At 42.8% G+C, this 72089-nt stretch overlaps 1 protein-coding gene and 2 long non-coding RNA genes across 3 annotated transcripts; 2 read left to right on the forward strand and 1 right to left on the reverse strand.

Annotated features, from left to right (window-relative positions):
• The first annotated feature begins 24826 nt into the window (after positions 1 to 24826).
• LOC121405171 lies at positions 24827 to 46753 on the forward strand. The gene is made up of 3 exons (XM_041595778.1): positions 24827 to 25149; positions 46405 to 46556; positions 46617 to 46753. Exons 1-3 carry the CDS (start codon positions 24827 to 24829, stop codon positions 46736 to 46738), a joined length of 597 nt encoding a protein of 198 aa, XP_041451712.1. The 3' UTR covers positions 46739 to 46753.
• On the forward strand, positions 25470 to 25855 carry LOC121405116. The gene is made up of 3 exons (XR_005968379.1): positions 25470 to 25511; positions 25633 to 25676; positions 25786 to 25855. It is a non-coding gene; the product is annotated as an uncharacterized LOC121405116 (long non-coding RNA).
• Positions 38704 to 39026, reverse strand: LOC121405117. The gene is made up of 4 exons (XR_005968380.1): positions 38992 to 39026; positions 38893 to 38925; positions 38798 to 38830; positions 38704 to 38737 (listed from the first exon to the last, which is right to left on the reverse strand). It is a non-coding gene; the product is annotated as an uncharacterized LOC121405117 (long non-coding RNA).
• Positions 46754 to 72089: the final 25336 nt, after the last annotated feature.

Here is a 72089-nt window from a genome sequence, read left to right on the forward strand (position 1 = left end):
CCTCAAATGATTCTTGTCGTTCCGAATTCCATTCCCAAGCTGCCTTTTTCTTTAACAGTGCTGTTAGCGGTTGAACCAACGCGTTGGTTGCAACGTCGCGAAGCCTGGTACGAATCGCCGATACCAGGACGCTACTCCCAAATACTGACGCAGCTCTTTCACGTTGGCGGGTGGCTTTAGCTCAGCTATCGCTGCGACCTTCTCTGGATCAGTGCATATCCCTTTGCTTGTCACCTTTTGGTCGAGGTACCTCAGTTCCTTCCGGAAAAATTGGTATTTTTCCGCGTTTAGCCGCAGATTGGCGGCCTGTAGTTGGTTATTCGGTGCTCCCATTCCGTTCGTCCGATGACTTATGTCGTCCTGATATGCGAATGCGTGTGGCATCATCTCTAGTCCTATTACCCGGTCCAAAGCCCGCTGAAACGTGGCCGACGCCGAGTGTAGACCAAATGGCTTCACCTTCTATTGGTATAGTCCCTTGCCGGGTACTGTAAATGCCGTGATTGGCCTACTGGCCTACTCCTCCAGTGGAATTTGCCAATATCCGTCCTTCAGGTCCAGAATACTAATGAATCGTGCCTCCCGTAGGTGGTCCAGAATGTAGTCGATCCTAGGCATTGGGTAGGCATCTTTTACCGACTTTGCGTTTACCTACCGAAAATCGACACACAACCTCCACAGGCCGGTCTTTTTCCTCACCATCACTATAGGAGAGCTATACGGGCTCTTGGACGGCTCAATACATCCCAATGCCAGCAACTCGGCCACCTTCTGGTTGAGTTCCGCCTGCATTTTGGGGTTCTTGGGGTAGTATCTCTGTTTAATCGGCTGCCCGTCACTCATAGTGATCGTGTGCACCGCCACATTAGACACTCCCTTGAGCTTGGCGAACTCTTCTAACTCTCGGGCCAGGAACGCCTCTGTCGATTCTTCTCCCGTGTCTTCATCCTGTTGTGCTCGCGCCCGGATTTCGACCGCCGTTTCTGCCGGGATCGCCTCCGCTTCCACCCCGGATTCTGGAGTCTCCGTTACGGCCACCGACAGCCTCTCCTCCGTGCTACCTCCTTTCCGATCTTTAACAGGAATCACCACCCTGTGTCCCGCACAGGTCACCACTGCTCCGACCGCGCTAAGGAAGTTCCACCCCAGAACCAAATCGTCGATCACGCCCGGCAAGACGAGCAACGCCATTTTAACCTCCTAGTTCCCGAACGCCACCTTTTCCTCGGGCAGTTTTTTCACAGCTTTCAGAAAAACGAATTTTGAGTAGTGGTCTAGCACTATAAATATGCCAATATGACCTCTTTTGGAACGCGGAAAGTCTACATAAACCCAGAAAGTCTACATAAAGCCTTTGAAAGAATCTCTGCGACTCTCGTGCCACTCCCATTGGAGGACGCTGGACCGAATTCGGTGCTTTTGTAGACTTGCAAATATCGCATGCGAGCACATAGGCTTTCACATCCGCGCTCGAGAGTCTTGTGAACTCCACCATGTGAGGCTAACGGATGGTCATGGACATTGGCTAGTACTTCCCGAATCAACTCCTGAGGGATCCATAACTTCCAGATAAAATTATCGTGGAGAATATCCCCCGTGACGTAACCACACTTCCTGTAAACCATCCCGTCCACAACTTTCAGATCAGGCAATTTTTCCTTATTGGCTTCTATTCGGCTTATACGTTCCATATACTCGGTTGCTTTAAAAGCTGGCGAATCGAGATCAACCAGCTGGCCATAGGAAGAATCCACGGCAGCCACTTCCTCTTCGTTCACCCTTGACAACGCATCGGGAACAACATTCAGGCGACCACTACGGTGCTCAATTTTAAACTTGAAACCTTGTAATTTTAGGGCCCATCGGGCTAATCGCGAATGCAGATCGGTCTGCGTCATGAGCCACATTAATGATGCATGGTCAGTAATAACCGTAAATTCATGCCCTTCGATATAAGCTCTGAATCGATTGATACAGACAATCACCGCAAGGCACTCTTGTTCGGTTACCGAATAGTTCCTTTGCGCCTTATTAAGTTTCTTTGATACAAAAGCTATCGGATACTCGTCGCCATCTGGAGTCGTCTGAACTAACACACCCCCAACTCCTGACTTGCTGGCATCGCACTGCACAAAGAAAGGTTCGTTGAAATCCGGACTCCGAAGAACTGGTGCCGAACACAACCTGGTCTTAAGTTCCTCGAAAGCGGAACGTCCTTCTGGAGTCATGACGAACTTACATTTGGGCTTCAGCAAGTCCGTGAGAGGAGAGGCTATCGACGCAAAATTAGCGATGAATTTACGATACCATCCGACCATACCCAGGAAAGATTTCAAAGAGTTTGGCTCTGGAAATTCTTCCATAGCTGAAATTTTCCCTGGATCCGTCCGAATGACACCTTCTCCAACGATATGGCCAAGATGTTTCACCGAACGAATACAGAATTTGCTCTTTTCTACGTTGAGCGTTAAGCCGGCCAATCGAACATGCTGCGACACGGTTTTTAAAACCCTTAAATGTCACTCGAAACTATCAGATATAATACAATCAAAAAATCGTCAAGATAAACAAAAACTTCGTTACGGAGATTGGCTGGGATCACTTTGTCCATCAACCTGGTCATAGTTAGCGAGGCGTTGGTGAGCCCGAACGACATGACCTTGAACTGATACAATGGTTTTCCCGGGATGGTAAAAGCTGTTTTGTCTCGAGACTCTGGGACCAAAGGTATCTGCCAGTAGGCATCCTTGAGATCCAGGCTCGATATAAACATTGCTCTGGGCAGACGACTTAATATCCCATCTATTTGCGGCAATGGATACGCATCTTTTCGCGTGACAGCGTTAACTTTGCGGCTGTCTAAGCAAAGTCTAACCTTTCCCGGTTTCTGGACTAGCACAACTGGAGAGGACCAGGCGCTGTCGGATTCCTCAATGACTCCTAGTTGGAGCATCCTGTCCACCTCTGCATATAGTAATTTTTCTACTGCCGGCGACACGGGAAAATGCCGTTGCTTAACAGCCTTAGCATCTCCTACATCAATCGAATGCGACAAAACCGAGGTCTTCCCTAACCCAGATACTGCAAAAGATGGAAATCCATGGACAACCTTCTGCAAATCTTCTTTCTGGCTTTGCGTCAGCTAATGCGATTCTTGAGTAATCTCCGCCACTTGCATCTCCGGAGGTAATAAATTGAATGCCGCCCAAAAGTCTATTCCCAGATATAGGTCCTGACTAAGCGAAGGAATGATGTTTAAATCTAAATATTTCACGTCAAAAATTCTTCAAAAAAAAGTTCATCAAACCATTTCTAAGCCCCAAATCTTTAAGAAAAAGTTCGTTTTGTTCCTTGAGGAAAAATCGTGTTGACTAGTGTTATAAGTAATCATATTTTATTATTAGAAAGTTAATGGCGCCAAACAATGAGGCCTAAAATATTTGTTCAAACTGCATCCCGATGCGGTCAACAATATATGTAGCAAAAACACACACATCACACACACTGTCGAGTTTTCTGGTTAGTAAGATGCGTAGTGGGCTCCAATAATGAGTACATGCACGCTTGTTCATTTCATTCTCCAGCCACGGTTGCTGCAGCACCTGGACCAGAATACCGATGTTCACAGCCAGCTGAAGTCAACTAATCAGTCGCTTGGGAATTATTGTCGAATGACTGCTAGCAGCGATCGACAAGCCACGGCAGAGAGGTAGCTTTTAGTAGGCGATCAGATACCCTACAGTAATGCAGTCCGTAGCCCAACTAGTTAGACGCTTTGGAAACGCAGGGATGAACAAGTAACAAGTTTTAGCAAAGACGCATCCATATTTTTGAAATAGTTAAGCGGCAGAGCTAGCCATCAACTGCTTGGATATACAGCACAATCTCTTTATAAAGAGTTCGTCTGGCCACAGGTGATGGCAAAAGCAGAACACCTGTTCGCAGAAGGGAGAGTGCGAAGGAGAGACGAGAGAACAAACCTGATTAGTTTTGAATAGCTCGCACTTGATCTTGCCGGCGTTGTTTGTGTATTGCAGATTGGCGCGGCTGCGCAGCATCCAACGCTAGAAAGCGTTGGGTTGTAGTTGCGAGCGATGATTAGCAATGCACATGCAGCGGTACTTTGTTTTTATTGTTTTTTGTTCATTCTCTCTTTCGGTTTGTCGTAAGATCTCTCTTGGGGAACATAGGCGATGCTTGAAGGCAAATAAATGTTTTACAATTTCATTTTAGTTTCGTTTTTCTTTACAAAGTATTTGAGCTACAATTTTAGATATTATTTATTTTTATTGTTTATCGGTCATTATTATTATTTTGTTTATTGTTCGTATTGGTATTGATTATTTAGGTTTCGGGAACTTTGCGGGCAAGAAGAAAAGAAAGAAGTGAAAAGAAAAGAAGAAAAATTAAACCTCGAAGAGGAATTGAGCCGGTCAGCTGGTTAAGCTATCGGAGTTCAACGACCTGGCGGATTTGCTGATAGCGAGTGAGAAAGAAAGCACGAATTAGTGAGTTTAGGTTTAGGTGGGCTTAGGTTTATCTCGCCACTGAATAGTACTGAGACGGCCTCACAATGCAAGAAGGGCAGGCAGATCCAGCTGTCTGCATTCTGTGTGGAAAAGGGTTTGAAGCTCAGCAGCTGTTCAAGACCAAATGTGGGCACGAATTTCACAAATCTTGCATTGTGCCATACTCGAAGGTAAATGCAAAATGTCCCACATGTGGTAAAGTCATTTTTGATTTGCAAGGAAGTGCATCCAGCTCGGGTGGGCAGACCCCCAAACAGCAGGCAGGAGGAATGGAGAAAACTTCAGGCACCCTAGTGGCGGGATCATCCAACGTCAATCCCGGAACCGTAACTGTAGAAAGCATAGGTACCATGGTGGCCCAGGCCGTCCGAGTCATGCAAAATGACATATTGACGCAGTTGTCGGGGCGGGATGGCTCAATTAATTCAAACAAACATCGCTGCTCACCTTGAACCCGCAGGTCGAAATCAACATGTCCGTAATACAGCTCCAGATCAGATTTTGCAGGAGCAGGAATTGGGCGATGGTAGATCATCGGCTGGATTGTTCGGGGAAGGCAGACACACTCCTAGAAGCTTAGCGTCGGATCTTCTCCAACGACCTGACAAGGTCGGTCACATTATGAATGGATGGAAATTGCGTTTTAGCGGCGGCGCTGAGGAAATAAGCGTGGACAATTTCATCTATCGGTTAGAAGCGTTGACCCACTCGACGCTAGAAAGCAATTTCGCGATAGTATGTAGCAATGCCAGTATCCTCTTTGATGGAAAGGCTCGGGAGTTCTTTTGGAGGTTCCACAAATCAGTGGCACTAGTACTTTGGGACTTGCTTTGCCATGCATTGAGAAAGCAGTTCCGCGACACTCGTACGGATGTGGACATTCGAGAGGCCATTAGAGACCGGAAGCAGAAAGAAAAGGAAGGATTCGACAGCTTCTATGACGCCATAGTCCAGCTAATGGACAGTCTAGAGACTCCCTTGTCAGAGACATCGGTCGTAGATATATTACGACGAAATTTGCGACCCGAAGTTAGGCATGAGTTGCTCAACTTAAGCATTAAGTCCGTGGGAGAGCTCAGAGAAATATGTAGACGTAGGGAGAGTTTTCTGGATGACGTAAAAAGAAATTATGGCTGCCAGAAGAGTGTGCCTTTTCGTAGGCAGGTAGCCGATCTTTTGGAGGAACACATGTCCGATGACGCCTCGGAGTCAGGTAGAAGGGAGGTAGAAGGGGAAATTGGAGCCCTGGCTTTGGTATGCTGGAACTGCCATAAGGAAGGGCATCGCTACCAAGATTGCGAAGCCAAATGTAAAATCTTTTGCTATGGGTGTGGACTTCCAAACGTTTATAAGCCAGCTTGTGAGAAATGTCACCAAAAAAACTCCAGGGCGAACACACAGCCTCGTCAGCCTCAGTGTGTGCGTCGCCAGAAACCTGCGAGTTCCGACTCCAGCCAATAGAGATAGAACCCCAGATAGTTGCTGATAATCAGAATACATTCCATGCAGACGGCAGTCTAAGATCCAAGTTTTGGGATCATTTTTTGTGTCCTAGCTTGAGCGTAAACATCGAAAAGAAACTGGGCCGTCAGAAATCAACTTCAAGAAACTCTGGACGAATGAGATCTTTTTGGAAGGCAGCCAAATCGATAAATGCCATTAGATACAAAAACCTCGATAAACGTCCGTATGCAGAAGTCAAGATTTTCGATCAAGATGTCCTTGGACTGTTAGATACGGGTGCAGCGATGAGTGTCGTGGGCGGAAATTTGGCCAAACAGATAATCACCAGCAGGAGAACGTTCAAGCGCGGCATATCTATTGCGCATACTGCAGATGGCAGTCGGCAGGAAGTTCTGGGGCGACTGAAAACTCCCGTCACCTACGCGAACGTGGTGAAAGATTTAGATTTAAACATCATTCCTTCGCTTAGTCAGGACCTAGATCTGGGAATAGACTTTTGGGCGGCATTCAATTTATTACCGCCGGAGATGCAAGTGGCGGAGATTACTCAAGAATCGCATTAGCTGACGCAAAGCCAGAAAGAAGATTTGCAGAAGGTTGTCCATGGATTTCCATCCTTTGCAGTATCTGGGTTAGGGAAGACCTCGGTTTTGTCGCATTCGATTGATGTAGGAGATGCTAAGGCTGTTAAGCAACGGCATTTTCCCGTGTCGCCGGCAGTAGAAAAATTACTATATGCAGAGGTGGACAGGATGCTCCAACTAGGAGTCATTGAGGAATCCGACAGCGCCTGGTCCTCTCCAGTTGTGCTAGTCCAGAAACCGGGAAAGGTTAGACTTTGCTTAGACAGCCGCAAAGTTAACGCTGTCACGCGAAAAGATGCGTATCCATTGCCGCAAATAGATGGGATATTAAGTCGTCTGCCCAGAGCAATGTTTATATCGAGCCTGGATCTCAAGGATGCCTACTGGCAGATACCTTTGGTCCCAGAGTCTCGAGACAAAACAGCTTTTACCATCCCGGGAAAACCATTGTATCAGTTCAAGGTCATGTCGTTCGGGCTCACCAACGCCTCGCTAACTATGACCAGGTTGATGGACAAAGTGATCCCAGCCAATCTCCGTAACGAAGTTTTTGTTTATCTTGACGATTTTTTGATTGTATCTGATAGTTTCGAGTCACATTTAAGGGTTTTAAAAACCGTGTCGCAGCATGTTCGATTGGCCGGCTTAACGCTCAACGTAGAAAAGAGCAAATTCTGTATTCGTTCGGTGAAACATCTTGGCCATATCGTTGGAGAAGGTGTCATTCGGACGGATCCAGGGAAAATTTCAGCTATGGAAGAATTTCCAGAGCCAAACTCTTTGAAATCTTTCCTGGGTATGGTCGGATGGTATCGTAAATTCATCGCTAATTTTGCGTCGATAGCCTCTCCTCTCACGGACTTGCTGAAGCCCAAATGTAAGTTCGTCATGACTCCAGAAGGACGTTCCGCTTTCGAGGAACTTAAGACCAGGTTGTGTTCGGCACCAGTTCTTCGGAGTCCGGATTTCAACGAACCTTTCTTTGTGCAGTGCGATGCCAGCAAGTCAGGAGTTGGGGGTGTGTTAGTTCAGACGACTCCAGATGGCGACGAGTATCCGATAGCTTTTGTATCAAAGAAACTTAATAAGGCGCAAAGGAACTATTCGGTAACCGAACAAGAGTGCCTTGCGGTGATTGTCTGTATCAATCGATTCAGAGCTTATATCGAAGGGCATGAATTTACGGTTATTACTGACCATGCATCATTAATGTGGCTCATGACGCAGACCGATCTGCATTCGCGATTAGCCCGATGGGCCCTAAAATTACAAGGTTTCAAGTTTAAAATTGAGCACCGTAGTGGTCGCCTGAATGTTGTTCCCGATGCGTTGTCAAGGGTGAACGAAGAGGAAGTGGCTGCCGTGGATTCTTCCTATGGCCAGCTGGTTGATCTCGATTCGCCAGCTTTTAAAGCAACCGAGTATATGGAACGTATAAGCCGAATAGAAGCCAATAAGGAAAAATTGCCTGATCTGAAAGTTGTGGACGGGATGGTTTACAGGAAGTGTGGTTACGTCACGGGGGATATTCTCCACGATAATTTTATCTGGAAGTTATGGATCCCTCAGGAGTTGATTCGGGAAGTACTAGCCAATGTCCATGACCATCCGTTAGCCTCACATGGTGGAGTTCACAAGACTCTCGAGCGCGGATGTGAAAGCCTATGTGCTCGCATGCGATATTTGCAAGTCTACAAAAGCACCGAATTCGGTCCAGCGTCCTCCAATGGGAGTGGCACGAGAGTCGCAGAGATTCTTTCAAAGGCTTTATGTAGACTTTCTGGGCCCGTATCCGCGTTCCAAAAGAGGTCATATTGGCATATTTATAGTGCTAGACCACTACTCAAAATTCGTTTTTCTGAAAGCTGTGAAAAAACTGCCCGAGGCAAAGGTGGCGTTCGGGAACTAGGAGGTTAAAATGGCGTTGCTCGTCTTGCCGGGCGTGATCGACGATTTGGTTCTGGGGTGGAACTTCCTTAGCGCGGTCGGAGCAGTGGTGACCTGTGCGGGACACAGGGTGGTGATTCCTGTTAAAGATCGGAAAGGAGGTAGCACGGAGGAGAGGCTGTCGGTGGCCGTAACGGAGACTCCAGAATCCGGGGTGGAAGCGGAGGCGATCCCGGCAGAAACGGCGGTCGAAATCCGGGCGCGAGCACAACAGGATGCAGACACGGGAGAAGAATCGACAGAGGCGTTCCTGGCCCGAGAGTTAGAAGAGTTCGCCAAGCTCAAGGGAGTGTCTAATGTGGCGGTGCACACGATCACTATGAGTGACGGGCAGCCGATTAAACAGAGATACTACCCCAAGAACCCCAAAATGCAGGCGGAACTCAACCAGAAGGTGGCCGAGTTGCTGGCATTGGGATGTATTGAGCCGTCCAAGAGCCCGTATAGCTCTCCTATAGTGATGGTGAGGAAAAAGACCGGCCTGTGGAGGTTGTGTGTCGATTTTCGGTAGGTAAACGCAAAGTCGGTAAAAGATGCCTACCCAATGCCTAGGATCGACTACATTCTGGACCACCTACGGGAGGCACGATTCATTAGTATTCTGGACCTGAAGGACGGATATTGGCAAATTCCACTGGAGGAGTAGGCCAGTAGGCCAATCACGGCATTTACAGTACCCGGCAAGGGACTATACCAATAGAAGGTGAAGCCATTTGGTCTACACTCGGCGTCGGCCACGTTTCAGCGGGCTTTGGACCGGGTAATAGGACTAGAGATGATGCCACACGCATTCGCATATCAGGACGACATAAGTCATCGGACGAACGGAATGGGAGCACCGGAAGAATTTACAAGAGGTTTTCCGAAGACTACAGGCCGCCAATCTGCGGCTAAACGCGGAAAAATACCAATTTTTCCGGAAGGAACTGAGGTACCTCGACCAAAAGGTGACAAGCAAAGGGATATGCACTGATCCAGAGAAGGTCGCAGCGATAGCTGAGCTAAAGCCACCCGCCAACGTGAAAGAGCTGCGTCAGTATTTGGGAGTAGCGTCCTGGTATCGGCGATTCGTACCAGGCTTCGCGACGTTGCAACCAACGCGTTGGTTCAACCGCTAACAGCACTGTTAAAGAAAAAGGCAGCTTGGGAATGGAATTCGGAACGACAAGAATCATTTGAGGCCGTAAGAAACTTGTTGGTGGCGGACCCTGTGTTAACATGCCCCGACTTCTCAAAACGATTCGTGCTCCAGACGGATGCTAGCGATTACGGTCTGGGGGCGACTTTGACCCAAGACACGGAAAAGGGGGAGAGGGTGAAATTGACACGACAACATCTGGCTTCGGCGCTCTGATGAACCATTTCCATGGACTCTTTGAGACATTCGAGGATTGTGGCATGCTCCAATTCAGCGAGAGCGCCTCTGTAAAGGTCTTTGGTAATCACTTAATGCTTAATGCTTAATTCTTAATGATCTTCTACGCCAGCAGATCTCTAAACGGGGCGGAAAAGAACTACTCAGAAGAAGGAGTGCCTCGCCATAGTCTGGACCATAAGGAGGCTTAGGCCATATTTGGAAGGATACCACTTCAAGGTGATCACTGACCACATGGCCTTGAAGTGTATCGAGAGCCCGACGGGAAGGGTCGCTAGGAGGGCATTGGAGTTGCAGCAGTATGACTTCGAGATAGCATGCAGGAAAGGACAACTCAATGTGGTCGCGAACGCGCTCTCCCGGCAACCCATAGCGGAAAGATGCTTGCGTGTGGAAAGAGGAGGGGACGGCACCCCGGAAACCGACAGACAAGTTCCCGGACTACGTAGAGGAGGCAGGTGGAGTATACCGGCACATCCCTCATGGGGCCGGCGACGAGGAGGTGGCGGCATGGAAACTTTGTGTGCCCAAGGACTTGCGTGAACGGGTCTTAAAGGAGAATCATGATTCCCCGGAGGCGGGCCTTGTGGGCGGCAGAAGGACGGCGACCCGAATGGCCGCGCGATACTACTGGCCAGGGATGCACCGGGACTTTCGCGCATACGTAAGGAAATGTGAAACGTGCTTACGGTTCAAGCCAAGCCAGCTGCAGGCAGCAGGGAAAATGTTGACACAGGTGCCGGAAGAGCCTAGGGCTACAGTCTGCGCGGACTTCGTGGGACCACTGCCGTGGTCAAAACATAGGAATTCCATGCTGCTAGTGTTGGTGGATCGGCTCTCCAAGTGGACGGAGCTTATCCCGCTAGGAAAGGATACGGAAGAATCGCTAATAAAGGCGGTCAGGGAACGCATACTGTTCCGGTTCGGCGTACCGAAGGTAATAGTGACCGACAACGGAGTCCAGTTCACCAGCCGGGAGTTCAAGAAATTCCTCGAGCAGATGGGGATCAGGCATCAATTTACGGCTCCATACACGCCACAGGAGACTCCAACGGAAAGAACCAATAGGACGGTAAAAACTATGATCGCGCAATTCACCGAAGGGGATCATAGGGGTTGGGATGAAAAGTGGCCCGAATTGATGTTGGCCGTGAATTCGGGAGTCGCGGACTCCACTCCTCGCCGGCATATGTGTCACAGGGGAGAGAACCACGACTTTCGAAGGCGTTATATGATGAGGAGACACTGGGCACAGGGCAGGAAACACACACGCTTAAGGAGTTGTTCCAATTAGTAAGACGAAATCTAGAAAAGGGCAGCCCAGGACCAGGCAAGGCATTACAACCTGCGGAAGAGAGAGTGGAAGCCCAAAATCGGGGAGGTGGTATGGACCAAGGAACACCACCTGTCAAACGCAGCGGAAGGATTCGCGGCCAAGTTGGTCCCAAAGTATGAGGGTCCCTACCAAGTGGTAGACTTCATTTCATCGGTAATATGCAAGCTTAGATAAAATGGGGACAAACAAACCCGGACGGCTCACGTAAGAGACCTAAAACCACAATCGAAGGATAAATAAAAGGATGCAGAAGAAACGAGAAGGAACGTGCTAGTCGCTTCTGGGGACGCGACTCTACTTATAGCCGTACTCAGCTAGTATATACAATTTTGAGCATATGATTTTTTAGAACTTTAGAATAATCTACATCTGCTATCTACATCTACAATGTATATTGTAACTAACCATGGTTCTAGTCATGTCTCGTCACAAACGACGGAGGGTCAGCGTATCCACGCTGGCCGGAGACAATAATCAAACTGATAATCAAACCACAGAGTTAACGAACCATGGCTCTAGCCACGGTTCTCCACAAATAGCGGTGTGTCAGCACCTCCGGGAAATAAAATTACGCAACGCACACAATTAATTAAGAACTCTCGATCAACAACTCTACACATTCTTGTCCACACAACAATTTAAAACACCCCACCTCTTGGGACATTTCGCAATCGACGGCCTACATAAGAAATATCATTTGCGGTATTTTACAATAAGTCAAGCCAGCATAAAATTATCGACCTACCGGCCCAAATTCAGATATCACCTTCTGCGATGCAGAGGTAGCAAAAACCCAATTCCCAACTGCAGCCCACACCATCCGCGAAACACTCTCATCAAAACACACTGACCACCAAGCTTTGACCTAGTTACCACGCCCCACAATTATTGTCACCAATAATCATAAGTTAGCAATAAGCAATTATTTCCGGGTCTCAGGTGCGATCGCCAGCTGCATAAAAGGGCCAAGATCGGCCGAAAGAGTAGGCAGTCCATCAGCCCGAACACAATACACTGCACTAGGCTGTCCCTTAGTCACACACCCGCAGTCCACCAGCGCACCATACAACTACAAGCCAGAGTAGAAACGTAAAAGATTTAAGTGAATGAATAGATACTGAATAAACCAAGAACAACCAAAAACCAAACTCTCGCATCATCATTTCTTGCTTGCCTACTGCATTTTCAAGCCAGCCCGACACCTGAAGTTACCTACAATCTACAAATTTTGTTGTAGCGGACCCTGGACAGACTGATGCATACCTCAGCCTGAAATAGGACCTCACAATAACCTACATCTAACATGTAGATTGTACATGTTCCATTTAGATTCTACATCTCCTCCGCTGGGGGATGCTCGCGCACTGCACTATAATTTAACTCTCTAACTAACTTACATTAAAATCATACTTTTACCGCGGGTGCATGCCTGATAATTGTGTAAAAACACAACTTATTTAATTAATTTTGTGCGTCGGTTAGTCGTGTGTTTGTGTTGTTGCTTTTCGTAAGTACTCCCTCTCATTACATTTAGCCGCTCTTTGTCGTAGTTATTGCCGTCTCTCACTCTCTCTATCACCTAACTCTCAATAACTGTTCTTTCGCTCTCGCTCTTGTAACTTTTTGTGCAGTAACGCTCTCACTTATAAGCTGTTGCTGCAACCACTCTCCTCTCTCATCTTTTACCGATTTCGCTTTAAGCATTGCTCTAAGCATTTGCTCTGCACAGTGGTGGAAAACGACATGCGTTCGTTCATGAGGCAGATGCGGAGTGGCTTCAAAGAGCTGATCGTATGCTTTAAACAGCAATATGATCGGCTCTTGGCCATGAACACTGTAGTGGCGCTGGTAGTTGCAGCTGAACAAAAATAATTAAGCGCAGTGAATGATATTATCGCATGCGATAAAATTGGATAAATTATGCTGGCAGAATCACGCTGCATAATTTCAGGCAAAGCAAAGCTTAGCTTTCAAACCAGCTTAGTGGGCGAAGCTTTCGTTAAATGACAGTTGTCAAAAGAAGCTTTTTAGAACATAGTTTAGCTCTTCCTATCGCATTTAAACGGCTCGATCCCCAGAAAAATTCTTCTTTTCGTATATGGGCTAATCCGAAAATTTTTAAACCAAAGGCAGAAATTTAAAGTTGTCCAAAATCCAAATGTTTGTTAATGGAATAATAGGATACATATTCAAGCTTCAAAAGATATGAGCAATATGGTTTTACGGTGGTTTGTTGGTTCTTGGCTGAGGCTAACCTCTTGCTTTCAAGTATTCTTGTAAAAAGAAGGATATTTTCCATGGTCAAAAAAGTGGGCAAAACAGTCTTTACAGTATTTAGCGCTTAGCCAATCTTAAAACTTGTTTCATTTTCTATTATTTAAGATACAAATCATATTTGTAAATTATCTAATATATATGAAAAAATTTGAACTAAAAATGGGCACACTGTGTGTAACGTCCGTAACGGAAAAAAGGGTTTTTTTATTTTAACAGAATGAATTTGAACAATTTTGTTTTCCAAACAAGCTTTATAAACAGAGTCTTTTATGCACTTTAATCTAATGAAAAAAGAAAATACCTTTATTACACATTATTTTGAAAAATACTAATGGCAAAGTATGTAACGTCCGTAACGGCATGAACATTAAAAAATTGTATTTTAATATTATGAGGTGAAAGTAGGTGTTTATAATGGATTTCACCTGCTGAATATGAATCTGGGCTTCAAATTCGTCTAGGTTGCCGAGAATCCGAAAAACTTAACCTCAAAGTAACAAAAAGTGTGTTTAAATAACATGCGATCCCCCAATCTGCAATGCTCGGTGTACCCATGCTTGCACATGTAAATAACCGTTTGAAAGCTGCATCTGTTTTTCGTGAACATATTGCAAGCGAACAAGGCTGTACCCCAAGGGGGTCAGACAAGCACAGCTTAAATTAAGATGAAATGAAAATTCTTCTCAAATCTAAAATGATTCCTAAAAATTAATAATAAGTAATTAATTACAATGTTGTAACCCCCACAACCCCCCTGCAAATATTCGGTGGTACACCCATGCATGCAATGTTTACTTACTGCATTTTCCGTTAGAAAGCTTTTAGAAGTTCTTGCTTTGATCTCATAGTTTTGCCAAACTCATTTCAATTATAAACGTGCGTGGTGACAAGTATACAATATTCGTATTTAAAATGAGTTCAAATGCAGACAGAGCAAAAAAATTTCGCGCAGATTTAAAAAATAATAATGAAAAACTTTTGGAGTATAAAATTAAAGAGGCAGAAAAGAAAGCGAGCATATCGTAAAAAAATAAAAGAGCAGTTAAATAATAGTGTGTCACTGGCAAAAAAAACATAAAACCGAGAATAGACAACACGTGGCCAAATTTAGAGAGGCACATAAGCAAAAGGCAACAGCAAAAGCAAACAATGACGAGCCTTATAATTCCGCCCAGACTTTGGCCAAAGCTGTGAAAAGGGTGGATATTGCGCTACCAAAAAGTATCAATATCAGAAACGCGCAGTCCTAAAGGTGCTGATAAAAAAATACCTTGGCAAAGACAAAAAACAAAGTGCACCACAAACAAAAAGTGATGATGATGTCAATCTAATTCAAGAGTATTACAAACGCGATGAGATTTCGGTGCAATCTGCTTGTAGAAAAGCAACAATATTAGCTTCCAGTTTCCAAGCGATATATGCTACTCACTGTGATTCAGGCGTATGACCTGTTTCAACATGAGTTTCCGGATAGACATATTTCTCGAACCAAGTTCTACGAAAACCGTCCAATATCAGTTGAGCTGACTGAAAAAATACCTCATTTCATGTGCGTGTTTCAATATCACGCAAACATAGCTTTCTTATTAGAAAGTTTTGTTAAGATAGTTCCAACGTTTCCATCAAACTTTGATAATTTTTTAAAGGAAACTTACTGTAACGTTGACAGTGAAATCTGTATGACCAGCGAGTGTGAAAAATGTGTGATTAACATTGTAGATATTGTACCATTGCTGTATGTTAATCGCATGGACAAAACTGCCGCTTGGAAGCATTGGAGAATGGTAAACAACAGGATGGTACTATGCAACACCGAAGGATCGGTAAAAGAATTAATGTATGAGCTTACGGCAAAGCTTCCTGCCTTTAAGCTGCATTCATACAATAAACGTTCGCAGCAAAGCTATTTTAATGCCTCAAAGATGCAAATACAACCTAATGATTTAATATTGCAAGTTGATATTGCAGAAAGTTACAGAATTTTGTCGCAAAATGAGATTCAATCTGCTCATTTCAGTTACTCACAAGTATCTTTGTTTACATGCGCTGCTTGGTTCAACAATTGCGCCAAGTCCTATTGCATTTTAAGTGATGAGCTGTCGCACAATAAAAATTCTTTTTACTGCTTTATTAAATTATTAATTAAAAAAATCAGAAAGCTTCATTCTTTCAATAGAATGCAAATATTTTCTGATGGCTGCAGAAGTCAATTTAAAAATAAGTACATTTTGAGAAACATTCCACAATTCGTAAAAGAATTTGATGTGAGTTGTTTCGAATGGAATTTTTTCGCTACTTCTCATGGAAAAGGAGCGGTGGATGGTGTTGGCGCAGTTGTTAAGCGAAAAGTTTGGCAACTAGTAAAAGCCCAAAATCTTATTTTAAAAAATGCTTTAGATTTTCACAAATTAGCGAAAAAAAATATTAGTGGCGTTTCCCTAATTTACGTTGGCAAAAGTTATGTCAAAACTACATCTGAAAAAATATCAAAAACATGGATAAATTAAAAAAAAAACTCCATCTATTAATTCATATCATTATTTTTCTGCTTATTGCAATGACAATACTTTAAAAGTAGCTCGAACAGCTGGATCTAAACAGTATAAAATACCATGTTAAAATAATACTCTGTAATACATATAAGAGTAATGAAATATTGTATAATTATTTTGTAGGTAATAATTAAATAAAAACAAGGTTAAAAAGCTGTTTAAATACATGAATATTTTTTATTTACAAAATTTGACTTGATGGAAAAAGTGTAACGTCCGTAACGTAACGTCCGTAACAGACAAAAATTACGATTTCTTTTCAACGGGACTACTTATGCTTATTTTCTTTGCTGGATTAATATGGTCTTATATTCCACTTAATTTGTTGTATGTGAACTTTTTTGGTTTATTATGAAAAATTCGCTAAAAAATGTGCAAATGCATGCAGCCTCAAAGTCGACTTCCATTTTTTGCAACGTCCGTAACGAAACTTTAAGCAAGCATAATTTTTTTTCAAAAACAGTAAACCTTTTATTATAAACTAAGTTTAAAAGAACGGGCAAAGAACTGTATTTCGTAAAAATTTCATTAAAATATTACAATGTGAACGCCAGCTGTGTCAATTTGAACAAGTAAGTTTGCGTACGAATGTAACGTCCGTAACGCAGGATTAGTCCATATCCAAAATTCGGATCGGTTCGTGACCCGTTCTATAGTGAGCCAATTTTCGACAAACCACGTGTGTGAAAAAAAAAATTTAAAACGAACGCCGTGCAGTGATTTCAGTGAATTTAAATTTCACCTGGCCTAGAGCCATTCCAACATTTTTGGACTGGCGTGCCCGATCTGCACGATCAATATACGGGGACAGAAGAAAGTGATAATTATCCACGGAAATCCGGAAAGATCGGTAGGTCCAATGTGGCCGAGAACGAAGGTTACTAAGAGAGGACGTTAGTTTTTTGGATGGGTGGAGTAGCGTTTGCCAGACTCAGCCAGGAGCAGGAGCACTTGGTCTGAATGCTCGGCAAGAGCTGAGGGGGGGCATTTTTTTTCTTGGGTCCCTGGATGTGGTAGGGCCGGCCCCAGCAAAACTTGCCTCACTTTGGGAAAAACCATAAAATCTTTTGCATCCCCATAACCTTGATGTAACCTTGCCATAACCTGGTGCTGCCACAGCCTACATGCCTACAGTGTAGACCTGCTAAGAGGGCCTTGGACTCTTGGCTGCAACGGACGCTAAGACCCCGTTTTTTTTATCTAATTAAACTTAAATTTTGTCAATTCTATTAATTTGATTTAACGACCTGTAATTCCCCCTTATTTAATTATGTTACATTAGTCAAAGAAGAAAGAAAAGAAACAGCAGTTTGTTAAAAAAAAAAAAAAAAGGAAAGAGTTTAAACTATAACATGCAGTCGGCCAAAACCAACAGGGAACCATAATTATTATCTTCCACAGCTTCTTCAAAACCCCAGCGAAAGGCCTTTGAGCGTGGTGGAAGGTAGATACAATACATGCATACCAAACTGTGAGTGATGAAAGATCAATTTTTTTTTGTTCCCTTTTGGGGTGGGTTCTTACCGCGCTAGACGAACCGACCTGCGCATAAAAGTTTATGCACAAGCCCAGAGCTTTTGTTGCTTTTGCTGCTAACATAACTTGTGCATGCCATGCATTCCATGCAATTTCTTACATGGAGAAACTAAAGAAAAACATAGCCAACAAAAAAATTCTTTTTTGTCCTTCTTTTTTGGTTTAAGACCTTCTTTTATATGCATTTCATTATTATATTAACATCCCATTCATTTATCTTCTATATTCAATATTCTTATCTTAATTTAATGTTATATTTCATCTATTATGTATATACATACATACATTTACCTTTTCTTGATATATTTTTATAATTTTCTTTCCTACCTTATATTAATTTCGCCTATATTTGGAATGGCATTGAAAGATCAACATAAGTTGTTTCAACAATTAGTTTAAAATCGATAGTTTTGGATGTTGCAATGTTGAATAAATTTAGCTATAAGCTTTAATATGAACTCCTGCTGAGTGTGCCTAACTTGAGGGGGTAATGCGTCGTGAGGGAACGGCAAGGATTGGGGTGCATAGACTTTTTAGGGATCGCCGTATAACTTTATTGGATTATAGCGATCATGGAAGGGAAAAAGGACTTGTTCATCGCACGCGAATTTTAATAACTTTACGTATCTAGACGAGCGGATAGCAGCGGATCCTTCCCTAAACCCACCCCCTCCTCCCCCGACTGATAATAATACCGGAACAAGCGTGTACCCGCAGAAGCTCATCACCTTCCACCAGCTCAATAGCGACTTAAACGTTGCATACTACAACACTCAGTTCAGCAGTTTACAGCTGCTGGCGTCTTTGGCGAAAGAAGTTTCTCCTCGGGACTTGCAAGTGTTGACTATGTTCGACCACTCCCTTAGTGAAGCAGTTGATTACGTTTGCTACTCCAAGGGGCAACGATCGCTGGGATGAGATTCGGGAGCCGAATGCGTCACTTTGGAGATAGATGCAGGTAGACATGTCTGTAGCGTTCGAGTTGCAGTCCTAACGAACTCCTTAACGGCCCCTTAGTTCGCTCCCACCAGCTAATAGATTTCCAGGACCCGGATACTGCCATCACAGGTACTAGGCCGTGGTTCAAAGATGTGGGATGCCACGCCAAAGGAACAGTGCTCCCGCCCCAAACCTCACATCCAATGATGTGACCGCTTTTATACAAAAAGAAAGGCCCCCCATTACTCTTCAGCATTCAGACCAGTGCTCCATCTCCATCTCCATCCTCATCTTCCCCTACTTCCACCCATCCAAAATAACTAACTTCCTCTTTAGTTCCCTACCAGAATGCTAGAGGGTTGCGTAGTAAGCTCAGCACTCTTTTCTTGAGAGTCTCGCATTTAGGCCAGGTTAAATTTACAATTCACTGCAAGATCACTGCAATCGGCCCACGTTAAAAATTTTTGGAATGGCGTGGCATTTGGAAAATTAGGCTCACTAAATCACTGAACGGGTCACGAACCGATCCGAATTTTGGATATGGACTAATCCTGCGTTACGGACGTTACATTCGTACGCAAACTTACTTGTTCAAATTGACACAGCTGGCGTTCACATTGTAATATTTTAATGAAATTTTTACGAAATACAGTTCTTTGCCCGTTCTTTTAAACTTAGTTTATAATAAAAGGTTTACTGTTTTTGAAAAAAAATTATGCTTGCTTAAAGTTTCGTTACGGACGTTGCAAAAAATGGAAGTTGACTTTGAGGCTGCATGCATTTGCACATTTTTTAGCGAATTTTTCATAATAAACCAAAAAAGTTCACATACAACAAATTAAGTGGAATATAAGACCATATTAATCCAGCAAAGAAAATAAGCATAAGTAGTCCCGTTGAAAAGAAATCGTAATTTTTGTCTGTTACGGACGTTACGTTACGGACGTTACTCTTTTTCCATCAAGTCAAATTTTGTAAATAAAAAATATTCATGTATTTAAACAGCTTTTTAACCTTGTTTTTATTTAATTATTACCTACAAAATAATTATACAATATTTCATTACTCTTATATGTATTACAGAGTATTATTTTAACATGGTATTTTATACTGTTTAGATCCAGCTGTTCGAGCTACTTTTAAAGTATTGTCATTGCAATAAGCAGAAAAATAATGATATGAATTAATAGATGGAGTTTTTTTTTTAATTTATCCATGTTTTTGATATTTTTTCAGATGTAGTTTTGACATAACTTTTGCCAACGTAAATTAGGGAAACGCCACTAATATTTTTTTTCGCTAATTTGTGAAAATCTAAAGCATTTTTTAAAATAAGATTTTGGGCTTTTACTAGTTGCCAAACTTTTCGCTTAACAACTGCGCCAACACCATCCACCGCTCCTTTTCCATGAGAAGTAGCGAAAAAATTCCATTCGAAACAACTCACATCAAATTCTTTTACGAATTGTGGAATGTTTCTCAAAATGTACTTATTTTTAAATTGACTTCTGCAGCCATCAGAAAATATTTGCATTCTATTGAAAGAATGAAGCTTTCTGATTTTTTTAATTAATAATTTAATAAAGCAGTAAAAAGAATTTTTATTGTGCGACAGCTCATCACTTAAAATGCAATAGGACTTGGCGCAATTGTTGAACCAAGCAGCGCATGTAAACAAAGATACTTGTGAGTAACTGAAATGAGCAGATTGAATCTCATTTTGCGACAAAATTCTGTAACTTTCTGCAATATCAACTTGCAATATTAAATCATTAGGTTGTATTTGCATCTTTGAGGCATTAAAATAGCTTTGCTGCGAACGTTTATTGTATGAATGCAGCTTAAAGGCAGGAAGCTTTGCCGTAAGCTCATACATTAATTCTTTTACCGATCCTTCGGTGTTGCATAGTACCATCCTGTTGTTTACCATTCTCCAATGCTTCCAAGCGGCAGTTTTGTCCATGCGATTAACATACAGCAATGGTACAATATCTACAATGTTAATCACACATTTTTCACACTCGCTGGTCATACAGATTTCACTGTCAACGTTACAGTAAGTTTCCTTTAAAAAATTATCAAAGTTTGATGGAAACGTTGGAACTATTTTAACAAAACTTTCTAATAAGAAAGCTATGTTTGCGTGATATTGAAACACGCACATGAAATGAGGTATTTTTTCAGTCAGCTCAACTGATATTGGACGGTTTTCGTAGAACTTGGTTCGAGAAATATGTCTATCCGGAAACTCATGTTGAAACAGGTCATACGCCTGAATCACAGTGAGTAGCATATATCGCTTGGAAACTGGAAGCTGATTAGCTCCAGCTAATATTGTTGCTTTTCTACAAGCAGATTGCACCGAAATCTCATCGCGTTTGTAATACTCTTGAATTAGATTGACATCATCATCACTTTTTGTTTGTGGTGCACTTTGTTTTTTGTCTTTGCCAAGGTATTTTTTTATCAGCACCTTTAGGACTGCGCGTTTCTGATATTGATACTTTTTGGTAGCGCAATATCCACCCTTTTCACAGCTTTGGCCAAAGTCTGGGCGGAATTATAAGGCTCGTCATTGTTTGCTTTTGCTGTTGCCTTTTGCTTATGTGCCTCTCTAAATTTGGCCACGTGTTGTCTATTCTCGGTTTTATGTTTTTTTTGCCAGTGACACACTATTATTTAACTGCTCTTTTATTTTTTTACGATATGCTCGCTTTCTTTCTGCCTCTTTAATTTTATACTCCAAAAGTTTTTCATTATTATTTTTTAAATCTGCGCGAAATTTTTTTGCTCTGTCTGCATTTGAACTCATTTTAAATACGAATATTGTATACTTGTCACCACGCACGTTTATAATTGAAATGAGTTTGGCAAAACTATGAGATCAAAGCAAGAACTTCTAAAAGCTTTCTAACGGAAAATGCAGTAAGTAAACATTGCATGCATGGGTGTACCACCGAATATTTGCAGGGGGGTTGTGGGGGTTACAACATTGTAATTAATTACTTATTATTAATTTTTAGGAATCATTTTAGATTTGAGAAGAATTTTCATTTCATCTTAATTTAAGCTGTGCTTGTCTGACCCCCTTGGGGTACAGCCTTGTTCGCTTGCAATATGTTCACGAAAACTCAAAGCTGATAATTCTAAAAACAGATGCAGCTTTCAAACGGTTATTTACATGTGCAAGCATGGGTACACCGAGCATTGCAGATTGGGGGATCGCATGTTATTTAAACACACTTTTTGTTACTTTGAGGTTAAGTTTTTCGGATTCTCGGCAACCTAGACGAATTTGAAGCCCAGATTCATATTCAGCAGGTGAAATCCATTATAAACACCTACTTTCACCTCATAATATTAAAATACAATTTTTTAATGTTCATGCCGTTACGGACGTTACATACTTTGCCATTAGTATTTTTCAAAATAATGTGTAATAAAGGTATTTTATTTTTTCATTAGATTAAAGTGCATAAAAGACTCTGTTTATAAAGCTTGTTTGGAAAACAAAATTGTTCAAATTCATTCTGTTAAAATAAAAAAAACCCTTTTTTCCGTTACGGACGTTACACACAGTGTGCCCATTTTTAGTTCAAATTTTTTCATACATATTAGATAATTTACAAATATGATTTGTATCTTAAATAATAGAAAATGAAACAAGTTTTAAGATTGGCCAAGCGCTAAATACTGTAAAGACTGTTTTGCCCACTTTTTTGACCATGGAAAATATCCTTCTTTTTACAAGAATACTTGAAAGCAAGAGGTTAGCCTCAGCCAAGAACCAACAAACCACCGTAAAACCATATTGCTCATATCTTTTGAAGCTTGAATATGTATCCTATTATTCCATTAACAAACATTTGGATTTTGGACAACTTTAAATTTCTGCCTTTGGTTTAAAAATTTTCGGATTAGCCCATATACGAAAAGAAGAATTTTTCTGGGGATCGAGCCGTCTAAATGCGATAGGAAGAGCTAAACTATGTTCTAAAAAGCTTTTTTTGACAACTGTCATTTAACGAAAGCTTCGCCCACTAAGCTGGTTTGAAAGCTAAGCTTTGCTTTGCCTGAAATTATGCAGCGTGATTCTGCCAGCATAATTTATCCAATTTTATCGCATGCGATAATATCATTCACTGCGCTTAATTATTTCTGTTCAGCTGCAACTACCAGCGCCACTACAGTGTTCATGGCCAAGAGCCGATCATATTGCTGTTTAAAGCATACGATCAGCTCTTTGAAGCCACTCCGCATCTGCCTCATGAACGAACGCATGTCGTTTTCCACCACTGTGCAGAGCAAATGCTTAGAGCAATGCTTAAAGCGAAATCGGTAAAAGATGAGAGAGGAGAGTGGTTGCAGCAACAGCTTATAAGTGAGAGCGTTACTGCACAAAAAGTTACAAGAGCGAGAGCGAAAGAACAGTTATTGAGAGTTAGGTGATAGAGAGAGTGACACTAGTCAACACGATTTTTCCTCAAGGAACAAAACGAACTTTTTCTTAAAGATTTGGGGCTTAGAAATGGTTTGATGATAATTTTTTTTTTTCTATGGCAGAACTTTTTTTTAAAGAATTTTTGAAAACTGGTATTTTTTTTAAGCTTTTTTCAGAGGTAGCGCTTGTTTGGAAAAAAAAAAAAAAATAAAATATGGAAAAAATGAACAAAAAATACCTTTTTGAAGGCGGCGGGCCCAACTGCCAATTGGGAACAAAGCAAACGAACAAGGGTTGTACATTTGGTACCTGATCGCGCTCCTTTGTTCCCAATGGGCAGTTGGGCTCGCAACGTTCCAAAAGGTATTTTTTGTTCCTTTTTTCCATATTTTAGGTTTGGTTAACGAATTTTAGCTCCATAGATTTTAATGAGCGATACCTTAAACGACGCCAAATTAACGCACCTATACACAAAAAAAATAGAGGACACAAGATATAATTTTTTTTCGACTTTTCTTGAGTTTTTAAAGTCAAAATTTCGTAAAAAATACCCCACAAAAATCATCATTTTTGCATTTCAATGCTTTATATCCCGGACGGTAGCTGAAATCCAAGTGTTTGGCATCAACTTCTAGCTGTTTCAATTATTTTTTCAAAATAGCAAAGTTCTTTACAACCAGACGTAAGATACTAGAGTTAGTGAAAAAAACAAGCGCTACCTCTGAAAAAAGCTAAAAAAAAAATACCAGACTTCAAAAATTCTTCAAAAAAAAGTTCTGCCATAGAAAAAAAACCATAATTCTTTAAAAAATTTTAAAGCCCCATATCTATCAGAAAAAGTCGGTTTGGATCCTTGAGGAAAAAAAAAGTTCGATTTTGTCGAGTAGTGTTATTGAGCTATGTTGTATTTTAGGTTATTTGGATCTAGTTGATTCCTTCGTCTGTGATAGTAAATCAAATTTTCATTATTATCGTATATTATGCCTATTTCTGTAAGTATTTTAATATGCTTAATTGTTAGCAGATATAATGAGTTATTAAGGGGTGGCTCCACCTGTGATACGCTCTTAGATATTAAGGGATTTTTGTTGTCTATATTTGTGAGTATAAATTTTTTTGTGTTTTCGAAGGCTATTTTTATCTATTCTTTTTATTTTTGCTAGTTTATACAGTTTTATATTTGCTATTGTTTTATTATTCACTTCACCGGGAATGGGGTGATAGGCACGTCTTAAAATTTTTCTCTCGTGAAATCGGATTTTTTCCATTTGGATGGATGGTAAGTTAATCCATGCCACATGTCCGTATGTGAGAATGGGCTGTATTAGTTTTTTGTATATTAGTGTTCGTATTTTTGTGACCTTGTGAAGGTACCCTTCCCAACCACCACCACCTACCTCATTCCATCACGGGTCTCAGCTCCCCACCTACCTCACCCACACGTCATCTTGTAAAATTAGTTATATATTTTTTTCATTCTTTTTAGTTCTAAGCCATCCATATTAAATAGCCAATATTTTCATTATTTTTAGTTCTAAGTCGTCCATATTAAATAGCCATACAAGTTTAAATATAGCGCCTATCCTTTATTGAGGGACCAGAAGCCTCACCCTGACCGGAACCGGTTTAGAACCAGTACATCGGAACCAGCATGGGAACCAGCACATCGGAACCCGCACATCGGAACCAGCATAGGTACCAGCCCACCAGAACCAGCGCAGGAACCACCACCGCGAGCGAAGAGAAAGAAATTAAGAGCAACGACACCAAAGAGAGCCGAACTCCCACCCCCCCACATCACCGAGCATGGAACGCTGCTCACGCCGTAGCGCAAGCGCACGCAACAATGAGTAGGAGAGAAACGCGCAGACTCTCAGCCACGACCAGTGTCCACGCCACATGGGGAGACTCACCGACTCCCGTGAAGAAGAGCGGAGAGAGCCGAAAAGCCGAAGCGCCAGCAGAGGCTAGCGGCAGAGAAAACACAGATTTGGGAGCCAAGGAAGGCACGCACCAAAGAGAGGATCGGGACAGAAGTTTTGACTCTAGAACTGGCCGGTCGCAAGCGGAAAAAAGTAAAGTGAAAGTGGAAGCAGAAGACGAGGAGCGGAACAGGAGCCAACAGAAGTGGAACACCAGGAAGACAGGAGCGGAGCAGGAAGGAGAGGGGTAAGCTGGCCTCACGTAGATGAGAAGGAGAAGAGAGATAGGTGCGATCGTAGGGATTAGGGACACACACACACTCGCACAGACACTAAGCTACCCTGCAGTACCAGAAGTGAGCGATGACAAATGTCAACTACGCGTCATTCAAGATTTTTTCTCTGCCGCTGCAACAGACGAGTAGAATATGACGTCGACGTCGCGATCGACGCGTCGGTCTGACAACTCTTTTTTTTCTTTGTTTCTTTCTGTTACGACTCGTGCCGTAACAGAATTCGGTTTTGCCGTCGGCATCGACAACGTTGTTAGAATTATGCGGTGAAAAGTGAGACGCAGGTTTTGTTTATTTTGGGCAAAATTATTATCAGGTAAGTGCAGTGTTTCATTTAATTAAAAATAGTCTATTGTGCGTTGTAAAAAATGAAGAAAATGTGATAGTGCGAAATTAAATTTTTGGACGAAATTTTTCATTTCCAACAACGAAAACAGAAAAAAACCACCCGATTGGTTCTTGCGAGTCTTGAGTCGAACAGGTACATATCTTGGCGAGTGTTTTGTTTTTGGCGCAAATGCACTGCTGATCTACTGAGAGCATTGTTAACAAATTGAGAAATATTTTAATTAACCCATCTTATTTTAAAGGCGATACAGTTGAATGACCACGACGACCTTACGATCATGAGCAAATCAAAAAAACTAAAAAGGTTCTGTGGAAAAAAGAACACACAGCACAAAAATGTGAATATGTATACATTTTTATAAGAAAACAATAAATAAAAGAAATTTAATATTTTAAAACAGAATTTACCCATGCCTTTTTCATCAAAATATCAAAAATTTTTACTTAAATACATCACTTATTAGGGCCTTACTTTTTAAGGGAAATTCATCGCTTATTAAGGCCTTACTTTTCAAGGGAAATTCATCGCTTATTAAGGCCTTACTTTTTAAGGGAAATTCATCGCTTATTAAGGCCTGACTTTCGGCTAATTCTCGCTTACTATGTCATCGATTATGCTCCTAGGACATCCCTGTGTTAAAGTAAACAGCCCATCGTATGGCAGGTCATCGCTTATGTCATCGAGCTGCATGACGTTGCCATCGATGTGTGGTTGCTTACACATCGCTTACCCGTACTGCAGGGTAGCATTTAGGTCACCCCCAATGATTACTGGTGTATTACCTGCACCATATCTTGTCTGGACGTTGATATGCAATGACTGCACCATCAAGTGGCCCATGCGACACCAAGCCGAAGCCTGTTACGCGCGGAACCCAGGCAGAAACGCAGCCCTCCTCCCGCCCAACCGACCGAGGGGCGCTGCCGCATGACGCGCGACGCGTGTTACCGAACCGATCGCGAGCATGCAGGAAAGATAGGTGTTAGACTAAAATTCGAGGAAAATTAGAGCTAAACACAACTCAAAGAGCTAAGCATGCAAGGATAGCTAAAAAATATAACTAATTACGGGAAAGGTATGTTAGTATTAGTGATTTAAGAAGAGGAAGGGAATTAGTAGTTGATATTATGTGGTAGAGGGAATTGAAGTCCGAGCAAAGTACCCTAAATGGTTCGTGCAAGGAATAATTCGATCTACAAAGCGGAAGGAAAAGAGGAATGAAGTTTCTAGTAGATCTAATAGGAATCGTAAAGTTTATGCGGCTCAACAAGTCAGGGCTATCTACATCACCCTTGATCAGGTTGTGCATAAAAATCACACCAAGCATTTTTCTACGACTAACTAAGGTTGGAAGGTTTATTAAAAGCAATCTACGAGGATAAGATGGCAGTCTCACACCTGCATCCCAGTTAAGGCCACGCAGAGCAAAAAGTTTTTCTGGACTGATTCTATACGGTCCTGGTGTACTTTGTACTGGGGGCACCATACACAAGAGCCGTACTCTAAAATCGGACGAACAAGCGAGATGTAGATAGTCTTCGTTCAATAGGGGTCGTCAAATTCCTTTGACCACCTCTTTATAAACCCAAGCACACCCATGGCCTTATTTACCATGGTAGAAATGTGTTCAGAATACTTTAACTTTGGGTCTAATTTAACACCAAGATCATCAACCAAGGGAATTCTCTCAAGAGAACCACCGCAGAGGCTATAAGGAGCCAAAAGGGGGTTGGAGCGATGAAATGTCATTACTTTGCATTTCGAGGCATTTAGGTGTAACATATTTGCACATCACCATGATTGAAAGTTATTGAGATCGGATTGCAAGCGAGAGTGAAATGACATGTCCTTATACTGGACACAAAGTTTAACATCATCCGCATACATGAGTACTCGAGAGTTTGTTAATACTGAAGGCAGATCATTAATAAAGAGTGTGAATAGTAGGGGGCCTAGATGGCTGCCCTGTGGTACTCCAGAAGTAACCTTAACAGGTGAAGAGAAGGAGTTTTTGAAGAGGAATCTTTGAGACCTAGAACAAAGGTAGCTAGAAATCCATCTCAAAAGATTAGGCGGAAACCCTAAAAGGTCAAGTTTTTGTGCTAAAAGGGAATGGTTTACAGAATCAAATGCTTTACTAAAATCAGTGTAAATGACATCAGTCTGCAAGTTACCTTGAAAGCCTTTAATGATAAAAGAGGTAAACTCTAATAAATTTGTGGTTGTTGATCGTCGCCTTATAAATCCGTGCTGGGACGGAGATATAAGTGATTTGCAGAGATGTTGCAAGTGCGGAGTTAAAATTTTTTCAAACATTTTAGGAATAGCGGATAACTTAGATATACCCCTATAATTATTTGCATCAGACTTGCTACCTTTCTTATGGAGCGGAATAATAAAAGATTCCTTCCAGATGGGGGGGAAGCATGAAGAGTTAATGGATAGGGTGAATAGTTTAAGCAAGGGTCCACACAGAGCGTCGGAACAGTACCTGAGTACACAGCCGGGAACTCCGTCGGGACCTGGTGAAAACACCGGCTTAACTAGTCGAAGATCATGAAGCAGTGAGCTTTCATTTAACAAGGGGCTAAAGATGCCATTCGACCTTGGTAAACTGTATGGATACGGCTGACCAGAGTAGCTTTCATGAGAATAGGTTGTTTGGAAAAATTTGGCAAAAAGATCGGCAATTTCCTGATCATTGTTTGCTGACATATTGAGAAAAGATAACGAGGATGGATGTACGGACGTTCTACGCTTACTATTTACGAAGCTGTAAAACTGTTTAGGGTCCTGTGAAAATCGTATCCTGCATCGAGATAGGTAGTTCTTATAGCATTGAGCGTTAAGAACGGAGAAATTTGACCGAGCTATTACATAGTGAGAAAGAGAAGAGGGAGAACCAACTTCTCGAAATTTTTTATAAAGTCTTGATTTTAAATTTTTTAGCTGGATAACTCCTTGGTAAACTAAGGAGGCTTTCCAGATCTAACCGGACAAGAAAGTGGGACACAAGAATCAAAAAATGTGTCAAGTACATTGTAAAAAATGTGTGCCTTTCATAACGTCAGTGCACAAGTACAGAGCGGACCAATCAAAATCCCTAATAAGGTTATTAAGCTTCGTAAACTCGGCTTTACGAAAGCAGCGGACACGTTCAGATAGCCTACTCATTCGATCCAATACAGTAGGGCCAATATCGACTGACACTTCGAATGTAGGATGGTAGGAGTCTTCAGGTATACTGAGCGGAAGGGCTCGGGTTAACAACGCTATGGTCGGATCCGAGACAAAGCACAGATCAAGCAATCGACCCAAGGAATTTTTCACATGGTTGACTTGAGACAGGGATAGGTCTAGCAAGCCGTCGATAAAGTCATGTCGTGACATGGGCACAAGGTTATTAGACTCGTTTACCGAAGACCAAACAGCACCTGGCAAATTAAAATCACCAAGAACTATCATATGGTCTTTATCTTATAGCGAGGAAGAAACAGTTTTTAAAGCGGTCAGGTGATGCTCGTATATTAAGATATCCGAGGAAGGTGGAATATACGAGCAAGTAATGAAAATGGAAAAGCCTGGGAGAATCAGTTTTACGCACAGGAATTCCAGGTCTTGTTGAACCTGGACCATGAAATGTTCCGACGTGAAATTTGAGTCCACTGCTAATAAGGACCCCACCTCCACGTCGAGACGAACGGTCATTTCTAAAAATTGTGTACCGACCTGCCAAAACTTCGGAACTAAGGATGTCCGGCTTTAACCAGGTCTCGGTGAACACAATAACGTGGGATGAGAATGCGAGACTCTCAAGGAAAAGAGTGCTGAGCTTACTACGCAAGCCTCTAGCATTCTGGTAGGTAACTACAAGAGAGGAAGTTAGTTTTTTGGATGGGTGGAAGTAGAGGTGGAAGATGAGGATGGAGATGGAGCACTGGTCTGAATGCTAGGAAGAGTAATGGGGGGCCTATTCTTTTTCTTAGCCTTAAACTCTTTAACCACCAAATGCTCTGGCCAAAACTTGGCGGAACAAATGGTTTCAAATTGAGTTGGGGAGACGCTTATCTTGAAGGAAGATATCTCCCTGGCGTAAGAAAAGTTAAATTTTTCCACCTTTAAGCCGACGGCTTTTATTTTGCTTTGTATAAAAGCGGTCACATCATTGGATGTGAGGTCAGGGGCTAGCCGCGAGACAAAAACTTGTCGCTTTGGTGGGACTCCCACCAGTGGTTTTGGCACCACAGGCCTAGTACCTGTGATGGCAGTATCCGGTGGTCCTGGACATCTATTAGCTGGTGGGAGCAAAACTGAGGGGATAGTTAAGGGGTTGGGTGCGGACTCGATGGACACGGACTCTACAGACATTTCTAACTGCATACTCTCCGAAGTGACGCATTCGGCTCCCGAATCTGCATCACCAGCAGCGATCGTTGCCCTTGGAGTAGCAAACGTAATCAACTGCTGCACTAAGGGAGTGGTCGGAGTAAGTTTTTCGGCTGCCGGCGGACATGAAGCAGTCGGCACTTGCAAGTCCCGCGGAGTAGACTTCTTGCGCCTCGGAGACTCAGCCAGCAGCTGTAAACTGCTGAACTGAGTGTTCATGGCCAAGAGCCGATCATACTGCTGTTTAAAGCCTACGATCAGCTCTTTGAAGCCACTCCGCGTCTGCCTCATGAACGAACGCATGTCGTTTTCCACAGCACGGCATTCCTCACAACTATAATGTAGGCCGTTGTTTTGGGAAATGGCGTCTCCTACACGGCCCGAGATCCCTACACATTTTGCGTGCACTACGCTTTCGCAAAGCCAGCAGGGGATATTGGGCTGGTCATGGGTGATCTGCTTCTTGCAGGTTTTTTTGGCACAGACGACAGAAAATTCCATATTTATGTCTTTAATTTTTTTTTTACTTCGGGAAAAAAAAAGTTCAAAACAAATAGCAATCAGACCACTGTGCAGAGCAAATGCTTAGAGCAATGCTTAAAGCGAAATCGGAAAAAAAAAGAGAGGAGAAGTGGTTGCAGCAACAGCTTATAAGTGAGAGCGTTACTGCACAAAAGGTTACAAGAGCGAGAGCGAAAGAACAGTTATTGAGAGTTAGGTGATAGAGAGAGTGATAGACGGCAATAACTACGACAAAGAGCGGCTAAATGTAATGAGAGGGAGTACTTACGAAAAGCAACAACACAAACACACGACTAACCGACGCACAAAATTAATTAAATAAGTTGTGTTTTTACACAATTATCAGGCATGCACCCGCGGTAAAAGTATGATTTTAATGTAAGTTAGTTAGAGAGTTAAATTATAGTGCAGTGCGCGAGCATCCCCTAGCGGAGGAGATGTAGAATCTAAATGGAACATGTACAATCTACATGTTAGATGTAGGTTATTGTGAGGTCCTATTTCAGGCTGAGGTATGCATCAGTCTGTCCAGGGTCCGCTACAAAAAAATTTGTAGATTGTAGGTAACTTCAGGTGTCGGGCTGGCTTGAAAATGCAGTAGGCAAGCAAGAAATGATGATGCGAGAGTTTGGTTTTTGGTTGTTCTTGGTTTATTCAGTATCTATTCATTCACTTAAATCTTTTACGTTTCTACTCTGGCTTGTAGTTGAATGGTGCGCTGGTGGACTGCGGGTGTGTGACTAAGGGACAGCCTAGTGCAGTGTCTTGTGTTCGGGCTGATGGACTGCCTACTCTTTCGGCCGATCTTGGCACTTTTATGCAGCTGGCGATCGCACCTGAGACCCGGAAATAATTGCTTATTGCTAACTTATGATTATTGGTGACAATAATTGTGGGGCGTGGTAACTAGGTCAGAGCTTGGTGGTCAGTGTGTTTTGATGAGAGTGTTTCGCGGATGGTGTGGGCTGCAGTTGGGAATTGGGTTTTTGCTACCTCTGCATCGCAGAAGGTGATATCTGAATTTGGGCCGGTAGGTCGATAATTTTATGCTGGCTTGACTTATTGTAAAATACCGCAAATGATATTTCTTATGTAGGCCGTCGATTGCGAAATGTCCCAAGAGGTGGGGTGTTTTAAATTGTTGTGTGGACAAGAATGTGTAGAGTTGTTGATCGAGAGTTCTTAATTAATTGTGTGCGTTGCGTAATTTTATTTCCCGGAGGTGCTGACACACCGCTATTTGTGGAGAACCGTGGCTAGAGCCATGGTTCGTTAACTCTGTGGTTTGATTATCAGTTTGATTATTGTCTCCGGCCAGCGTGGATACGCTGACCCTCCGTCGTTTGTGACGAGACATGACTAGAACCATGGTTAGTTACAATATACATTGTAGATGTAGATAGCAGATGTAGATTATTCTAAAGTTCTAAAAAATCATATGCTCAAAATTGTATATACTAGCTGAGTACGGCTATAAGTAGAGTCGCGTCCCCAGAAGCGACTAGCACGTTCCTTCTCGTTTCTTCTGCATCCTTTTATTTATCCTTCGATTGTGGTTTTAGGTCTCTTACGTGAGCCGTCCGGGTTTGTTTGTCCCCATTTTATCTAAGCTTGCATATTACCGATGAAATGAAGTCTACCACTTGGTAGGGACCCTCATACTTTGGGACCAACTTGGCCGCGAATCCTTCCGCTGCGTTTGACAGGTGGTGTTCCTTGGTCCATACCACCTCCCCGATTTTGGGCTTCCACTCTCTCTTCCGCAGGTTGTAATGCCTTGCCTGGTCCTGGGCTGCCCTTTTCTAGATTTCGGCTTACTAATTGGAACAACTCCTTAAGCGTGTGTGTTTCCTGCCCTGTGCCCAGTGTCTCCTCATCATATAACGCCTTCGAAAGTCGTGGTTCTCTCCCCTGTGACACATATGCCGGCGAGGAGTGGAGTCCGCGACTCCCGAATTCACGGCCAACATCAATTCGGGCCACTTTTCATCCCAACCCCTATGATCCCCTTCGGTGAATTGCGCGATCATATTTTTTACCGTCCTATTGGTTCTTTCCGTTGGAGTCTCCTGTGGCGTGTATGGAGCCGTAAATTGATGCCTGATCCCCATCTGCTCGAGGAATTTCTTGAACTCCCGGCTGGTGAACTGGACTCCGTTGTCGGTCACTATTACCTTCGGTACGCCGAACCGGAACAGTATGCGTTCCCTGACCGCCTTTATTAGCGATTCTTCCTTATCCTTTCCTAGCGGGATAAGCTCCGTCCACTTGGAGAGCCGATCCACCAACACTAGCAGCATGGAATTCCTATGTTTTGACCACGGCAGTTCACGAAGTCCGCGCAGACTGTAGCCCTAGGCTCTTCCGGCACCTGTGTCAACATTTTCCCTGCTGCCTGCAGCTGGCTTGGCTTGAACCGTAAGCACGTTTCACATTTCCTTACGTATGCGCGAAAGTCCCGGTGCATCCCTGGCCAGTAGTATCGCGCGGCCATTCGGGTCGCCGTCCTTCTGCCGCCCACAAGGCCCGCCTCCGGGGAATCATGATTCTCCTTTAAGACCCGTTCACGCAAGTCCTTGGGCACACAAAGTTTCCATGCCGCCACCTCCTCGTCGCCGGCCCCATGAGGGATGTGCCGGTATACTCCACCTGCCTCCTCTACGTAGTCCGGGAACTTGTCTGTCGGTTTCCGGGGTGCCGTCCCCTCCTCTTTCCACACGCAAGCATCTTTCCGCTATGGGTTGCCGGGAGAGCGCGTTCGCGACCACATTGAGTTGTCCTTTCCTGCATGCTATCTCGAAGTCATACTGCTGCAACTCCAATGCCCTCCTAGCGACCCTTCCCGTCGGGCTCTCGATACACTTCAAGGCCATGTGGTCAGTGATCACCTTGAAGTGGTATCCTTCCAAATATGGCCTAAGCCTCCTTATGGTCCAGACTATGGCGAGGCACTCCTTCTTCTGAGTAGTTCTTTTCCGCCCCGTTTAGAGATCTGCTGGCGTAGAAGATCATTAAGAATTAAGCATTAAGCATTAAGTGATTACCAAAGACCTTTACAGAGGCGCTCTCGCTGAATTGGAGCATGCCACAATCCTCGAATGTCTCAAAGAGTCCATGGAAATGGTTCATCAGAGCGCCGAAGCCAGATGTTGTCGTGTCAATTTCACCCTCTCCCCCTTTTCCGTGTCTTGGGTCAAAGTCGCCCCCAGACCGTAATCGCTAGCATCCGTCTGGAGCACGAATCGTTTTGAGAAGTCGGGGCATGTTAACACAGGGTCCGCCACCAACAAGTTTCTTACGGCCTCAAATGATTCTTGTCGTTCCGAATTCCATTCCCAAGCTGCCTTTTTCTTTAACAGTGCTGTTAGCGGTTGAACCAACGCGTTGGTTGCAACGTCGCGAAGCCTGGTACGAATCGCCGATACCAGGACGCTACTCCCAAATACTGACGCAGCTCTTTCACGTTGGCGGGTGGCTTTAGCTCAGCTATCGCTGCGACCTTCTCTGGATCAGTGCATATCCCTTTGCTTGTCACCTTTTGGTCGAGGTACCTCAGTTCCTTCCGGAAAAATTGGTATTTTTCCGCGTTTAGCCGCAGATTGGCGGCCTGTAGTCTCCCATTCCGTTCGTCCGATGACTTATGTCGTCCTGATATGCGAATGCGTGTGGCATCATCTCTAGTCCTATTACCCGGTCCAAAGCCCGCTGAAACGTGGCCGACGCCGAGTGTAGACCAAATGGCTTCACCTTCTATTGGTATAGTCCCTTGCCGGGTACTGTAAATGCCGTGATTGGCCTACTGGCCTACTCCTCCAGTGGAATTTGCCAATATCCGTCCTTCAGGTCCAGAATACTAATGAATCGTGCCTCCCGTAGGTGGTCCAGAATGTAGTCGATCCTAGGCATTGGGTAGGCATCTTTTACCGACTTTGCGTTTACCTACCGAAAATCGACACACAACCTCCACAGGCCGGTCTTTTTCCTCACCATCACTATAGGAGAGCTATACGGGCTCTTGGACGGCTCAATACATCCCAATGCCAGCAACTCGGCCACCTTCTGGTTGAGTTCCGCCTGCATTTTGGGGTTCTTGGGGTAGTATCTCTGTTTAATCGGCTGCCCGTCACTCATAGTGATCGTGTGCACCGCCACATTAGACACTCCCTTGAGCTTGGCGAACTCTTCTAACTCTCGGGCCAGGAACGCCTCTGTCGATTCATGCACCCGCGGTAAAAGAATGATTTTAATGTAAGTTAGTAAGAGAGTTAAATTATAGATAAAAAACACCGGCTGTTTAAGTTAAACAAAAGGAAAATGCGGAGCGCAAAACAAAAACACGTCTGGTCACTACGAAAGAGAACGAACGATGATATCTATGTATTGATTTAGAGAGCTTTTTGAGATCTGTGCTAAGAAGCTGATCTTTTGGTCGTTTGTATAGTGAAATTGCTATGATTGCCTTTTGGCCTTGATTGGTTTGATATTTTATTTCGATGGCAATTGCTTCAAGGTGTTTGAGAGGTTTAATGTTGATTGGTGTATATTTGATATTTTTCCGAATGCAAATTGCAACAGAGCCGCCTCTTTTCTTATTGTTATTGTTATTGACTTTGATTTGTGTTGCTAATTGCTCTTGGCGAACAAATTGATAGTTATTTAGATGTATTTCATTTTGAATCAATAACCCTATGCTCCGCTATGAACATTATGCTTGGCTTGTGTGTATTTAAAAATTGCTGAAGTTCAGCTCTCTTGTGCAGAGAGTGCAGCGAGTTTACGTTTTGAAAAATACATTTTAGTGTGCTCATATTGAGGAGGCCAATGAGGATGGGGACACGGTGGATATCTGTATTAGGAAGTCGAGTATGACTGATTGCTTTACACTGCGAAGATCCTCTCCTTTAAGGGAGGAAAACTCCGAGTATTTTGTTGTCACTGACCTCATTATTGCGATACAATCAAAGATATTTCTGCCGAATATATCTTGTACATCATTATTGAAGCTATCAATTGTTATTGTGTGGTTGTTTATGTTTGTGGGATGGGGTCTTTCTTGTTGTGTCTTTGGCCTCTCCCGCAGTTTATTGATGTGTGCCTCCAATACAGGATTGGAGGTGATTGGTGATCTTGTTTGATTTGATTTAAATTTATTGTTATTAAATAATGATGCAAAAGTTTGGTTATTTTTAATAATTGATTGACATTCTGATTTGCTCAAATCATGATTTGGTATTGCGTTTTGGCCACCCCTATTATTATTATTATACCTGTTATTGTTGTTTCTTTTCAGAGTTCTAAGTTCCTGAAGTTTTGTAAGCGTTGTCTGCCGAATCGGACAGATTTTGGCATTAGCTTTGTGCTGCCCCTTGCAGTTAACACATTTAATGTCTTCGGGACGGATTATAGTCACCCAAGAGAAAAAAAACCCAAAGAAAACCCACAACAGAAGATTTGTGGACAAGAAAAACAGAAAAGAAAATTGTGTAGGTGCGTTAATTGGCTCGTTTATCACTCATTTCCCTAAAATATGAAAAAAATAACAAAACCGGGGTTCACCCATGGGAACAAGCCTCGGTACCATGCCCCTTGTCGTTTGCTTGATTGCAGGCCGCAAAGATTTGTCAACCTTCCTTCTGATTTTAAAGTCAAAACCCCACAACACATGCTCCGAATGATATTAGTATTTGGGCTTAACTTAGCTGTTTTAATTATCTTTCAAAATAGCAAAGTTCTTTACAACCAAAAGTAGTTCTAGAGCTATGTGAACTACTAAAAAAGCAAAAAAAATCCTAAAAAAAAGAACATATCTTAAAAAAATTGCCCCATCTATCAGAAAATCGGTTGGATCCTTGAGGAAAAAAAAGTTCGATTTGTCGAGTAGTGTTATCAGTCTTTTTTATTGGGCATTGCCCTGGATTATGCTCGTTCAAACATTTTACACATCTGTATGATAATTTGCAATTGCTTGCAATATGTGAAAATCGTTGACAGTTGTGGCATTGGACGATTGCGTTTATATGTGGTTTCAGGGGTTCTACTGCTATGCGGCAGTTTAGTAATATCTTGAGGTTTAGTAATTGCCTAATGCTTTCATGGTTTTTTATACCCGTACTCAAAAAAGGGTTAAGGGGTATATTAGATTTTTGGTAAAAGTGGATGTGTGCAACGCAGAGAAGGAAACGTTTCCGACCCCATAAAGTATATATATTCTTGATCAGCAATCAATAGCCGAGTCGATATAGCCATGTTCGTCTGTCCGTCCGTCTGTCCGTCTGTCCGTCTCGATGAGCGCCTGGATCTCAAAGACTATAAGAGCTAGAGAAACCAAATTTGGTTTCCAGACTCATGTGATATCACACTGCTACAAGTATATTTCAAAATTTCGCCCCGCCCTCTTCCGCCCCCACAAAGAACGAAAATCTGTGGCAGGCACATTTTTAAAGATACGATAAAACTAAAAACGCATTATCGTAGAGAATGACCATATCTACCATATTGCCGAATCTGAATCAGATCGGATCATAATTATAGCCAAAATGAAGAAATTAATTATCTGTTGTTTCCCCCCGCCTCCCTTGCCAAAAACACGTTACTCATTCTCTTGCTCGCTCGCACACTCTGCCGCGTTCAGTGCGCGAGAAACCCCTAGCGGTGGAGATGTAGAATATGAATGGTGCATCTATAATCTACATGTTAGATGTAGAATTTACATTGTATATGTATATGTAGATAACAGATGTAGCAAAAAAATGTAAAATGTAACCCATTACCCATTCTAGTTCTTGGAATACTTGGTTTAAGTCTTTAATTTTTACCACTTGGGTAGCGTCGTTGATATCAGGAGCCTGAGAATGGTCTTGGGGCTGTGCATGGGCCGCACCAACCTCCTCGTCGTCGTCCCCCATTCCGGCCCCGATCATATTGACGCCGATGCTCCGACGCCGCTGTTCCGTTTTCGATGTGTAGGTGGACGCTATTTCGCCCTTTTCGTTTTTTAGTATCGCTGTTAATTGGTTGGTATCCGACAGCCACCTCAATTGTAGTATTATTTTGCTGCTGCTCGCTGTTGTTTTTATTTTGTATTTTTTTTTCTTATTATAATGCGCCTCTCAATGTTGGGCTGCCCATCGGTATTGGTTTTGTTGTAAAAGGTGAAAATTTCGGCTCGGGACTTGTCCCTTGCCGCTCCCTTTGGGCCATCCTCCGGTCTTGAAAAAGACCCTGAGTTCCGTTGGCCGTTAATGCTCGTGTTATTAATGTTTTTTGCTTTTATTCCGATTCTATAATTGGTTTTTGCTCTCACTCTCCACATACGGCTTTCGGTTTATTTTGAATGTTTTCTTTTTTTGTTTCACAATGTTTCCAATAGTTCAAGTAGTCCAAATAATTCAAGTAGTTCAAGTAGTTCAAATAATTAGTGCTGATGGCTTTGGCGTGGCTGCTTTTATTGCCAAGAGCACTAACCATACAGTATATAGATGTGCCAGTTAATACAACGAAAGGGGCGCAGCTGAGGTTTCTGTCCCAGCACCCCCGGGTCTTTGGCTAGGGTGCTGGGACCATTCGGCTGTGGTGCTGAGACGTTCTGGTCGTGGCCCTGAGACGTTCGGCATTTTTTCGACATGTTCGATTCATGACGAGATGTGAAAGCAAGCCGATAATTGCAAGTGTGTGTGTGTACGCAGACACGACAAAATATTTATGAATTCTTATTTTCCGAAACAGTTTTGAGTTTGTTTTGAGTATCGTTTCCAGGTTACGTAAATGTGTGTGTGTGTCATGTCCCTCTAGTACCAGGCAGCTAGTTCGGTACCGGTCGCCCCCCCCGCCCCCGGCCCCGCCCGGGCCTCCGCTCTCCCGTAGCTGGTTGACCAGCAGCTTTCTGGCTTTATAATAAATAAATTAAATACAAAATTGTGTTATATGAATGTTTAATTCAAAATTCTTTTAAAATTCAAACTTAAAATATATATTAAAATCTAGCCTAGCCTAAACAGATTCTAACTCATTTTTTGGTTTGGTACACCTTTGCTTGAACACTCGTTTTTTCACCCTCTGCATCGCTTTGCGCATCAGCATTTCTGGTGCTTCGTCTCCAGGCGGAATACATTCTGTAATAATTATATGTTTAATTTAATTAAAATATAATAAACACTAGTGTACTTTACCTAGCAAAGCTCCATAAAACTCCGAGGCGCCCCCCCCCCTCCGGATAATTTGCTGATACAAATATTAATCTTTATTAGTCTTACCACGAACAACGGCATTTTCCTGCTGTAGATTTTCTGAAAGTACATATTTATTTCGATTTATTAATTAATATAATATCACATTTATCGTCTTACCACGAAAAAGAGCATTCTCCCGCTGTAGATTTTCTGAAAGTATATAAATATTTCGATAATACAAAAAATGTTATATTAATACTTATTCGCCTTACCATGAAAAAGAGCATTCTCCCGCTGTTGATTTTCTGAAAGTTTATAATTAATTCGAGTTATTTATTCCAATTTTATATGGAAACAAAGTTTGTATTTACCTGTCGACTTCTTGACCTCTTCCAAAATTTGCTTGTAGGTTTTACACTGCTCATTTTCTAAAAAAAATAGTATTAGTTTTGTTTAATATAAAATACAAAAATACTTACCATTGCTTGACATGGTGAAACGGCTAATTTTTCTAGGTGATGCCATATTTCGTTATTAATTTTTTTGCTAAAATAAACAGATTTATATATATATATATATTTTTTTTTTTTTTGGTTTGCGGACCATGGTAATTAGGTGAATCTTCTAAAGATACCCTTTAAAGCCGACGATAAAGGGCATGCCCGATTCGTGTTGAAAAAACACGCCTACGGACTAAACGCCCCCAATATAAATCTGTTTTTATTTAGGTACTGACAACATATTTAAATTTAAATACAATGATGAAGCAATGGAATGACTAAAATATTTCCCTCATACGGTAAACCTACACCTTTATTTTGCAAATCTACAAATTCAAACCTTTCCTCTATTGCTATGGTTTCCCTATTAACTAAAACTATTCCTAGTCCGATTGAGTTTATAGGTTCCTCATAAAAGATTCTGATATTTGAAAGTCTTTTCCCTATAACAGCTCCTCCCTCATTTGCCGTAAACCCTGTCACAATAATTGGGATATTATCAAAACTATCAGGTTCCTTTTCTGATAACACAAAATTATTAAAAAAGCACTTACTACCCACTATCCTAGGATTTTTCTGTACTTTTATTTCCATTCTGTTTTCACTAATTATTCTAAATATTTGTTCAAGACTTGCTAGGCTTTCGAACACATTTTTTTTAAGTTTGTAAATAATTTTCAAACGCATACGAAGAGCCGGAAATCGGATCTCCGATTTGATCTACAGTCTCCTTTACGTGCAATAAACTGTGTACATTATAAGACACGCTATTTTCACCGAATACAATTGGAAAATTGTGAACAAAATGATCTAAAATGCGTTGACAAGTTTCCTTATTGTATTGTACTGCATAACATTCTATATGAGCAATGAAGTAACATAAACTCATAATAAAAGTCGTCACTGACTTCGTTTTTGAAGGCAATGATTCCGGTGTACAGCAAAAATTGTCTAAACTCCGTGGCCTTACAGTTACACAATTCATCTAAAGATCTAGGCCTACGCGCAAACTCTCTGGGAATAAATTTTTTTTAGGGACACTAGCTGATATTTTTCTTATCAGTTAAGCAAAGCATTCAAAGAAATGTTTGTTATTATTGTTGTTGTTGAGGTACAACAAAACTTTTTGTTTCTAAGGTTAAGAGAATAAAGTATCTTTCAGAGAAAACTAAGTTCGCATGTGTTATCTACATTAGTATTGAAAATATCGTCTGTTAAACATTGCATATGGCTAAAAAAGCTTGCCGTACGAATTAATAGTGGTCGGGGCTCGTAGCTTGGCAGCTTCAACGCCATTTTCAGAATGTTCAAATAATGGAAGAGCTAAATATTGATGGACTTCCATTATTCAGAAGTTCAAGGACACAGCTATGGCCCGTATTAGTTAGAGTCAACAATTTTCCAAATGTTCCAGGGTTTCCAGTTGGAACATTTTTAGGAAAAAGTAAGCCCCATAGCTGTGAGCAGTTTTTAGCAAAATTTTGTTTAGAATTTAAAGAATTAAAGAATGGCGGTCTATCCATTTGTGGCAGACCTATAAATATTGTTATTAGGGCCGTAGTTTGCGATGCTCCAGCAAGAGCAGTTATTAGTGGCACCGCAGGCACTCCTTAGTACGGGTGCGCCAAATGTACACAGATAGCCAGAAAGGTAGACAGGATTTTGACCTATAGTACTACTTCAGGAGTTTTAATTACCAATGAAGATTTTGCGCATAGAAGATATCCTTGTCATCATAGCAGTCAGTATTTAAATTGTAGGTCAATATTAGAAGAAATTAACATTTCCATGGTGTCACAGATTCCCTTTGATTCTCATGCATTTAGAAGCAAGGAGTGATGCGTAAGTGTTCTTAAGGTTGTCAATAATAAGTTAGTAGTAAAAATTTCGAAAGGTCCAGAGAACGCATTTAGAAAAGCTAGTGTCCCTAAAAACAATTTATTCCCAGAGAGTTTGCGCGTAGGCCTAGATCTTTAGATGAATTGTGTAACTGGAAGGCCACGGAGTTTAGACAATTTTTGCTGTACACTGGAATCATTGCCTTCAAAAACGAAGTCAGTGACGACTTTTATTATGAGTTTATGTCACTTCATTGCTCATATAGAATGCTATGCAGTTCTAAGCTACAGTACAATAAGGAAACTTGTCAACGCATTTTAGATCATTTTGTTCACAATTTTCCAATTGTATTCGGTGAAAATAGCGTGTCTTATAATGTACACAGTTTATTGCACGTAAAGGAGACTGTAGATCAAATCGGAGATCCGATTTCCGGCTCTTCGTATGCGTTTGAAAACTATTTACAAACTTTAAAAAAAATGTGTCCGAAAGCCTAGTAAAATTCTAGAACAAATATTTAGAAAAATTAGTGAAAACAGAATGGAAATAAAAGTACAGAAAAATCCTAGGATAGTGGGTAGTAAGTGCTTTTTTAATAATTTTGTTTTATCAGAAAAGGAACCTGATATTTTTTTTTTTTAATGGAAATATCCCAATTATTGTGACAGGGTTTACGGCAAATGAGGGAGGAGCTATTATAGGGAAAAGACTTTCAAATATCAGAAGCTTTTATGAGGAACCTATAAGCTCAATCGGACTAGGAATAGTTTTAGTTAATAGGGAAACCATAGCAATAGAGGAAAGGTTTGAATTTGTAGAATTGTAAAATAAAGGTGTAGGTTTACCGTATGAGGGAAATATTTTAGTCATTCCATTGCTTCATCATTGCATTTAAATTTAAATATGTTGTCAGTACCTAAATAAAAACAGATTTATATTGGGGGCGTTTAGTCCGTAGGCGTGTTTTTTCAACACGAATCGGGCATGCCCTTTATCGTCGGCTTTAAAGGGTATCTTTAGAAGATTCACCTAATTACCATGGTCCGCAAACCAAAAAAAAATATATATATATATATATATAAATCTGTTTATTTTAGCAAAAAAATTAATAACGAAATATGGCATCACCTAGAAAAATTAGCCGTTTCACCATGTCAAGCAATGGTAAGTATTTTTGTATTTTATATTAAACAAAACTAATACTATTTTTTTTAGAAAATGAGCAGTGTAAAACCTGCAATGGAAGGGTCAGGTCGGTAAATCACTTGTTCCATATAAATTGGAAAATAACTCGAATTAATTATAAACTTCAGAAAATCAACAGCGGGAGAATGCTCTTTTTCATGGTAAGGCGAATAAGTATTAATATAACATTTTTTGTATTATCGAAATATTTATATACTTTCAGAAATCTACAGCGGGAGAATTCTCTTTTTCGTGGTAAGACGATAAATGTGATATTATATTAATTAATAAATCGAAATAAATATGTACTTTAAGAAAATCTACAGCAGGAAAATGCCGTTGTTCGTGGTAAGACTAATAAAGATTAATATTTGTATCAGCAATTGGAGTTTTATGGAGCTTTGCTAGGTAAAGTACACTAGTGTTTATTATATTTTAATTAAATTAAACATATAATTATTACAGAATGTATTCCGCCTGGAGACGAAGCACCAGAAATGCTGATGCGCAAAGCGATGCAGAGGGTGAAAAAACGAGTGTTCAAGCAAAGGTGTACCAAACCAAAAAATGAGTTAGAATCTGTTTAGGCTAGGCTAGATTTTAATATATATTTTAAGTTTGAATTTTAAAAGAATTTTGAATTAAACATTCATATAACACAATTTTGTATTTAATTTATTTATTATAAAGCCAGAAAGCTGGTGGTCAACCAGCTACTGGTAATCGAAGGGTAATCGATCGGGAACTAGTTGTTGACGATCTACTGGTAACTAGGCCGTACCCAGCGCCAAAGCAACCAGCTACTGGTAGTCGAAGGGTAATCGATCGGTAACTAGTTGCTGACGATATACTGGTAACTAGGTCGGAAATAGCTCATAAGCAACTAGCTACTGGTAATCGTAGGGTAATCGATCGGGAACCAGGGGTGGTTACGCCCTAGGACATGCATGTGTTAAATTCTCCGCTGAAATACATTGTCGGGGAAACGAAGCGGAACTAGGGACATGAGAATGGTAGCTAGTTCGGCACCGGTACCGAACTAGTTGCCTGGTACTAGAGGGTATATAATTGTGCGTCCAAATACGGTTCAAATAGAGTATGGTATGGTTTTTGTATGTGTTATGTGGTGTTATATACATATGTATGTATGTGCACTAATAAATTAAATGCATGCAAATCAAACTCTACTATACCATACGTCTGTGCCAAGAATTGAAAGCGAGGTGCAATTTTTCCAGCACAAAACAATTTATATATGTATTTATATAGCTTTCAATTTTTTTCACAAATACCTCAGGCTCTGCGTTTGGATCTTTAAGTCCAGCTGCCACTTTCCTCTTGCAGTCTGTGCAATCACAAGGGGCCATTTGTCTTCTAGGTTGCAGCAACGGGGTCTGTTCGGGAAGCAGCAGGTAACCAGTATCCAGCAACGGTGAAGCAGCAAGTATATCGGCAGGGTAGCAGCAACGGTGAAGCAGCAGGTATGGCGGCAGGGTAGCAGCAACGATCAGCAATAGGCGGTGAGGGTATTGCGCGGCCGACACGATGGTTTTGGCAAGGCTTTTATATTGGATACACAAACACGACACTTTTATTCTATAATATAATAAACTAGTTATATTTATTATAACTTTCTTTATGCAAACTGTGTCACTGTCACTTTTATTTGTTGCCTTTTTATACCCGTACTCAAAAAAGAGTTAAGGGGTATATTAGATTTGTGGTAAAAGTGGATGTGTGCAACGCAGAGAAGGAAGCGTTTCCGACCCCATAAAGTATATATATTCTTGATCAGCATCAAGAGCCGAGTCGATATAGCCATGTCCGGGTGTGTTCTGTCCGTCTTGATGAGCGCCTGGATCTTAGAGACTATAAAAGCTAGAGAAACCAAATTGGTTTCCAGACTCATGTGATATCACACTGCTACAAGTGTATTCAATTTCGCCCCGCCCCCACAAAGGACGAAAATCTGGGGCAGGCACAATTTTAAAGATACGATAAACGCAGTATCGTAGAGAATGCCCATATCTACCAGATTGCCAAATCTGAATCAGATCGGATCATAATTATATCCAGAATGAAGAAATTTTCTGTTGCTTCCCCTGCCCCCTCCTGCCGACAACAACACAACTCATTTTCCTTCTCGCTCGCACACTCTGCCGCGTTCAGTGCGCGAGCAACCCCCAGCAGAGGAGATGTGTAATCTAAATGGTACATGTACAATCTACATGTTAGATGTAGAGTATACATTGTATATGTAGATGTAGATAGCAAATGTAGCAAAAATAAAATGTAATATGTAAAATTTTATTTTTTTAAATTCTAAAATTCTAAAAAATCATAAGCTCAACAATTTATATGCTGACTGAGTACGGGTATGAGTAGAGTCGCGTCGCTAGAAGCGACTCACACGTTCCTTCTCGTTTAATTTATACTTTACGTCCACCCGGGGGCGCCATGAAAATTTAGAATAGTTTTTCTAAATGAAAAAAACCGAAAGACTTGGGTGGCGTAGAGTTTATTAAAAAAATGCGGGACTAACGAAGTTCTCGTGCGCTCGATCGAATTCAATTTCAACGATTATATTCTAAAAGTCATTACATTTCGTTCTAAGCCTAGCTAACCTACGGTGGCAAAGCGGGGCGAATTCGCCTTGAGCGAAAGAGCGAGCTTTTATTGCGCTCCCGCCTTGCCCTAACCTACTTACACTAGACTTCAAGAATTCAAAAATAATCTTAACATAAAACATTGACGAAGACGATGACATGACGAAACAATACCCCTTAACTCTTTTTTGACGGGTATAACAAAATGAGGAAATTAATTTTCAGTTGCTTCCTCCGCCTCCCCCTGCAGACTCATTCTCTTTCTCGCTCGCACACTCCGCGCGTTCAGTGCGCGAACAACCCCTAGCGGAGGAGATGTGGAATATGAATGGTACATCTATAATCTACATGTTAGATGTAAAATATACATTGTAGATATAATCAACAGATGTAGCAAAAAAATGTAAACTGTAAAATTTTTTTTTTTAATTTTAAAATTCTAAAAAGTTATAAGCTCTTAAATGTATATACTGACTGAGTACGGGTATAAGTAGATTCGCGTCCCCAGAAGCGACTCACACGTTCCTTCTGGTTCGATCTGAGTACTAGGCTTAAAAAAAAAAATTTTAAGAAATTCTGGCATTGTTCTTTTCAAATAGAGTCCCACATCTCTTGACGTTTTATTTTTAGGTCAGAAAGTGTTCTTTGAGGCTCATTTTTTAGGTTTCTTTTCACTATGCCCCATATATTCTCGATTGGGCATAGGTCTGGGCTATTTGATGGCCAATCTAAGACCCCAATTTCCTTATACTGCAGCCATGATTTGGTTCGTTTGGCAGTATGAGATGATGCTCCATCCTGCTGAAATGTATATTTACCACAGTCAGCCAGTTTTGGTATTGATGGCAGCAAACTTTTCTCTTCTATGTTAACGTATTTTTCCGCGTTAACTATCCCCTCAATAAAGTGCAGTTGTCCTACCCCTTTGGCAGACATACAACCCCACACCATTATGCTTGCAGGGCACTTAACTGTCCTTTTCAGGCAGTCTTTATGGTACGCTTCAGTTTTGTTACGGACGATTCTCCTTCGCGCATCACCGACACACACATCAAATTTAGATTCATCGCTAAATATGATGGTGTTCCATTGCCTTTGAGTCCAAGACATCCGTTCCCGAGACCATTTTAAACGCTTCTTCATTTGACGAAGCGTAAGCAATGGTTTTTCGTTGGCCTAAGAGTAATTTAAGCTATTGATTATGTAACATATATAATCACTATACATACTTTATAGAACTTATATCCAATATCTCGCAACTGCAGGCGCGTCCATTCACGCTTTACACTTTTTCCGATTTTATCAGACCAATCAGAGGCTAAATTTCTCAAACTTTGTCGACGATCAGACTTCACAATTGTGGCCAGGGCTCTTTTGTTACGAGATGTTATTACCGATTTTCGGCCTCTATTTGCGATATTATTTTCAATATTGCCATTTTTCTTAAAATTGTTTACAATGCTTTGAACGGACGACTTAGCCAGATTTAATTGCTTGGCTATTTCACCAAAAGTGTTCCCCGATTTATAATAATCAATAACTAAACTTCTTATTTCGTTGAAAATCGGCTTACCACGTGCCATCGTTGCTAAACTTTGACTAATTTGAACCAATTACACATTTCTTACATTCTGCATTGTATGAATGATTCCAGATTCAACAATAAAATCCATTTTACAGCCAGCCGGAGTGCTCGTCAACTTAAAATTTATTTTAGTGACGAAATCGTACTGGCGTATAATGTGGATGGAGTACAAGGGAAGAAAGCCCTCAGGAGCCACTCGGAGTTTTATGGAGCTTTGCTAGGTAAAGTACACTAATAGTGTTTATTATATTTTAATTAAATTAAATATATAATTATTACAGAATGTATTCCGCCTGGAGACGAAGCACCAGAAATGCTGATGCGCAAAGCGATGCAGAGGGTGAAAAAACGAGTGTTCAAGCAAAGGTGTACCAAACCAAAAAATGAGTTAGAATCTGTTTAGGCTAGGCTAGATTTTAATATATATTTTAAGTTTGAATTTTGAAAGAATTTTGAATTAAACATTCATATAACACAATTTTGTATTTAATTTATTTATTATAAAGCCAGAAAGCTGCTGGTCAACCAGCTACTGGTAATCGAAGGGTAATCGATCGGGAACTAGTTGCTGACGATCTACTGGTAACTAGGTCGGAACTAGCTCATAAGCAACTAGCTAGTGGTAGTCGAAGGGTAATCGATCGGGAACCAGGGGTGGTTACGCCCTAGGACATGCGTGTGTTAAATTCTCCGCTGAACTAGGGACATGAGAATGGTAGCTAGTTCGGCACCGGTACCGAACTTGTTGCCTGGTACTAGAGGGACATGACACACACACACATTAACGTAACCTGGAAACGATACTCAAAACAAACTCAAAACGGTTTCGGAAAATAAAAATTCATAAATATTTGGTCGTGCCTGCGTACACACACACACTTGCAATTCTCGGCTTGCTTTCGCATCTCGTCATGAATCGAACATGTCGAAAAAATGCCGAACGTCTCAGGCCCACGACCCACAGCCGAATGGTCCCAGCGCCCTAGCCGAAGACCTGGGGGTCCTGGGACAGAAACCTCAGCTGCGCCCCTTTCGTTGTATGAACTGGCACATCTATATACTGTATGGTTAGTGCCAAGAGTCAGCTGTTGGCTCCCTTCTTTGGCACTAGGTTGTTGTCACGATCAGCTGCTAGTGTGGCCGTTTGGTTCTGAGGGCTGGGCACACTGTTGGCGCGTGGATTTGTATGTTGGAGTGTGGCCGTTTATGATGATCGCTGGTCACACTGTTGGCGCGAAGATTTAAAAGTCGTGAGATCTGTTTTTGTTTTTGTTTTATATTTAATAAACTAAATCTTCATTGATTTTTCTCTTATAGATCTAGGTAAATGTTTATAAATGTTAACTGTAATGAAATAATATTGAGGAATATGCTGCTGTTATTGTGACGCTTGGTGCTGCTGGGCTGGGCGTCACAAGACTTCAAAAATTCTTAAAAAAAAAAGTTCTGCCATAGAAAAAAAACCATAATTCTTTAACAAATTTTAAAGCCCCATATCTATCAGAAAAAGTCGGTTTGGATCCTTGAGGAAAAAAAAAGTTCTGTTTTGTCGAGTAGTGTTATTATCGTAAACTCGTGTCCCTCAACGTAAGCTCTGAAGTTCTTCAGACACACAATCGCGGCCAAACATTCTTGTTCCGTCACTGTATAATTCCGTTGTGCTTTGTTCAGTTTTTTTGAAACAAAAGCGATGGGACATTCGTCACCTTCTGCAGATAGCTGTACTAGTACTCCTCCTAACCCAGTTTAACTTGCGTCACAGTGTATGTAAAACGGTTTCCCAAAATCTAGGCTTCGTAACACGGGTGTTTTCCCTAGACAGCGTTTTAATTCATCGAAGGCTACTAATGCTTCCGCCGTAAGACAGAACTTCCTCTTCGTCGTCATTACGTCGGTCAAAGGGGATGACAGAGATGCGAAATTCGGTACGAACTTGCGATACCATCCACATAGTCCCATGAAACTCCTTAATCCCTTTAAGTTCTTGGGCAATGGAAACTCTGAAATGGCTCCGATCTTCTCTTGATCTGTTCTAATCCCACCATCACCTATTAGGTGGCCTAAGGCAAAAAGCCCTACGCTTGCTCTTGCTTAAGCCGGTCGTCTTTTCACCTCGCTCCTGCATTTTTTGCCTTTTTGCCAATTTAATTTCAATATTAATTACAACAAATCGTGTACATCTTAAACTCATCATAATTGGTCCTTTTTTGTGCCAATTATTCTGTGTTTCGCTGTTTAACAATTGAGTTAATAATAACTTTGTATTTCGAACGCGTATCAGACGTGCGCAAGCAATTTGTTAGTGCTTTTATCCATTCCGCTTTGGATCATTGCTCTCTGCGCTCACTGTGCGTGCACTCCATCCGTTACATCGCCTATCAACACACGCTCTGGAGAGCATAAGTGCAAGCTCTCTTGCTCTCACTCTCACTGGACTTCGCCTGCATCTGCATCTTCTTGAATTGCTCTCTCGGTGTCTCTGTTTCGTGAGCTTCACCATTTGTTTTCGTCACTTCGCTGGATCGTCTGCCGCTGCTGCTGATCGTCGCTCGCTCTGCTGCCTGCACTCTTATATCGCTTGCGCTCCCACTTTGCGTCTTTCTTCGAGCACAGTGATTCAACTGCTGTCAAAAATGGCTCTTGTCTGAAGTGCAAAGAAATGCGAATTTGGAGGCAACTTAGTCGGCGATTCATTCCTCTGCTGCTGGCTGTGCGACAATGTCGCCCATATAAAATGTGCTGGTGGGGGTAATTTTGGACGTCTACACGATCTCATCTCAAAACGCATGGGTCTGACTTGGTCATGTTTGGCCTGCCGTGAGATTGAGGCCGAAATGCGCACTTTTATGAAACAGACACGTACTGGTTTTCAGGATGTCAGGAAGCAATTTATCGCTCTCAACGACAAGGAAACACAATTCCTTGGCCTCAAACTCTTGAGTGAATCTCTTAGACGGAAAATCCCTCATACTGATAACAACAACCTCTTGCAACCTATTGGAGTTGGAACGCCTGCCTCTCATCTACATACATCGGAATTCTTTGCTCCTCCGAGCGGTCATGCCTCGCCGTTAGTCAATCCGCCTTCAGTCGCTCCGGTGTTTCTCACACCGAATAGCAATGATGCAGTTACTTCGTCCATCATTGTCGGCTCCGCTGTGATTGCTCCCAGTGTGGACGTGCTGGCCGCTGATGATGTCCCCACCGTTCCTGTCACTGTTCCTGTTCCTTCCGTTGCTACCGACGCTGCCATCGTTTTTGCCACGAGATCTCTTTTGGGAGTGGTTCCACCTTCTCTCTCTCTCGCTCGGGACTTCAACCAAGAGCAGTGGTACCTCATAAGGCTATCTTTGTCTCCCGTCTTATACCGGAGGCTACAATAGAGGATGTCAAACAACATCTTTGCTCTAGACTTAACGCCTTGCTTAATGATATAATTGTGACCAAATTCGTTTTTAGACATCAGCGCAATATTTCCTCCTTTAAGATTCTTCTTCCCGATTCTTTACTATCCAGATCACTCGACCCGTCTATTTGGCCTGAGCATACAATTATGCATGAGTTCCTACATAAAGACTCAATCCAGAGTCCCAATTACTGGCCCTGGCTGTTCAAAAAACTAAAAACTAAAAACTAAAAAAACTAAAAACTGTTAGGCAAATTGTGTCAAATACATACGAATAGTTCCTCTTTTGACTTTGACGCTGTCGCTTTAACTGAAACCTGGCTTAACTCCTCCGTCTATGATCATGAAATTTTCGTTCCAAAGTTTATCACATATAGATTGGACCGTCCATCTTTTGCTGGTGGGGTTCTGATTGCTTTGAAAACGGGTTTCTCATCCGAGTGGTTCCTATTCAACAATATCTATGGCATTGAATTCATTGCAGTCAAAGTTTGTGTTGGATCGGTATCGATCTATTTGACTTGCTCTTACATTCCTCCCAAATCAGATGCTGAGATTTACTCTTATCACCTTTCTGCAATTCAGACTATTGTATCTACTTTAGGTTGCAACGATCATATTATTGTCATGGGTGATTTTAACTTACCACTTCTTTCTTGGCTGCCTAGTGATGAGTCTAACCTGTTGCTACCAAATTACCACAACGATTTTATTGACGGGCTTACCGATGTCTCTCTTGTTCAAATTAATTCCATAAGAAATAGTAGGGACAGACTCCTTGACCTTAGTTTGTTTCTGATGCTGCTCTTGCTACGGTCTCCAGAGTAAGTCCAGTATCACTTCCTGAGCCCCTACCATCCAACTTTAGCCATATCCCTTGAGTGTGTCCGATCCAGTTGCGCTGCCAATCCCATGGCACCCAGCCGCATACAGTGTTTGGAAAACTAATTTTGCTGAGCTAAATCTTCACCCTCGCCATTAATGGTCTTTCTCCACGTGTTCCCGAACATTGACGAAACAGTCAACTCGTTCTATGAAACTATTAACGACGCCCTTAATATATATGTTCCTGTCATCAAATCTTTGTCGTCAAAACCTCCTTGGTTCTCCAAGAATTTGTCTATTTAAAGATAGAAAACTAGGCTCATAAAAAGTATCAGATATGGTCTATGTTGTCTTCGCCCAATATTCCTCCGCTGTTCATTCCCACTGTTAATAGTCTTTTTTATAATCAATACCTTTCCCGATGTAGTAAACATTTTCGTTGTGATCCAAAAAAATTCTACTCGTTCGTTAATTCTAAACGTAAGTGCAATGCATTTCCTCCATCCCTCCATTATCAAAACAAATCTGAATCTTCTGCTGCTGGTATTGCAAATTTATTTGCCACCTTCTTCCAATCAACGTACTCGTCACATATCTACCATGCATCTACTCCGTATCCCTACCATTTACCTTATGCCAACAGCATTTTTCTGCCCTTCTTTGAGGAAAGTGATGTTCTAGAAGGTTTGTCAACGATTGACATATCATTCTCGGCGGGTCCAGACAAGGTACCAAGTTGTATTTTAAAACACTGTGCCCAGTTCTTATGCAAACCGTTGACATATCTTTTCAACCTATCATTTGAACGGTCCTGTCTTCCAGTGATTTGGAACGAATCCTATATCATTCCGCTTCACAAAAAGGGTTCAAGATCTCACATTGAGAACTACCGAGGTATTGCTAAGCTTTCCGCCATTCCAAAGCTGCTTGAGTTCCTTATTACCAGGCAATTGCAACACCTATGCAGTAGTCTGATATCTCCATCGCAACACGGATTTTTTAAATATCGATCAACATTGACAAACCTTCTCGAGTTCTCTTCTGCAATTAACCGAGGATTTCAAAGCTCCCTGCAAACAGACGTAATTTTCACGGATTTTAGCAAGGCTTTCGACTCCGTGAACCATTCTTTGCTCATTCACAAGCTTTCTTTAATTGGTTTCCCCACTAATCTTCTAAACTGGATTTCGTCATATCTTTCTAACCGCACACAACGTGTTTTGTTTACTAATGTGTCGTCGAATGTCGTTAATGTTACATCAGGAGTGCCACAAGGTAGTCATTTAGGTCCACTTCTGTTTATTTTATTTGTGAATGACCTTCCTCAAGTTATAACATACTCCTCTACACTAATGTACGCTGACGATGTTAAAATCTATCTCTCCTACTCTGATTGGTACCTGCACAAACGCCTTCAACTCAACCTAAACGAGTTGCAAATTTGGTGTTCAACAAATCTCCTTTTTCTGAACCTTTCTAAATGCAAACTTATTACTTTTTACCGTCGCGCTCCACACTTTGTCTCGTACGCTCTAGGAATTCATGCCCTCGAACGAATTTCGAGTTCTAATGACCTTGGAGTTCTTTTCGATCATAGACTGTGTTTTAATAGCCATATAGCTGCAACTGTAAATAAAGCTAAGGGTGTTCTAGCGTTTATAAAGCGTTGGTCCAAGGAGTTTGATGACCCGTATGTCACCAAAACACTGTACGTCTCCTTGGTTCGTCCGATTCTGGAATATTGTTCTTGTGTGTGGAGTCCACAGTACAAGGAGCAACAGTCCATTCTCGAGTCGGTCCAAAAATTTGTAACGGCGTTATATTTGTACACAAGCTCCTAGTTGGGCTTGTTGACTCAGAAGCACTTCTTGGCCTGCTTGACTTTTCTGTTCCCCTTAGACCTACCCGTACCTTTCGTCCGTTTCGTTTACCCTTCTGTAGGTCTAATTACGCTCAACACGACCCTTTTCGAATCTTATGCTCTAATTCTTTATCACACCCTATCCCCTGAATTATCCCTTAAAATTATAGCCAGTAAGATATACCTGTTCTTACAATCCACTAATTTTTAATTATTTCCTATATCCACTTTTTTTTTTCTCCTTTAATTTTAATCATAATGTATGTTAGCAGATAGTTGCTAGTCTTCAATAAATAAGTAACTCACTCGCCGCATGCAAAAATGACTTTTGCTGATGTTGATCGTTAGTCCGGCCTGTCTTAACCGCTTAGCTATCTCACTTAGCACCTTTAAATGGCTCTCGAAATCTGCTGAAACTACTAACAAATCATCTAAGTAGATAAATACTTCGTTCCTGAGATTCGCGGGTACTACTTTATCCATCAAACGAGACATTGTGCTAGTGGCATTGCATAGCCCGAACGGCATTACTTTGAACTGGTATAAAGGACGACCAGGGACCGTGAACGCGGTCTTAGCCCGGGATTTTACCTCTAGTGGCACTTGCCTTTAAATCCAACCTCGTTATGAACTCAGCTTTTGGCAGACAACTTAAAATCCCACTTATTTGTGGCAAAGGATCCTTCTCCGTGAAGCTGTTCACCTTTCGGCAGTCCAAACATATCCGAACCTTACCTGGCTGTGACATCGCAATCGGTGATAACCAAGGGCTGTCACGATCACGCTATCCGAACTATTCTGCATATATTGCTTTCTCGCTGGTGAAACCGGGAAATGTCTCTGCTTAAGGCTTGGCTTGCTTTCCTAGACCTTCTTGTGCAAACGAAGGGTAAAGCTTCATGACGTCAGCCAATTCCACCTTTTGTGTGTCTGTCAAGGAGTGCTGCTCGAAATTTTCCTTACCGAGAGACATCTCTATTTCGGATACTCGCAAACTCTTTGGCAACAGATCATATAGATTCCAGAAATCAATGCCTAAGTATAGGTCATGCTTGAGGGACGGAATAAGATAAATCTCCAAGATTTTTTTAGCGTCCCCATACTCTACGCTTATCTTCATACTTCCCACTATCCTCTGAGCTTTGCCATCTGCCGTATTGGCGTTGCCGTCCATTCGCTTGAAGGGAGGGCCGGTTTTCATTAGATCAACGGCTAACTCCAACACAACTAATTGTGGCTCCTGAATCAAGCAACCCATAAACAGTGCGATCAAGTAACTGCATTTGCAATTCCCGAAAGCGCACAATAATGCTCCAATCCTTAACGATATCTTTTTACCTTCCGCCAATAACTACTAATACGGTTCTTACTACGAGATAGCAGCTCTATCTTTTGTCTTTGACAGTTAATTTCTTTTGTTTTTAAGTCCCTGTTTGTTTCGCAATGCGACAGCGTACTGTGCTTGGATTTATGTAAGTCCGGTATTTCGAAAGGGGCACGTGTCAGTGCATCCGACGTCTTCGGTTTGAATCCCGACTTCGGCGTGCTGAACTGCGAGTTTTTTGCACACTTGTCGCAACTGGGCTTATATGTATTCGAAGCTCCGCAGCCATAGCAGAACACTCTCCTTTCTGACACGCAGTCCTGATATCTGTGTCCTGTCTACCGACAGTTCCAGCATACCAATGCAATAGCATCTATCTCTGTTTCTTTTACTGAGTCGGAATCTTCCGGCTCCTCGATCTCTTTTTTCAATTCGGCCACATCTCTTTTGAATGGTTTAGACTTGCTGTATCCCTGCGCCTGTTTAACATCTTCTAAAAAGACTTCACGTCTACGACACACCTCTCTCGGTTCCTGTACCGTGCTGATCTCTACGTTAAGGAGTTCGTGACGAATTTCCGGTCTCAAGTTATTTCTGAGAACACGAACGAGCTTACGTGTAGTCCAAGGCTGCTCTAGCTGGTCAGTTAAACTCGAGACGGCATCGTACAAGGTGTCGAAACTCTCGTTGGCCTTTTGTTTTCTATTTCGGATAAGCTCTTCAATGTCAACATCGTCCTTTTCCTGCCTGAACTGCAAACGTAAGGCCGTGCATAAACGATCCCAACGAGAGTTGGGTTGGCTAATGCCTCAACTCGATATATGAAGTTGTCCACCGACACTCCTACTCCCGAAAATTTCAACTTCCATCCGTTCAAGATGTGGACTACTTTATCCGGTCTCTGATGTACATCAAACGAGAATCCTCTCATTGAAGCCGGCAGAATCACGTTCTGTGGTTCGTAATTCGTCCCCCTGGTGGACTCGACTTCTTCGATTGACGCTTGACGTCGCTCGGTTTGTGAAACCGGAGACCTATTTTCCACAGTCGCAGCAGTCGCAATGCTAGACAGGGACATAGCTTGATGCATCGCTTCGAGCACTGCGCTCTGTATCTCCTCCGACATTTTTTTTGTCAGGGAGTTCATCAACTTCCTTTCCAACGACCGAAGATCTTGACTCTTGGACGTCTCTTCCTCTCCTACTGGCCTAGGACTCTCCTTTGAACCTCCCTTCGTCTGAGAACGAGTTCCTTGCGCAACTAACTTTTGCGTGGTTCCACTAACCGGTCTACACACAGCTTTGCAAGTTGGACAAGTTTCACTTGTTTTCCAATGCGTATGCATGCACCGGATATGAAAGTCATGTTTACATTCCGATCTAAATCCTTCACTCGAGGTTCTTATTGCCTCTCGGCACAGCCCACACAGTGAACTAGTACTCCCACTAGCTCCCTCTGTGTCTCTTTCCGGAGATCTATCCAGCCCCATCTCGACTGTCACTCAGACTTCTCTATTTATATCCAGTTAATTAACAACTTTTAAACTGACTCTAAGTAGAAATACCAATCTCCGTACTACTGACGGTAACCTTAATAAGGAATACTCTAATACCAAACTAATTTAATTTAACTGAACTCATGCTTTTCGGTTCACGAATCGTAGGTTCTTAAGTTTTTTTTTTTCTACCGAACATTCTCGCGAATAAAATTTATAGGAAAGTCAAGACATCGTCTTATTGAGGTCAGCTCTGTTCCAGGCTTCTTCTCTAAATCGGACAATTGTACCTGACTCTGGGTATCTACGTTTCTCACTCCTAGTCGTGTTTCAGAAAAACGGTTCGGATACTCGTCCAACTGCATTCCTGTTTCACCACAGTGAGTTCTAATACCTCATACTTGGAAAAGCTAACGTTCCTTCTATTCAATCGTGGTTAGGACATCCTCGGAAGTCATGTCACTAAGTTCCAACGCGACAGGATAGAATAAAGTCAACCCCTTTGAAAGCGTAGATCGATCAACGGCGAGGTACGTCAAACACGGTCCGGCGGTCAACCTGAGTTGCTCTAGGCCTGTATTTTCACTGCTTGATTTCACACTCGTCGCCTCTCGTGAAGAAAATGGTTTTGCGGAGCTGACACCTGTGGCCAGAAGGGAATACTTAGCTTCTCTCTTCTGTTTTCCTATCAGATTACGGTCTAGCACCACTCTTCCTTGGAAAGAAAGGTCAAAAGACTTTAGAAAGAAAAAGGAAAGAATTGATTTTCTCTTCTACGAGTCTTACTGAGTGATTGATTCACTCGATCAGGCCCCACGTTGGGCGCCACTTTTAATTATCTAATCGTAATCATATCTGTTAGGGTAGGTTAGGTTGAAGCGGCAGTCGGGATTGTCAGAGACCCGACACACCTAGGCCGGTTTCGGCCCGTTGTGATACCGCATATTACGTTCCCTTCTCCCTCGTGAGACCCTATGTTATCCATTATCCCATCCGGATGCCCTTATGAAGCCTGCGATCCGTCTGGGACTGATTGTAGACATGTCCGAAATGTCAATTAGAAAGGAGCGCCCAAGTTGCAGTCCTTCTACGAGAGCCGGACAGGAGCAGAACAGGTGTTCCACAGTCTCCTCCTCGTCCCATCTCTACAGCTTCGACAGAAGTCGTATATGGGGCGCCCAGCCTGCTTGCATGTGTGCCTATTAGCCAGTGTCCCGTGAGGAGCGTACGATGAGCTGCACCTCTTTACTGAGTTTGCAAAGCTCATCGGTGCGCTATTGATGTTAGGCCATGTTTGCCGAGTTTGCGACATAGTGACACGGTTTGCCATCTGTCATTTATTAATCGCTTAAAATGTTCTTTTATTTTGAGCTTGCAGGTGGCCATTGGCATACGAATATCCTCCTTATCATGGAGAAGGGGGATTGTTGTGCCAGCTCTGGCCAGCTCGTCCGCTATGCAGTTGCCTTCAATGTCCTGGTGACCCGGGACCCATATTAGGCTGATGACGAACTGATAAGCCATCTCATGAAGAGATTGCGACAGTTTGCCACGGTGACCGAGCTTGATGTTATCGCATTCAGCGATTTGATCGCAGTTGGATCACATAGATATTTATATGAGTTGCCGCAGGGGCTTTTCTGAAGACAGCTCAAGGCCTCCTTATCGCTATGACTTCTGCTTGGAAGACACTGCAGTGATCCGGGAGCTGAAGGACTGTCTTATGTTCAGCTGTTCGGAGTAGTTCCTCCTCCGCCTTGTTGTCCAGCTTTGAGCCATCAGTAAAGATTCGAATGGCTCCCTTTGGACCAGGTGGTCCCTCAAGCCAGATGTTTCTGTGAGGATGATTGTCTCGAAGGGGGTATCTGTATACTCCCTCGAACGCAGTAGTCCGTTTTTGTGGGGACGATTTTGTTTCCATTTAGGATGGACGCATGACCGGTGTGATGTGACACCATTGGTCAGAGTCTCAAGACGGATTGCTGCCATTTCTGCCTGCTCCTTACCTGCAAGGTCAAGGTCTGCAAGCATAGGATAGCATTTAGCGCATCCGTTGGTGTTGTGCTAGAGCTCCACTGATGCATAGGGCTGCAGTGCGCTGCAACTTGCCCAGTTGTTTAGTGTGGTCCCTTCGATAGGCAGGCCACCACACTGCGACTCCGTAGAGTAGTATTGGTCTGACTATCAGGTAAATCCATTGGACTTTCTTGGGTTCATGCCCCATTTTAGCCCAATGGCTTTCTTGCAAGTATAGAGTGCTATCGTAGCCTTCTTCACCTGTCTTTGATGCTCAGGTTCCAGCTAAGTTTTTTGTCAATTACCAACCCTAAGTAACTGGCACTGTCGCTGAAGGAGAGCCTACATCCGTTTAGATTGGGGGGTTGAGGGACGGGATTTTGTATTTGGTTGACAATACAAGTTCCGTTTTAGAGGGTTGATTCCAGTCCACGCGACTCTGTCCATTCTGAGAGTCGCGCGAGCTTTGCGGTCATTAGCAGAGTGTTTGAGGGAATTTTCCCGAAAATAATGGCAACGTCGTCCGCGTATGCTACCACCTTGCAGCCCCCCTTCCAGGTCACACAGTTATTGACTGCTATGTTCCATAGAAGGAGACAGGACACCACCTTGCGGGTGCCTCTGTTGACATACCTAGACGAGTGGACGATCCCATTGATGATGTCACTGTCCTGCATGTGAGCAATTGATCATGAGCATCATCAAGTGACGATCCACTCCCAGGTCAGTCAGGGCCTCTGTGATGGCTCCTGGTATAACGTGTTAAAAGCTCCCTCAATGTCTAGGAAGCGATAAAGGAGTATTCGTTGACTTGTAGAGATTTCTCTACCGCCGAGATTACTTCATGGAGTGCTGTTTCCGTGGATTTTCCTTTCGGTAGGCATGTTGAGCGCCTGACAGCCACTGAGGATTTATAGTTGTCCTCAGCTGCAGCCCGCTAGTCTCTCAAAGGTTTTGAGAAGAAAGGACGATAGACTTATTGGTCTGAAGTCATTTGGGGTTGTGTGTGAGGGTTTCCCTGTTTGGGGATAAAGACTATTTTAGCCCTTAACCAAGCTGGGGATTTTCCCACTGTCAGTATCTTCCTGAAGATCTTTGCAGCCAGTTGATGGCCATGTCCCGGCTTTTTGCAACTGAGCCGGATGGGTTTCTTTTTCCCTCTTGGTTTGGTTGGGGAGCAGCTGCCATGAAGGCCTTGTTGCAAGCTTCCGTGAAATTGACAAGACGATTAAGATCGTCTTGTGTGTCAGGGCATTTTGGGGCTAGGGGGGGAGTAACCCTCCATTTTTGCACTTACATATCCCAGTTGGCTTTCCTTGGGTTAATATAGCTAGTGGGTATGGTGCTTTCGAGCGATAGGATTGTCTCGATGTACCTGTGGTCGGAGAGGAGTGGTCCTCTAGGATCTCCAACTTTCCATTGTGTCTGACAGTTTGTGAGACAATAGAGTGAGGTCAATAACCTCTTGATGTTTTTTACATAAAAGTGGGGTCATTACCCCATTACCAATAATTAGGTTGGAGTTTAGGATGAAGCTGAAAGTGACTCACCCTTGCATTTGTATCCGAGCTCCCCCATTGGGTGTGATGAGCGTTGGCATCGCAGCCTATTAGTAGGCTTGTATCCGACCTTCGCTGTCGCTGGCAATCTTGCGAACGAGGTCACTGGGAGGATCGCTTTCCTCGTGAGCCATGTAGGACGACACCAGGTTTAGGCGTGTCCCTTGTAGCTCTAGGCTAGCTGCCGTATTGTCGCCATTGCTAAAATTGTGGAGCAGAAAGATATTTAGGTGCTTCCTTGCTAACATGCAGGTTCTAATTTTACCTTCAGTTTGGGCTACAATCAGCTTGTAGTCCTTCGGTTAATCCACAGACCCTGCCTCCTACCACCCAGGGCTCTTGGATTAGGACTAGCCCCTCCGCTTGCGACTAAGCGGAGTATCAGGGCAGCGGATGCTGTTTACAGTGGTGGAGATTTATCTGCAGAAGCCTCAGATACTTCATTAGAAACGTTCTCCACCACTGTTATGTCGGTGTCAGAGTCGTCGAGTATCTCGTCCCGACACAACGCCTCAAAATCGAGCATCAGCTCCGTCTCCGAGGAGTAGCTCTCCAGGGCCGGCTCCGGCTCCGGGTCTACTTCGGGTGCCTCGATCTCCAAGGCAACGTCCTGCTCAACTGGGTTGTTGACAGAACGCGCCTCGGTCGCTGCGTCCGACCTAGACCTTCATGGTCACCGAGCTGAACCCGAAGTTAAGCTCTCCCTGGCTGCCTCGATCGGGGCTAGCGATTCCTTATTCAGGACTACCACTGCCTGATTTGTGGGGCCCTTTGATGCCTCCACTTTGACCACCCTCCAGTCTGAGGTTGGCAGTGTGGGGTTGCATCTTCACATCGTGAGGATCCGCTCGGGCTCCTTGAAAGTGGCCGGTACCCATATACGGGCCCTTGGCCTACTGGGCACCTCGCTCCAGTCCACAGCGACGAGCTTTGCCGCGGCATAGACCTCACCGATTTGCGCCACCGCAGCTTTGTATAGCTTTACGGAGCGTTCATCTTCGCAGGCTACCACCTTGATGCTCCCTGAACCATCCCATGTCTTTGCAGACTGGGGGTGGCCCGGGATCCTTCTCGGAGCTCGAGCACGGTCGGCCAGTGCCGCTTCCACCCACTTCCACTGGCTTCTGGTATTTTCCCTCCGCGTGCCTTTGTCGAGAACGCCATCAGCGTCCTCTCCTTGGCAATCTGCGCGAAGGATACATTCGGCGTGACCCTGGATCCCTTCGCGACAGGTCCGGGCGTCTCTTGAGAGCGCTGCCTCTTCGGTTGGGCGGCCACCTTCTGTGGCTCCATACTAAGTGGCAACACCACCGAGCCCATTCCACTTTCTTCAGCCAGTCTGCTGTTGACTGACTTCCTGGCTTGCGTTCTGCCGACGGAGTATGTGCTCAGCACTCCTCTTTTCGGCATAACTGAATTTTTTGGTTTGGACGCTGGCTGATGGTAAGCCATCACCCGCCGCTTCACCAGAAGGTTGAGCAGCCTCAATATTGCTTAGCTGCCCTACCATGGTATCAGTTTTGGGTGTTGTCTTTCCACCCATCCCAGGTTTGGGATGGGACCCACCCGGATGCATACCCGCGTCTTTCACCGTGCAGGTCTTTCCTGCTTCTGAGCGGATTTGGCCAGGCCTTTGGGCCGTTGCCTTCTCTCGCTTGGGATTGCTCCCTGTAGGCATTTGGGGAGTGCCTCTCTCGTTTTTGTTTTTGTTGTTTTATTATTGAATTTATCCATATAATTCCCACGAGCTGCAGAGATGGGAACGGTCCACCCGGCAGAGCTCTGCGTTACCCAAGGCATACTAGAACAGGGGCTGCCAAGTCCCTGAGCTCTCCGTTCACGACTGGGCTAGTTTTTATACCGGGCCCCCAGCCAGGCTGACTCTGGCACGGTTGAGTGACACCTTAGTCCGGCCCGGTGTGGGGTGAGTGTTGGGGCTGGGATGTGGGTAGGTGTTGTGTAGGGATGGGATTGTGTGAGCTACTTAATGAGAGGCGGCACCACAAGCGCATCGTCAGTGTTGCTACGTCGCGAACACCGCTGGCTGTCCGGGACTGCTTATTTGGTACTCTCCTCAGAGCCAACTTAGTTGATACTCTTTAAGATGCCCGCTTATTCGCAGCTGACCTACCCACTAGGGTAGGCCGTTCGCTATCCGCAACCCGCGACCCGTCCGGTGGCCTCAGCTAGGCCCCCTCTGAGCCACCTCAAAGCCCAATAGGATCATCGGAATCATATCTGTAACGTGTAACGGTCATCGAATGGCATTTTCGAAATTCGCCATCACGCAACCGATAGCTTCCCGCACCATTGCGGATCTAAAAACTCCACTGTTGCAAATAATGAACGTGTTCCCGCATGCAAAACAGATTTATTGCGACAACGAACCGTCGCCTAATTCTGAAACGATCAGATCGCTTTTGCAAAATAACTTTGGGGTCTACATCGCAAACGCGCCCCCACTACACAGTACCTCTAACGGACAAGTAGAGAGGTTCCACAGTACGTTGGTGGAAATTTCCAGATGCCTTAAAATGGCTAAGGGCATCGGCGACACAGTCAACCTATTCTTGCAGGCAACGGTGGAATACAACAAATCAATACATTCGGTCACGAACAAAAGACCCGTAGACGTTTTTCACGCCGCTGCGGCAGACTCTCACAGAGAGATAAAAAATAGGGTCCAGAAAGCTCAGGTCGTGCAAAACAATCGAATAAACCAATCCAGACAAAACAGAACTTTTAGGGTAGGAGAAAAAGTGTAAGTAAAGTCTAACAGGCGCCTCGGAAACAAGTTGACCCCGCTATATGTGGAAGAAGCAGTTGGGGACAACAGTCCTGATTAAAGGGAGGGTGGTCCATAAGGACAACCTTAAGTAATTACTCCCGTTAGGTTTAAGAACATAAATGGTGGTGGTCCAGTTGATTTTATTTTTATACCCGTACTCAAAAAAGAGTTAAGGGGTATATTAGATTTGTGGTAAAAGTGGTGTGTGTAACGCAGAGAAGGAAACGTTTCGGACCCCATAAAGTATATATATTCGATCAGCATCAATAGCCGAGTCGATAGCCATGTCTGTCTGTCCGTCTTGTTGAGCGCTGATCTCAGAGACTATAAGGCAGGGCAACCAAATTTGGTTTCCACACTCATGTGATATCACACTGCTACAAGTGTATTCAAAACGCCCCGCCCCCTTCCGCCCCACAAAAGACGAAAATTGTGGCAGGCACATTTTTAAAGATACGATAAAACTAAAAACGCCGTGTGCGGAAAGAAGCCCTCACCAGATTGCCGAATCTAAATCAGATCGGTCATAATTATAGCCAGAATGAAGAAATTAATTTTCAGTTGCTTCCCCTGTCCCACTCCGGCAAACGACAACGCAAGTCATTCTCCTTCTCGCCGCACACTCTGCCGCGTTCGGTGCGCGAAAAAGATGTAGATCAAATGACATGTACATTGTACAATCTACATGTTGGATGTAGATATACATTGTAGTGTAATGTAGATAACAGATGTAGCAAAAAAATGTAAAATTAAAATTTTTTTTTTTTTCTAAAATTCTAAAAAATCATAAGCTCAAAAATGTATAACTGACTGAGTACGGGTATAAGTAGAGTCGCGTCCCCAGAAGCCACTCACACGTTCCTTCTCGTTATTCGTGTATTTTATATTAATTTTTATCCGCAGGTTTTTCTGGGTACTTCATCTCTTGACAATAGTTGTGGCCCGCGTCACTGACTATTCCCATTCCCACTACATCCCCATTACAGATGGAACTGTACTTGTTTGGGAAAAATTAGATTATATTAGACACATAGCCAACCTAACAGAATACAGCCGCATTGCCGACGAAACCCTAAGAATGACAGACCTCTTCCCAAGATCTCACATGAGACAACTGCTGGAAGTTGACTCCAACCACGTCAAGGACATGTTGGCCGAAATTGGTATTCACCATAGGCTGGCGAGGAGTCTAGACTTCCTAGGGACTACCTTCAAAGTAGTGGCCGGTACGCCAGACGCCTCCGACCTGGAGAGCATTAGGGTTGCGGAAACGCAGCTGACACAGTCAAACAATAGACAGATAGCAATCAATACAAAGGTGCAGAGCCAGTTAAACGCTCTCACCGATACGGTTAATCAGATTCTCAGTATAGAAAAAAAGAACACATAAATTCAGCTCATTTGTATGAATCACTTTAAGCCAGGAATATAATTCTCATTACGGAGTAAGGGAACTTTATGCTCACGATAACCTTGGCCAAAGCCAACCTAGAAAGCCCCTCGATTCTCGATTACGCTGACACAGAATCCATTTTGCTCAATCAGTTCACAGGGGTTTCCATTTCAAATCTGTTAGAAGTATCTAGTATTAAGATTTTACAATCAAAAAATGTCATCCACTTTATCATAGGGTATCCTAGAGTAGGTTGAGCTTGTAAGGAAGTCACGCTTTTCCCGGTTGAGCACAATGGCACCGTGCTACAGCTAACGGAGAACATCATAGCCGAATGCGGAAGCCAGGTGTGGGACGTTACGGGCTGCGTATCAACCTCTACCACCACCTTCTGCAAGAAGGATTTAAGTGGCTCCTGTGCGCAGGGGCTACACTCGGGAGGCACGGCCCATTGCCGCTCTCAACCCAGCCACCTGGGACCCGTCACCTTAGTGGACGACGGGATCATAATCGTCAACGACAGGCCTGCCACGATCAGCTGCGACTCCGACACGCTGGTAAAAACTACCGGCACGCAACTGGTTGCTTTCTCCAAATTCGCCACCATTAACGGCTCCCGGTTCCGGAATCGAGACAACGTTAAGCGGCGAGTACCCGGCATCGCTTCGGTGCCTGCCTTGCACATCACGGAGCACCACAAGGTCTTGAGCCTGCCATTCCTACACCAGCTCAGTGAGGCCAACCTCAACTACATCAAAGAAGTTGAACGAACCACCGCGAGCAAGGCGGATCCCATCCTCGCCCTTGGATTGGGAATAATCTTGTGCGGAGCCATTGGCAGTGTCGTCTACTGCAAATCCCTACTCAAGAAGAGAAGGTCAGCACGATGCTGGAGAACCTGAGAGGGTCGAGGGCGACCACTCTTGAAGAGGGGGATTAGTTAACACTCCCCACCAGCCATAGGGTATCGGCAATGTTCTTAGTTATAAGAATGCTGACCCAGCGCTGGCATGGAAAGGGGCGGCAACATATTACTATGTTGCATAAACATCCGCTCGACCAACGGGGTCCGCACGAGGCGCTGACGCAGCGAAACAGGAGACCGCTGCGCGCAGCGCTGTCCAGGCTGGGGGAACTACGCATAATTATATCATTTGCGTCTTTAAGCGCTGCCAGTGAGGCCGGAATAAAATTATATAAAACATATCCGATCTTTCTCTGCCGATGGCTAATGCCGCGGCTTAAGTAACGGGAATATCGAATAATTAATTTACATATGTAACACTCTGTTATATATAAATACATATATAAGCGCGTACATATGAGCAGTGACATAAACAACTTATGTTTATGTTACGCATTCCTTTTGCACAGCAACGATCTACGACTTGAACGCAGATCGGTCAGCTACCAAAACTGCTGAGCAGGCATTTACCCGAACTCAGGCAGAACCCAAACGCCCTAACACTGAGGCGATGGGTCTCCCACTCAAAAGCCCCTTAACGCTGATCATGCATTTCCATTAGACTCAGGCAGAGACCACGCGCACTAATTCTAATGCGGTGGTACTCTTTTCATATAATGCGTGGGAGAACTCTCGCTCTCCGTTATACATAAGAACGATTGTACCCTAGGATAAGAACCAAAAGATATTCAATAAACACCGCCCCCCCCCCCCCCGCCCCCCCCCCCCCCCCCCCCCCCCACAACCCACTCCCACTAAATTTTAAACTTTGCAGTTTAGCCACCAAAACTGGATCGGTTCTTGTTTCGCTACGTATTTGTAACTTAACATGGCGACCGTGACAAATTCGACACTGCTCGATTAAAACAACTTAATAATTTTAACATCTTAATCAAATCATATTAAAGGCTGTGGCCATGCCAAAGGAACAGTTAAATTGTGTGATTGCATTATTGTGTTCCGTGCTATGGTGTTACTGCTGCATAAATACAATGATGAATAACTGGCCCCAAAATAATGGACCCACCAAACAATAAATTCAAAAGAGGAGAAAAGAAAGGAACGAGCACTGGAACAACAAGGACAGCAACGGCAAAGAAATATCTGAAGCCATACCAAAACAACAAAAGAAGTGCCCTGGAGACTGCCAAGGGCCACTTTACAGCCCGACGTGCAACAACACTTGCATATTGGTGTTGCCAAAACGGAAAGAGATGACCAGCGCCGGCACCCCATCAGCCTGCGAGATGACCAGCTCCAGCACCCAATCCAACTAGCCTGTGCGAAGACACTGTACCGGCACCGCCAGCGCGACAAGCTGGGCCACGGACCGACAGCGTTACAGAGAACGCCCATCAAAATAGTATTAAATACTATTAAAACAATATAAATAAATTGAATTTTTGTAATACCCGACGACAATTGAGTCGACCGGTAAAATAGATTGGCCTATAAAGCCATTCGCCTATTAGGTAGGAAACAAATGTAATTATAATTGATGTAATAATATATCAAATTTTAAAAACAATTTTTGAATTACAAGAAAAACCAAAAAATTTAATAATCATGGGAAAAACAGAATCTAAGATTGAAAACCCGACAGCAAATGTCGTCAATAAACTTAAAATAGTAGATCACACAGAGACATAGGTTCACTGTGGACACTATTACTAATAATAATTATTTTGCTATCCACAATGCTTTTGCTAAAATTGTATGCAATGCACAATAAGATATTAAAGAAAAAGTACGCAACAACCACTTTATAAACACACATATATATATATAAAAAAAAAATAAATAAATAAAATTATTTCAAAATATCTGATCCGAATGGTTGGATACCGATAACAAAAGCAATTGTAAGAATTAGAGCAGAATTTGATAGATCTTTTAAATGTTTAAATAAAAATGTGCATATCACAATACAAACTATAATAAAGCATACAGGAATACTTATTGCACAATATAATAAAATAGTACTTATCTATCAAAATTGCCAAGAAAGACTTTCAGATGTACATGAAACCCAAATTATAGAAGTATTAGCAAACCTACAAGAAAAACTTATTAAAATCAGTAATGAAATTTTAGAATATTTTTTCTAAATTCAAATTTAACAACAAAAAAAAACCGAGTTTGGTGGCTGCAAATTCTATATATTTCGACGAAAAGAAGGAAGACTCAACAAAAGGGACGTGCGCTCGAACTTGAATACTTTTTTCGTTATAAAATATTCTTAAGCCTAACTTATCTAGGGTGGCGAAGCGGGGCGAATTCGCCAAGAGCGAGAGAGAGCTTTATTGCGCTCCCGCTTTGCCCTAAACTATCTTACACTAGACTTCAAATTTTACCAAATATAAAATTTGCGTCGTGACGCGACACCGGCCCCGTTGAAGGCCTGTGGGACTTCAACAAATCGGCAGAAGCGCCAACTTATGTATTGGCCTCCTGTAGACCGCTCCGCTGCTCGTCCTGAGGTCGACCACCCTAACCTTTCCGTCCTGCCCGGCGTGTGTTGCGACGACCTTTCCGAGGAGCCACTGTTGCGGCGGAAGATTGTCCTCTGCGACGATGACGAGGTCGCCTTCCTCGACGTTGGGCTGCTCCTGGTGCCACTTGAATCTTATTTGCAAGCCCAGCACATACTCCCGGGACCATCGCTGCCAGAACATTCGCCTGGCTGACGAGACAAGCCGCCATCGCCTTAAGCAACTCAGACCCTCCTGGTCCGGGGTCCGGGGTGCTGGGGGTGCGATGCGCGGCCCGCCTGTCAGCAGGTGCCCGGGAGTCAGGGCGTCTCCATCGCTTGGTTTGGGGCTTATTGGTCCCAGAGGGCGCGAGTTGAGCACCGCCTCGATGCCCACCATAACGCTCTCCAGCTCCTCGGCGGTGAAGAGCGCGCTTCCGGCCGACCTCAGCAGGAGGTTTTTGGGGCCTAACCTGGTACCTTTACGCACCCTTTCGATATCTTCTTGATATTCGTTTTTCTGGATCAACTCGACAATTTTGTGAAAAACTTCATCTTATTCTACTGGTGACGGAGTGACTTCAAATTTCAGATTTTTGTCTTTACATTTTCGGATGAAGCGGAACACGTAAACGAACACTCTTGAGGGGCGACGAGTATCCCTCTATTATCTCCACAAAATCAATTGATTTAGCGGCCACGGTCAGTCCGACCGCTGTCTTCCTGGTTTCCAGCTTTAGCTCTTCCTCGGAAAGCTCGAAGTGGGGGTTTCTGGGCCAGCTCTCTTCTTCTTCCTTCAAAAACGCTGGTCCACTAAACCAGATCGAATGCGAAATCTCCTCAATGTCACAAACTCTCGGAACTCTGTCGCTGGGTTCTGTTTAGTTGGAACATGCCGCCACGTAGTGTTATCTGACCACTCCTGAATCTCAGCAACTCGGTTCGCAACGAATGTTTATAGTGACCCAATGAAGGGTCACTTCCGAATCCGACCAACATACCATTCGTTCAAACGGCACCTCGAGTAGCGATTTAATTCGGTGACAGAGAACTGCGAGAAGGTGAGCGGCACATAACTGAAGCCTTGGAAGCGTTTTCGTCTGAGCGGCGTTGTCTTTAACTCCTCCACGCAACCAGCACCAGTCAACATATCATCGACATAAACGTCGGAGCCGATAACTTTAGCAGCCTTTGGGAATAAGAGCTTTGCAGACTCACTCAACCTTTTCAAACACCGTATAGTCAGCTAGCCTGGACCTGTCCAGTCTTTATGTTACAGTGTTGAGCTGGTATATTCTCAAGGACTCAGAAGGGTCTCTTCTCCACACTATCAACTGAAACTGCCTATTCGCTTGACCAAAACTTTTGTAGTGTGCTGTCGATAGACACAACTGACTCTTTTCGACAACTCAGACAGTTCCTCGCTTCCTGGGTGACAGTCACCTTTGAACTGTATCTTCCAGACCCAATCCAACCGAGAAGCGTTTTCTTCAGAGCTGGATAGTCAGGACCTTGTCTAATTTGACCAACAGATAAGAGTTCGAAAAACGACTCTGAACCTATAAACATATCTATTCTTTGTGGCTTGTAGAAATATAGGTCTTCGGGATTTTCCAGTCACTCACAATAAGTGCGTGATCAGGGTGGTATCCCGAGGTTGACTTCAGAATCCAGAAATCGACCGAGAACTCACTACCAGTGATTCGCGACTTCACCACCGTGTGTATCTTTTTCTTGACTTGTGAATTAGATTCGCCAATTCCAAGCAAGATGATGCACGAGGCTGTGAGGCTTGCTTGGCATTCTTCGGCCGAAAGATGCTGATATCTGCGATTAAGCATTTTTTCGCAGTCAGCGCAAAGCGGCAGCTTCTCATAATCGAGCTGTTCTTCCCATTTTTGTTTGTTCACAGGATCGACTCTGTTTAAGACGACATGAATAAGCATTGCATTCGACAACAAGGAACCATATATCGATGAAGTGGTATCGATTAGGTTCCTTAAGGACGATGCAGATTGCTGGTTCATTTTGGAAAGACTAAATAGGTCAGCAATATGGTGTTCATAAAGATCAGACATTCGTTATCATAAGACCCGTTTTAAGCTGGCCATGGCTTTCTCATAATTACTCTCGGTTACTTGGAACGCCCTTACCGCTCCCAACGCTTCACCGGAGAGGCAAGAAAGAAAATCGATAAGTGGAATGCTTTCGTCATTGTGAACAAGAGTCTCAAATAAACTAATGAGCTTTTGATTCCGAGATTCTCCACTATGGCAGCTAACTTCGGAGCGCGGTGGGGCTACAGAGCGTACTAAAGGCTGATCGGCTGCCGGCGTCGATAAGCGACTCGCCTTGGTTACAATGGTTCCCAACTCGGCTCCAAGTCTCGTCACCATTTGTCATTGTCCTGGCGCCTTGGCTATAGTTGCTGTCGAGTCTGCCTGAGCTTTATCAACTCAGCGGTCCCCAGCTTCCAACCGGTCTAGTCCTTTTCACTCTCAAGAATAGGTTATTCATTTGGATTCATATTGACTGTCGTGTCAAGTGAATCACTATTTTGTGGTTTGGTTTTCTCACGATAAAATTATTTGTGGGCGCAAATTGTCGAAACAGGAAGGTGTACCCAAATTAGGTCGAAAACAATGTACCCGACGACTAGAGGCTATCGCACCACTTGGCGATCGGTTTAATACGGACCTAGGGTGTGGAAGCCAAATGTGGCGAAAATCGATATACCCGACGATTAAAGGGTATCGAGGCACTTGGTGATCTGTTGGCGCATGCGTGCCAAAACAAAACACACAAGAACAACAACAAACAGCAACGGTGACAAGCGAAAACGAAAATTCATCGCTGCAGTTATGAACGTATGCACATGTGTGTGTGTCTAAGCTGTGTTGGCGTTTGTGTATGCTGGGCCTGGCTGACCGACCGATAGACACGCAATTGAATTGCGAGGCACGCTTTGACAAATTGACAGTTGGATCCTTGGTACTAAACTTATATACCCGACGATTACAAGGTAGCTTTGGGTAGATTTGACTCAAACGCGCCAAACGAAAGAACACACCAACAACAACGACGGTCAGCAACGGTGACGAGCAAAAGCGAGAACGAAAATTCACCGCTGCAGCTGCTATGTTGGTATGTGTGCGCTTGGCCAATGACCCAACTAGAGGTGGGCATGGACCGTAATTTCTTCGTGTCACGTCGTGACACGCGCCCGCGTGTGCGTGTTGAAAAATTAAATTTTGTCCATGGGCGTGCGTGTTCGTTCAGAGCAAAATCGGCACGAAAAAACACGACGAACAAAAAAAATAAAGTTTTATTGCCGGATACAAATGTACTAAAATTTTGGAAGAATGCAAATAACATGAAAGCGTAACAACTTTTAGCTAGAAAAATATTAAATATTCCAGCCAGCTCGGCTACAAGCGAGAGGGTGTTTTCGGGACTCGGGAAAAATAATAAATGAACTCCGTACATGCTTATTAAGCTCTAACCTTGATAAATTGTTATTTTTATACAAGAATATGTTTATAAAAACGTATATGGGCAGTTGAAATGTTGAAAAAAATAGTCAAAAATCTGAAATTTGGAATTTGGATTTGGATTATCCTCGTTGAATATACTTTAGTTAGATCTAGATTCACCAAAAAAATGGTAATAATCGAGCGTACGGTTTTAAAGATATAAGCCAAAGTATGACCTAAAAGTGCGTTACGTAAAACAGAAGTGGTTTTCGAGGTTTGGGTACAAAATGGCAAAACTCTGCGAATTGGATAGGGTTTAACATTTTTTGTGCTAATAAATGAAGTATTGAGAGTTAATTTTCAAACTTATTAAATGTGAAAACTTTTCCTCTTTTTTTGTTGAAAATCCGCGGAGGCATCTGGCGAACGTTACTGGCGTGACGTTACCAAATTCCGCGATTAATAAAAATATACTGTTAGCCGAGGTTGGACAAACACTCTGATAATGGTTTTAGGTAGTTTAATATGTTAGAAAGACTTTAAGGAGAAACTTTTATCAATAATCATCTTCTCCTAGGAGATAATAGTAATAGAAAAAATGTCTATAAAAATACCAGAAAATACCAAAAAAGTGAACTTTTGCTTATTTTCATAGGTTTTAGGATGAAAGTTAATGAAATTATATGTCAATAAAGTAAATTAGTTACCTTTCAATAAATTTAGAAAAAAATATCCGAAAAAAATAATATGGAAATCGGTTTTTATTGACTTTTTATGATTTTTGGCCTGGTGGACATTTTGGCGGAACTGCCCATATGTAATTAAAATCGATGTTAATAAAGGTATTAGAAAAAAAGTATAATATTTCGTGTTGGACCGTGCTGGACCGTGTTGAAAATTTTCATTTTCGTGTCGTGTTGGGTCGTGTCGGAAAATTGCAGTCCATGCCCATCTCTAGACCCAACTATATATTTTCGCAACGAAAACGAGAAAGGGGGAAAGGGGAGACAGTGATTGCAGTTATAAATTATTATACCCGTACTCAAAAAAGAGTTAAGGGGTATATTAGATTTGTGGTAAAAGTGGATGTGTGTAACGCAGAGAAGGAAACGTTTCCGACCCCATAAAGTATATATATTCTTGATCAGCATCAATAGCCGAGTCGATATAGCCATGTCTGTCTGTCCGTCCGTCCGTCCGTCCGTCTGTCCGTCTGTCCGTCTTGTTGAGCGCCTGGATCTCAGAGACTATAAGAGTTAGGGTAACCAAATAAACCACAAAGGACGAAAATCTGTGGCAGGCACAATTTTAAAGATACGATAAAACTAAAAACGCAGTATCGTAGAGAATGCCCATATCTACCAGATTGTCGAATCTGAATCAGATCGGATCATAATCATAGCCAGAATGAAGAAATTAATTTTCTGTTGCTTTCCCCGCCCCCTCCGGCAAGAAAACTAACCACTGATTCTCTTTCTCGCTCGCACACTCTGCCGCGTTCAGTGCGCGAGCAACCCCTAGCGGAGGAGATGTAGAATCTAAATGGTACATGTATAATATACATGTTAGATGTAGAATATACATAGTATATGTAGATGTAGATAACAGATGTGGCAAAAAAATGTAATTTTTTTTTTTCTAAAATTCAAAAAAATTAAAATCTCAAAAATGTATATACTGACTGAGTACGGGTATAAGTAGAGTCGCGTCCCCAGAAGCGACTCACACGTTCCTTCTCGTATGTATATATGTTCTGCGTCCAAGATGGTTTGATGTACATATGTGAAAATGTGATATATGCAATATATGTAGAAACTCTAGTAAATACATGCAAATCTAGCTCTACTATGTCATACCAAAGACAATATACCCTTCACTTTATAAGTGTAAGTTAATTTTGCAGGACGCTTACCACCCCAATATTAAAAAACTCATATATGTATTATATGTATATATCCCTCCAATGATAATTTCTTTTCAGATGGTATATTCGATAATAATGATCGGATATACATATATAAAAATACATATGTAATATATATTTAATACGACTTCCCATTGGAATAATTTTCATTAGGGTATTTAGCATGCAACGTATTCAAACCCGGTAAATAATTTCGTTTTCAACTCATTAAAAGGTTTCCGTCTCGAAAATCGTCCGCTTAGCACAAGTACGCACA

This window comes from Drosophila obscura, unplaced genomic scaffold, assembly GCF_018151105.1.
Source record: "Drosophila obscura isolate BZ-5 IFL unplaced genomic scaffold, ASM1815110v1 contig_75, whole genome shotgun sequence".
Classification (NCBI taxonomy): Eukaryota; Metazoa; Arthropoda; class Insecta; order Diptera; family Drosophilidae; genus Drosophila; species Drosophila obscura.

Excerpts from the sequence above, each read along its gene's own strand:
- LOC121405171 (XM_041595778.1), top strand. The coding sequence starts at position 24,827 with ATGAGTAGGAGAGAAACGCGCAGACTCTCAGCCACGACCAGTGTCCAC. Across the intron at positions 25,150-46,404 it reads GCGGAGCAGGAAGGAGAGGG|ATTCAACAATAAAATCCATT; the intron begins GTAAGCTGGCCT and ends GAATGATTCCAG. Across the intron at positions 46,557-46,616 it reads GTTTTATGGAGCTTTGCTAG|AATGTATTCCGCCTGGAGAC; the intron begins GTAAAGTACACT and ends TAATTATTACAG.